Source organism: Pseudophryne corroboree, chromosome 10, assembly GCF_028390025.1.
Source record: "Pseudophryne corroboree isolate aPseCor3 chromosome 10, aPseCor3.hap2, whole genome shotgun sequence".
Taxonomy (NCBI): Eukaryota; Metazoa; Chordata; class Amphibia; order Anura; family Myobatrachidae; genus Pseudophryne; species Pseudophryne corroboree.
In genome coordinates, this window is record NC_086453.1 from 378,494,758 (window position 1) to 378,566,846 (window position 72,089).

General features: G+C 47.6%; 1 protein-coding gene across 1 annotated transcript; it reads left to right on the forward strand.

Moving 5' to 3' along the window:
* Positions 1-894: 894 nt before the first annotated feature.
* LOC134966795 (uncharacterized protein CXorf65 homolog) lies at positions 895-58,519 on the forward strand. Its single transcript, XM_063943807.1, has 6 exons — positions 895-1,200; positions 15,460-15,546; positions 43,053-43,169; positions 45,053-45,127; positions 56,175-56,276; positions 56,372-58,519. Exons 1-6 carry the CDS (start codon positions 1,176-1,178, stop codon positions 56,419-56,421), a joined length of 456 nt encoding a protein of 151 aa, XP_063799877.1. The 5' UTR covers positions 895-1,175; the 3' UTR covers positions 56,422-58,519.
* Positions 58,520-72,089: the final 13,570 nt, after the last annotated feature.

Sequence of the window (72,089 nt, forward strand, 5' to 3'; positions counted from 1 at the left end):
CAGGACGCACGTGCGTTGCTGCTTCTTAGGGGTCTTCACGTATGCGCATTAGCAAAAACTTCTCTCCACTCCACGTGTCCTCTTACACACAGCCATTTATTAGTTATTACCAGTTTTTTATATAACGCAGCAAATTCCGTTGCACTTTACAATTGGAAACAACAGTGATATAACAGAACCATAGTAATTGTTTAGAGCTACTGTAATTGCACCATTACCACCACACACTTAGGGGCCTAGTTATCAAGACCCCTCTGTCCCATAAATCAGCAGTTTCTGCAAGATTTACGTAACATGTCTATTTACCAAGTAACTATCGCTGGAGACATCGTATCCGTCTCCTGCCCGTGTCATACTGTAATCCTCATGCAATGTACTATATGGGGACGTTGCTGTAGAAGAACTCCAGAAATCACAAGACCTGAAGAAGACAATGGCGTGTGGAGGTGGAGATACCTTTCTTACCTCTGTGGGGCACCTTGGCTGGAGAGGGATCTTCTGGTCCCTCCCCGGTGGGCTGGAGCTGACTGCAGTGCCCACTGCAGCTATATAGCACCTGCATGGCTGGATGTCCAGATCGCTGCATTAAGCAGCAATAAGGATTGTTAGTATTGTTAATCTGGCCCCATAATATGGAGATATTTATATCATAGCTGTAACTAGAATCCACTGTTATGTTGTAGTGATGCCCACCCAGCGAGCCAGTAACCCTCTGATGCCCCACTGCTCTGCATCAGAATAACCCCCAGGAATGGACCTGTGTCTGTCTCCAATCTCACAGGTAACTACAGGCAGTCCCTGAGAGTGTTGTATACAAAGCAGAAATCCCTGATGTGTTCTTGGCAGCAACCTCTAGCAACACCTTGGAGACCAGGCTGTGTGAGCCGGGGTGTGCTGGATGCGGGGCCGCTGATTAATAATGAGGGCTGTTTACTGAGCAGTCAGGGGAGAGCTTGGTAAACAGCAGCACAAGCCAATGGCTGCTCATTCCTGTCTGCTCTCTCCCTGGTGATCTCAAGTGTTCCCTGTCTGGGCTGCCATGGCCAGAAAAGCTCCAGGTTCCTGCACGTGACTCTTTCTGTAACTCTGCCTTGTCAGTTCCTGGGCCAGCGTCCTGCAGCCGGAGATTCATGGTATTCTGACCCATCCCCGGCCCTTGCAGAAATAAGGCAGCGATGTTTATAACCGTTCTGTATGGAGGTAAGTGACCGTGTATCTATCTAATTCACAGAAAGTATCACTGGCGGCATGTCGGCTATGTATGTGTCTCCAGCCTGTCTGCTAGAGTTACCGTCTGATTTACCATTAGCTGTATGAGCTCTCGGTATCTCACATTAATCCATCTGTTATTTATATAGCGCACACGTATTCCACAGTGCTGTACAGAGACTATATCAGTCACTCACTCACATCTATCTATCTATCTATCTATCTATCTATCTATCTATCATCTATCTATCTATCTATCCATCCTATACTGTATTTCTCATACACTACATGGCTGAACGTATGATGGCGACCGAATATCACAGCCATATTTGCTTGTTGGACATGTCATGTCACCACTATGGGCAGTAATATGGAGCTGGTGCGTTTGTTGCTGCTGTAACTTCCTCGGCTTTCCTGGGAAGGCTGCCTCTAGATCAGACATCACCAACCTCCGTCCTCAAAGCACTTACTGGCCCAGATTTATCAAACCTTGGAGAGTGATAAATTGCAGGGTGATAACGTATTAACCAATCAGCTCCTAACTGTCATTTTTCAAACACAGCCTGTAACATGGTAGTTAGGAGCTGATTGGTTAGTACTTTATCACAATGCTATTTATCACTCTCCAAGGTTTTATAAATCTGGACCTCTAAGCTGGATGTGGGACTATGGGGGGGCTGTACGCTGGGTGTGTGACTATGGGGGGCTGTAGGCTGGGTGTGTGACTATGGGGGGGCTGTACGGTGGGAGTGTGACTATAAGGGGGCTGTACGCTGGGTGTGTGACTATGGGGGAGGGCTGTACGCTGGGTGTGTGACTATGGGGGGGCTGTACGCTGGGTGTGTGACTATGGGGGGGCTGTACGCTGGATGTGTGACTACGGGGGGCTGTACGCTGGGTGTGTGACTATGGGGGGGCTGTACACTGGGTGTGTGACTATGGGGGGGCTGTACGCGGGGTGTGTGACTATGGGGGGGCTGTACGCGGGGTATGTGACTATGGGGGGCTGTACGCTGGATGTGTGACTATGGGGGGGCTGTACGCTGGATGTGTGACTATGGAGGGCTGTACGCTGGATGTGTGACTATGGGGGGGGCAGTACGCTGGATGTGTGACTATGGGGGGGCTGTACGCCGGATGTGTGACTATGGGGGGGCTGTACGCTGGATGTGTGACTATGGGGGGGCTGTACGCTGGATGTGTGACTATGGGGGGCTGTACGCTGGATGTGTGACTATGGGGGGCTGTACGCTGGATGTGTGACTATGGGAGGGGGGCTGTACGCTGGATGAGTGACTATGGGAGGGGGGCTGTACGCTGGATGTGTGACTATGGGGAGCTGTACGCTGGATGTGTGACTATGGGGGGGCTGTACACTGGATGTGTGACTATGGGGGAGCTGTACGCTGGATGTGTGACTATGGGGGGGCTGTACGCTGGATGTCTGACTATGGGAGGGCTGTACGCTGGGTGTGTGACTATGGGGGGCTGTATGCTGGATGTGTGACTATGGGGGGCTGTACACTGGGTGTGTGACTATGGGGGGCTGTACGCTGGGTGTGTGACTATGGGGGGCTGTACGCTGGATGTGTGACTATGGGGGGCTGTACGCTGGATGTGTGACTATGGAGGGCTGTACGCTGGATGTGTGACTATGGGGGGGCTGTACGCTGGATGTCTGACTATGGGAGGGCTGTACGCTGGGTGTGTGACTATGGGGGGCTGTATGCTGGATGTGTGACTATGGGGGGGCTGTACGCTGGATGTGTGACTATGGGGAGCTGTACGCTGGATGTGTGACTATGGGGGGCTGTACGCTGGGTGTGTGACTATGGGGGGGGGGCTGTACGCTGGATGTGTGACTATGGGGAGCTGTACGCTGGATGTGTGACTATGGGGAGCTGTACGCTGGATGTGTGACTATGGGGGGCTGTACGCTGGGTGTGTGACTATGGGGGGGGGGCTGTACGCTGGATGTGTGACTATGGGGAGCTGTACGCTGGACGTGTGACTATGGGGGGCTGTACGCTGGATGTGTGACTATGGGGAGCTGTACGCTGGATGTGTGAATATGGGGCGGCTGTACGCTGGATGTGTGACTATGGGAGGGGGGCTGTACGCTGGGTGTGTGACTATGGGGGGCTGTATGCTGGATGTGTGACTATGGGGGGCTGTACGCTGGATGTGACTATGGGGGGGGCTGTACGCTGGGTGTGTGACTATGGGGGGCTGTACGCTGGATGTGTGACTATGGGGGGCTGTAAGCTGGATGTGTGACTACGGGGGGCTATACGCTGTATGTGTGACTATGGGGGGCTGTACGCTGGATGTGTGACTATGGGGCGGCTGTACGCTGGATGTGTGACTATGGGAGGGGGGCTGTACGCTGGATGTGTGACTATGGGGGGGCTGTACGCTGGGTGTGTGACTATGGGGGGCTGTGTGCTGGATGTGTGACTATGGGGGGCTGTACGCTGGATGTGACTATGGGGGGGGCTGTACGCTGGATGTGTGACTATGGGGGGCTATACGCTGGATGTGTGACTATGGGGGGCTGTACGCTGGATGTGTGACTATGGGGGGCTGTACGCTGTATGTGTGACTATGGGGGGCTGTACGCTGGATGTGTGACTATGAGGGGCTATACTCTGGAAGTGTTACTATGGGGGGCTGTACGCTGTGTGTGTGACTATAGGGGGGCTGTACGCTGGATGTGTGACTATGGGGGGCTGTACGCTGGATGTGTGACTATGGGGGGCTGTACGCTGGATGTGTGACTATGGGGGGCTGTACGCTGGATGTGTGACTATGGGGAGCTGTACGCTGGATGTGTAACTATGGGGGGCTGTACGCTGCATGTGTGACTATGGGGGGCTGTATGCTGGATGTGTGACTGTGGGGGGCTGTACGCTGGATGTGTGACTATGGGGGGCTGTACGCTGGATGTGTGACTATGGGGGGCTGTACGCTGGATGTGTGACTATGGGGGGGGGCTGTACGCTGGATGTGTGACTATGGGGGGGCTGTACGCTGGATGTGTGACTATGGGGGGGCTGTACGCTGGATGTGTGACTATGGGGGGGGGCTGTACGCTGGATGTGTGACTATGGGGGGGGCTGTACGCTGGATGTGTGACTATGGGGGGGCTGTACGCTGGATGTGTGACTATGGGGGGGCTGTACGCCGGATGTGTGACTATGGGGGGGCTGTACGCTGGATGTGTGACTATGGGGGGGCTGTAGGCTGGATGTGTGACTATGGGGGGCTGTACGCTGGATGTGTGACTATGGGGGGCTGTACGCTGGATGTGTGACTATGGGAGGGGTGCTGTACGCTGGATGTGTGACTATGGGGAGCTGTACGCTGGATGTGTGACTATGGGGGGCTGTACGCTGGGTGTGTGACTATGGGGGGGCTGTACGCTGGATGTGTGACTATGGGTGGCTGTACGCTGGATGTGTGACTATGGGGGGGCTGTACGCTGGATGTCTGACTATGGAGGGCTGTACGCTGGGTGTGTGACTATGGGGGGGCTGTACGCTGGATGTGTGACTATGGGGGGCTGTACGCTGGATGTGTGACTATGGGGGGCTGTACGCTGGATGTGTGACTATGGAGGGCTGTACGCTGGATGTGTGACTATGGGGGGGCTGTACGCTGGATGTGTGACTATGGGGGGGCTGTACGCTGGATGTGTGACTATGGGGGGCTGTACGCTGGATGTGTGACTATGGGGGGGCTGTACGATGGATGTCTGACTATGGGAGGGCTGTACGCTGGGTGTGTGACTATGGGAGGGCTGTACGCTGGGTGTGTGACTATGGGGGGGGGCTGTACGCTGGATGTGTGACTATGGGGCGGCTGTACGCTGGATGTGTGACTATGGGGAGGCTGTACGCTGGATGTGTGACTATGGGGGGGCTGTACGCTGTGTGTGTGACTATGGGGGGCTGTATGCTGGATGTGTGACTATGGGGGGCTGTACGCTGGATGTGTGACTATGGGAGGGGGGCTGTACGCTGGATGTGTGACTATGGGGAGCTGTACGCTGGATGTGTGACTATGGGGGGGCTGTACACTGGATGTGTGACTATGGGGGGCTGTACGCTGGGTGTGTGACTATGGGGGGGCTGTACGCTGGATGTGTGACTATGGGGGGCTGTACGCTGGATGTGTGACTATGGGGGGGCTGTAAGCTGGATGTCTGACTATGGGAGGGCTGTACGCTGGGTGTGTGACTATGGGGGGCTGTACGCTGGATGTCTGACTATGGGAGGGCTGTACGCTGGGTGTGTGACTATGGGGGGCTGTACGCTGGATGTGTGACTATGGGGGGGCTGTACACTGGATGTGTGACTATGGGGGCGCTGTACGCTGTGTGTGTGACTATGGGGAGCTGTACGCTGGGTGTGTGACTATGGGGGGCTGTACGCTGGATGTGTGACTATGGGGGGCTGTACGCTGGATGTGTGACTATGGGGGGCTGTACGCTGGATGTGTGACTATGGGGGGGGGGCTGTACGCTGGATGTGTGACTATGGGGGGGCTGTACGCTGGATGTGTGACTATGGGGGGGCTGTACGCTGGATGTGTGACTATGGGGGGGGGGCTGTACGCTGGATGTGTGACTATGGGGGGGGGCTGTACGCTGGATGTGTGACTATGGGGGGGGCTGTACGCTGGATGTGTGACTATGGGGGGGCTGTACGCTGGATGTGTGACTATGGGGGGGCTGTACGCCGGATGTGTGACTATGGGGGGGCTGTACGCTGGATGTGTGACTATGGGGGGGCTGTACGCTGGATGTGTGACTATGGGGGGCTGTACGCTGGATGTGTGACTATGGGGGGCTGTACGCTGGATGTGTGACTATGGGAGGGGGGCTGTACGCTGGATGTGTGACTATGGGGAGCTGTACGCTGGATGTGTGACTATGGGGGGCTGTACGCTGGGTGTGTGACTATGGGGGGGCTGTACGCTGGATGTGTGACTATGGGTGGCTGTACGCTGGATGTGTGACTATGGGGGCGCTGTACGCTGGATGTCTGACTATGGAGGGCTGTACGCTGGGTGTGTGACTATGGGGGGGCTGTACGCTGGATGTGTGACTATGGGGGGCTGTACGCTGGATGTGTGACTATGGAGGGCTGTACGCTGGATGTGTGACTATGGGGGGGCTGTACGCTGGATGTGTGACTATGGGGGGGCTGTACGCTGGATGTGTGACTATGGGGGGCTGTACGCTGGATGTGTGACTATGGGGGGGCTGTACGATGGATGTCTGACTATGGGAGGGCTGTTCGCTGGGTGTGTGACTATGGGAGGGCTGTACGCTGGGTGTGTGACTATGGGGGGGGGCTGTACGCTGGATGTGTGACTATGGGGCGGCTGTACGCTGGATGTGTGACTATGGGGGGGCTGTACGCTGGATGTGTGACTATGGGGGGGCTGTACGCTGTGTGTGTGACTATGGGGGGCTGTATGCTGGATGTGTGACTATGGGGGGCTGTACGCTGGATGTGTGACTATGGGAGGGGGGCTGTACGCTGGATGTGTGACTATGGGGAGCTGTACGCTGGATGTGTGACTATGGGGGGGCTGTACACTGGATGTGTGACTATGGGGGGCTGTACGCTGGGTGTGTGACTATGGGGGGGCTGTACGCTGGATGTGTGACTATGGGGGGCTGTACGCTGGATGTGTGACTATGGGGGGGCTGTATGCTGGATGTCTGACTATGGGAGGGCTGTACGCTGGGTGTGTGACTATGGGGGGGCTGTACGCTGGATGTCTGACTATGGGAGGGCTGTACGCTGGGTGTGTGACTATGGGGGGCTGTACGCTGGATGTGTGACTATGGGGAGCTGTACGCTGGATGTGTGACTATGGGGGGCTGTACGCTGGGTGTGTGACTATGGGGGGGCTGTACGCTGGATGTGTGACTATGGGGGAGGGCTGTACGCTGGGTGTGTGACTATAGGGGGGGGGGACTGTACGCTGGATGTGTGACTATGGGGCGGCTGTACGCTGGATGTGTGACTATGGCGGGGCTGTACGCTGGATGTGTGACTATGGGTGGGCTGTACGCTGTGTGTGTGACTATGGGGGGCTGTATGCTGGATGTGTGACTATGGGGGGCTGTACGCTGGATGTGTGACTATGGGGGGGGCTGTACGCTGGGTGTGTGACTGTGGGGGGCTGTACGCTGGATGTGTGACTATGGGGGGCTGTACGCTGGATGTGTGACTATGGGGGGCTATACTCTGGATGTGTGACTATGGGGGCTGTACGCTGGATGTGTGACTATGGGGGGCTATACTCTGGATGTGTGACTATGGGGGGCTGTACGCTGTGTGTGTGACTATAGGGGGGCTGTACGCTGGATGTGTGACTATGGGGGGCTGTACGCTGGATGTGTGACTATGCGGGGGCTGTACGCTGGGTGTGTGACTATGGGGGGCTGTACGCTGGATGTGTGACTATGGGGGGCTGTACGCTGGATGTGTGACTATGGGGGGCTATACTCTGGATGTGTGACTATGGGGGGCTGTACGCTGTGTGTGTGACTATAGGGGGGCTGTACGCTGGATGTGTGACTATGGGGGAGCTGTACGCTGGATGTGTGACTATGGGGGGTCTGTACGCTGGGTGTATGACTATGGGGGGCTGTACGCTGGGTGTGTGACTATAGGGGGGCTGTACGCTGGATGTGTGACTATGGGGGGAGCTGTACGCTGGATGTGTGACTATGGGGGAGCTGTACGCTGGATGTGTGACTATGGGGGGCTGTACGCCGGATGTGTGACTATGGGGGGCTGTACGCTGGATGTGTGACTATGGGGGGGCTGTACACTGGATGTGTGACTATGGGGGGGCTGTACGCTGGATGTGTGACTATGGGGGGGCTGTACGCTGGATGTGTGACTATGGGGGGCTGTACGCTGGATGAGTGACTATGGGGGGCTGTACGCTGTGTGTGTGACTATGGGGGGGGCTGTACGCTGGATGTGTAACTATGGGGAGCTGTACGCTGGATTTATGACTGGCGGGGGCTGTACGCTGTGTGTGTGACTATGGGGGGGGGCTGTACACTGGATGTGTGACTATGGGGGCGCTGTACGCTGTGTGTGTGACTATGGGGAGCTGTACGCTGGGTGTGTGACTATGGGGGGCTGTACGCTGGATGTGTGACTATGGGGGGCTGTACACTGGATGTGTGACTATGGGGGGCTGTACGCTGGATGTGTGACTATGGTGGGGGGCTGTACGCTGGATGTGTGACTATGGGGGGGCTGTACGCTGGATGTGTAACTATGGGGGGGCTGTACACTGGATGTGTAACTATGGGGGGGCTGTACGCTGAATTTGTGACTATGGGGGGGCTGTACGCTGGATGTGTGACTATGGGGAGCTGTACGCTGGGTGTGTGTCTATGGGGGGGCTGTACGCAGTATGTGTGATTATGGGGGGCTGTACGCTGGATGTGTGACTATGGGGGAGGGCTGTACGCTGGATGTGTGACTATGGGGGGCTGTTTGCTGGATGTGTGACTATGGGGGGGTGGCTGTACGCTGGATGTGTGACTATGGGGGCTGTACGCTGGATGTGTGACTATGGGGGGGGCTGTACGCTGCATGTGTGACTATGGGGGGCTGTACGCTGGATGTGTGACTATGGGGGGCTGTACACTGGATGTGTGACTATGGGGGGCTGTACGCTGGATGTGTGACTATGGGGGGCTGTACGCTGGATGTGTGACTATGGGGGGCTGTACGCTGTGTGTGTGACTATGGGAGGGCTGTACGCTGGATGTGTGACTATGGGGGGCTGTACGCTGGATGTGTGACTATGGGGGGGCTGTACGCTGGATGTGTGACTATGGGGGGGCTGTACGCTGGATGTGTGACTATGGGGGGCTGTACGCTGGATTTGTGACTATGGGAGAGCTGTACGCTGGATGTGTGACTATGGGTGGGGCTGTACGCTGGATGTGTGACTATGGGGGGGCTGTACGCTGGATGTGTGACTATGAGGGGGCTGTACGCTGGATGTATGACTATGGGGGGCTGTACACTGGATGTGTGACTATGGGGGCGCTGTACGCTGTGTGTGTGACTATGGGGAGCTGTACGCTGGGTGTGTGACTATGGGGGGCTGTACGCTGGATGTGTGACTATGGGGGGCTGTACACTGGATGTGTGACTATGGGGGGCTGTACGCTGGATGTGTGACTATGGTGGGGGGCTGTACGCTGGATGTGTGACTATGGGGGGGCTGTACGCTGGATGTGTAACTATGGGGGGGCTGTACACTGGATGTGTAACTATGGGGGGGCTGTACGCTGAATTTGTGACTATGGGGGGGCTGTACGCTGGATGTGTGACTATGGGGAGCTGTACGCTGGGTGTGTGTCTATGGGGGGGCTGTACGCAGTATGTGTGACTATGGGGGGCTGTACGCTGGATGTGTGACTATGGGGGAGGGCTGTACGCTGGATGTGTGACTATGGGGGGCTGTTCGCTGGATGTGTGACTATGGGGGGGTGGCTGTACGCTGGATGTGTGACTGGGGGCTGTACGCTGGATGTGTGACTATGGGGGGGGGGGCTGTACGCTGCATGTGTGACTATGGGGGGCTGTACGCTGGATGTGTGACTATGGGGGGGCTGTACACTGGATGTGTGACTATGGGGGGCTGTACGCTGGATGTGTGACTATGGGGGGCTGTATGCTGGATGTGTGACTATGGGGGGCTGTACGCTGTGTGTGTGACTATGGGAGGGCTGTACGCTGGATGTGTGACTATGGGGGGCTGTACGCTGGATGTGTGACTATGGGGGGGGCTGTACGCTGGATGTGTGACTATGGGGGGGCTGTACGCTGGATGTGTGACTATGGGGGGCTGTACGCTGGATGTGTGACTATGGGAGAGCTGTACGCTGGATTTGTGACTATGGGGGGGGCTGTACGCTGGATGTGTGACTATGGGGGGGCTGTACGCTGGATGTGTGACTATGAGGGGGCTGTACGCTGGATGTGTGACTATGGGGGGCTGTACGCTGGATGTGTGACTATGGGGAGGCTGTACGCTGGGTGTGTGACTATGGGGGGCTGTACGCTGGATGTGTGACTATGGGGGGGCTGTACGCAGGATGTGTGACTATGGGTGGCTGTACGCTGGGTGTGTGACTATGGGGGGGCTGTACGCTGGATGTGTGACTATGGGGGTGCTGTACGCTGGATGTGTGACTATGGGGGGCTGTACGCTGGATGTGTGACTATGGGGGGCTGTACGCTGGATGTGTGACTATGGGGGGCTGTACGCTGGATGTGTGACTATGGGGGGCTGTACGCTGGATGTGTGACTATGGGAGGGCTGTACGCTGGGAGTGTGACTATGGGGGGCTGTACGCTGGATGTGTGACTATGGGGAGCTGTACGCTGGATGTGTGACTATGGGGGGCTGTACGCTGGGTGTGTGACTATAGGGGGGCTGTACGCTGGATGTGTGACTATGGGGAGCTGTACGCTGGATGTGTAACTATGGGGGGCTGTACGCTGGGTGTGTGACTATGGGGGGCTGTACGCTGGATGTGTGACTATGAGGAGCTGTACGCTGGGTGTGTGACTATGGGGGGGCTGTACGCTGGATGTGTGACTATGGGGGGCTGTACGCTGGATGTGTGACTATGGGGGGCTGTACGCTGGGTGTGTGACTATGGAGGGGCTGTACGCTGGATGTGTGACTATGGGGGGGCTGTACGCTGGATGTGTGACTATGGGGGGCTGTACGCTGGATGTGTGACTATGGGGGGGGGGCTGTACGCTGTGTGTGTGACTATGGGAGGGCTGTACGCTGGATGTGTGACTATGGGGGGCTGTACGCTGGATGTGTGACTATGGGGGGCTGTACGCTGGATGTGTGACTATGGTGGGGGGCTGTACGCTGGATGTGTAACTATGGGTGGGCTGTACACTGGATGTGTAACTATGGGGGGGCTGTACGCTGAATTTGTGACTATGGGGGGGCTGTACGCTGGATGTGTGACTATGGGGGGCTGTACACTGGATGTGTGACTATGGGGGGCTGTACGCTGGATGAGTGACTATGGGGGGCTGTACGCTGTGTGTGTGACTATGGGGGGGGGCTGTACGCTGGATGTGTAACTATGGGGAGCTGTACGCTGGATTTATGACTATGGGGGGGCTGTACGCTGGGTGTGTGACTATGGGGGGGCTGTACGCTGGATGTGTGACTATGGGGGGGCTGTACGCTGGATGTGTGACTATGGGGGGCTATATGCAGTATGTGTGACTATAGGGGGCTGTACGCTGGATGTGTGACTATGGGGGGGGCTGTACGCTGGATGTGTGACTATGGGGGGGCTGTACGCTGGATGTTTGACTATGGGGGGCTGTACGCTGGATGTGTAACTATGGGGAGCTGTACGCTGTGTGTGTGACTATGGGGGGCTGTACGCTGGATGTGTGACTATGGGGGGGGCTGTACGCTGGATGTGTGACTATGGGGGGCTGTACGCTGGATGTGTGACTATGGGGGGGGGCTGTACGCTGTGTGTGTGACTATGGGAGGGCTGTACGCTGGATGTGTGACTATGGGGGGCTGTACGCTGGATGTGTGACTATGGGGGGCTGTACGCTGGATGTGTGACTATGGTGGGGGGCTGTACGCTGGATGTGTAACTATGGGGGGGCTGTATACTGGATGTGTAACTATGGGGGGGCTGTACGCTGAATTTGTGACTATGGGGGGGCTGTACGCTGGATGTGTGACTATGGGGGGCTGTACACTGGATGTGTGACTATGGGGGGCTGTACACTGGATGTGTGACTATGGGGGGCTGTACGCTGGATGAGTGACTATGGGGGGCTGTACGCTGTGTGTGTGACTATGGGGGGGGCTGTACGCTGGATGTGTAACTATGGGGAGCTGTACGCTGGATTTATGACTATGGGGGGGCTGTACGCTGGGTGTGTGACTATGGGGGGGCTGTACGCTGGATGTGTGACTATGGGGGGGCTGTACGCTGGATGTGTGACTATGGGGGGCTATATGCAGTATGTGTGACTATAGGGGGCTGTATGCTGGATGTGTGACTATGGGGGGGCTGTACGCTGGATGTGTGACTATGGGGGGGCTGTACGCTGGATGTTTGACTATGGGGGGCTGTACGCTGGATGTGTAACTATGGGGAGCTGTACGCTGTGTGTGTGACTATGGGGGGCTGTACGCTGGATGTGTGACTATGGGGGGGGCTGTACGCTGGATGTGTGACTTTGGGGGGGGGGGCTGTACGCTGCATGTGTGACTATGGGGGGCTGTACGCTGGATGTGTGACTATGGGGGGCTGTACGCTGGGTGTGTGACTATGGGGGGCTATACGCTGGATGTGTGACTATGGGGGGCTGTACGCTGGATGTGTGACTGGGGGGCTGTACGCTGGATGTGTGACTATGGGGGGCTGTACGCTGGATGTGTGACTATGGGGGGGCTGTACGCTGGATGTGTGACTATGGGGAGCTGTACGCTGGATGTGTGACTATGGGGGGGCTGTACGCTGGATGTGTGACTATGGGGGGGCTGTACGCTGGGTGTGTGACTATGGGGGGCTGTACGCTGGATGTGTGACTATGGGGGGGCTGTACGCTGGATGTGACTATGGGAGGGCTGTACGCTGGATGTGTGACTATGGGGGGGGCTGTACGCTGGATGTGTGACTATGGAGGGGGCTGTACGCTGGATCTGTGACTATGGGGGGGCTGTATGCTGGGTGTGTGATTATGGGGGGCTGTACGCTGGATGTGTGACTATGGGGGGGCTGTACGCTGGGTGTGTGACTATGGGGGGCTGTACGCTGGATGTGTGACTATGGGGGAAGCTGTACGCTGGATGTGTGAGTATGGGGGGGCTGTACACTGGATGTGTGACTATGGGTGGGCTGTACGCTGGATGTGTGACTATGGGGGGGCTGTACGCTGGATGTGTGACTATGGGGAGATGTACGCTGGATGTGTGACTATGGGGAGCTGTACGCTGGATGTGTGACTATGGGGGGGCTATATGCTGGATGTGTGACTATGGGGGGCTGTACGCTGGATGTGTGACTATGGGGAGATGTACGCTGGATGTGTGACTATGGGGGGCTGTACGCTGGATGTGTGACTATGGGGGGGCTATACGCTGGATGTGTGACTATGGGGGGCTGTACGCTGGATGTGTGACTATGGGGAGATGTACGCTGGATGTGTGACTATGGGGGGGCTGTACGCTGGATGTGTGACTATGGGGAGATGTACGCTGGATGTGTGACTATGGGGAGCTGTACGCTGGATGTGTGACTATGCGGGGGCTGTACGCTGGATGTGTGACTATGGGGGGGCTGTACGCTGGATGTGTGACTATGGGGGGGCTGTACGCTGGATGTGTGACTATGCGGGGGCTGTACGCTGGATGTGTGACTATGGGGGAGGCTGTACGCTGGATGTGTGACTATGGGGGAAGCTGTACGCTGGATGTGTGACTATGGGGGGCTTTACGCTGGATGTGTGACTACGGGGGGGGGGGGGCTGTACACTGGATGTGTGCCTCAGGACCACCAGCCGGTAAGGTGACTTAGGATGGGAGGATTTGGGAGAGGAATAGAAGTTGGAGAGGTTGCACTTCTGAGGGGACTTTCCTCCACATTTGTGGTCATGCCCAAAACTCTCAACTCTCCAGGGAGAAGGGACCAATCTCATCTCCGATAGCCTCCAAATTACTATCCCATGAGAACCTACATTCTTGCTCTGGGTCTCCCAGTGGACACCAGGAACAGTGGTGGATCATACCTACGGACTGCAGGACTGCAGCCCCCCAACAGGTAAAATCCGCCCCCTCAGCTCAGTGTCAGTGACTCAGATGCAGCCTGTCATTGCACTGGCTCCACTGTGACTGACAGTGACTTACTATTGGCAGTCCTATGTGCCAGTCACAGACACTGCAGACAGTCCCACTGGGAGGTGTTTCCTCCCTCCGGGACTGCCAGACCGGGCTGCCATTAGCAGAGACAGGTCTTCCTGTAGGTAGCCACTCCCTGCCTTTCACGCATCCCAAACCGACTCCTATGAGCTGCAGCCGTTGCAGTCCATAGAAGCCGGGGATTTGCGCATGCACAGTCATACCGCGGCGTAGGCCAGCAACTGCCAGATCACCGGGCATGGGAGTAGTCGCAGCCCCCCTACTAAAAGTAAGTACAGCAGGAGCCGCCGCTGACCAGGGATCAAAATAAATGAATACGCCACATAGCTTCTGCTACCAGTTGTCAGATAGTTGCTGAGTGGAAACAACTAACCCCCCCTCCCTTTATTCCACTCAATAATATCCTGCATTTGGTACATACACCGTGTGGAAAAGATGACCAGTATTATTAACAACTCCTCCAAACCCTTTACCCAATTAACAAAAAAACACTCCAATATTGTAAAAAAAATTTTTATTTAATAAAGTTCAAAAAGCATTTTTAATAATATATTTAAAGATCCCCAGTGTTATCTACCCCCCCCCCCCTCCCCCTCCTCTAGTGGTAATAGATCCCTCCTCGCCTCCAGTGTCAATGGATGTGTCACTAGTCTATACCCTCCAGCTGCACCTTTATGTCAGGTACAGTACCATTTTTCTGTGGTCTGTACCGATTTTTGACTCTCCATGTTTCCATTGAAAGTATAGGAAAAGGGGTGTGATGACGCCCCCTTTACCTGTGGCCACGCCCCCTTTCCTTATTTGTACCGATTTTTCTGTGTAAAATGTTCGAGGCTATGTATACATGCCATTTTTTTTTTATTCCCACATTTTCATTTGGCAGCACATACACCCCCGTGCATGGGGCAGGAGGACCGATCACCCATCCCCCATGCTGCAGCTGATCTCTGCGTGGCATAGACGTGCTGGGGAGGGGAACTGCACTGAGGCCATGGGTTCTATTCCCACCATGGCCCTAACTGTGTGGAGTTTGGATATTCTCCCCATACTTGCGTGGGTTTCCTCTGGGTACTCCGGTTTCCTCCCACAATCCAAAAATATACTGGCAGGCTCCACTGGGGCAGGGACTGATGTGAATGGGCAAATGTTCTCTGTACAGCGCTGCGGAATATGTGTGCGCTATATATATATATATATATATATATATATATATATATATATATATAACTGGTAATAAATAATAATGGTTTCACAAATACTATTACTCTCCAGATAACGAAGAGATACTGTTTAATATCAACTGTAAAGTTCAACTCCTTCTGGAAAGTATGAAGAACTCCTGTCACTATGGAAACGAAGGTACGAGGGAACTAGCAACCGATACATTGTGTACAGTCATCTATTACTATTCATACTGTATGTCCGATATAAATCATCGGAGCAGAGAATCTATATAATAACCCGTCACATGGGGGGCGCTCGTTTCATACTGTATATCCGATATAAATCATCGGAGCAGAGAATCTATATAATAACCCGTCACATGGCGGGCGCTCGTGTCATACTGTATATCCGATATAAATCATCGGAGCAGAGAATCTATATAATAACCCGTCACATGGCGGGCGCTCGTTTCATACTGTATATCCGATATAAATCATCGGAGCAGAGAATCTATATAATAACACGTTACATGGCGGGCGCTCGTTTCATACTGTATATCCGATATAAATCAGCGGAGCAGAGAATCTATATAATAACCCGTCACATGGCGGGCGCTCGTTTCATACTGTATATCCGATATAAATCATCGGAGCAGAGAATCTATATAATAACCGGTCACATGGCGGGCGCTCGTTTCATACTGTATATCCGATATAAATCATCGGAGCAGAGAATCTATATAATAATGCGTTACATCGCGGGCGCTCGTTTCATACTGTATATCCGATATAAATCATCGGAGCAGAGAATCTATATAATAACCCGTCACATGGCGGGTGCTCGTTTCATACTGTATATCCGATATAAATCATCGGAGCAGAGAATCTATATAATAACCCGTCACATGGCGGGCGCTCGTTTCATACTGTATATCCGATATAAATCATCGGAGCAGAGAATCTATATAATAACCCGTCACATGGCGCGCGCTCGTTTCATACTGTATATCCGATATAAATCATCGGAGCAGAGAATCTATATAATAACCCGTCACATGGCGGGCACTCGTTTCATACTGTATATCCGATATAAATCATCGGAGCAGAGAATCTATATAATAACCCGTCACATGGCGGGCGCTCGTTTCATACTGTATATCCGATATAAATCATCGGAGCAGAGAATCTATATAATAATGCGTTACATCGCGGGCGCTCGTTTCATACTGTATATCCGATATAAATCATCGGAGCAGAGAATCTATATAATAACCCGTCACATGGCGGGCGCTCGTTTCATACTGTATATCCGATATAAATCATCGGAGCAGAGAATCTATATAATAACCCGTCACATGGCGGGCGCTCGTTTCATACTGTATATCCGATATAAATCATCGGAGCAGAGAATCTATATAATAACCCGTCACATGGCGGGCTCTCGTTTCATACTGTATATCCGATATAAATCATCGGAGCAGAGAATCTATATAATAATGCGTTACATCGCGGGCGCTCGTTTCATACTGTATATCCGATATAAATCATCGGAGCAGAGAATCTATATAATAACCCGTCACATGGCGGGCGCTCGTTTCATACTGTATATCCGATATAAATCATCGGAGCAGAGAATCTATATAATAACCCGTCACATGGCGGGCGCTCGTTTCATACTGTATATCCGATATAAATCATCGGAGCAGAGAATCTATATAATAACCCGTCACATGGCGGGCGCTCGTTTCATACTGTATATCCGATATAAATCATCGGAGCAGAGAATCTATATAATAACCCGTCACATGGCGGGCGCTCGTTTCATACTGTATATCCGATATAAATCATCGGAGCAGAGAATCTACATAATAACCCGTCACATGGCGGTCGGGTGTTTCATACTGTATATCCGATATAAATCATCGGAGCAGAGAATCTATATAATAACCCGTCACATGGCGGGCGCTCGTTTCATACTGTATATCCGATATAAATCATCGGAGCAGAGAATCTATATAATAACCCGTCACATGGCGGGCGCTCGTTTCATACTGTATATCCGATATAAATCATCGGAGCAGAGAATCTATATAATAACCCGTCACATGACGGGCGCTCGTTTCATACTGTATATCCGATATAAATCATCGGAGCAGAGAATCTATATAATAACCCGTCACATGGCGGTCGGGTGTTTCATACTGTATATCCGATATAAATCATCGGAGCAGAGAATCTATATAATAACCCGTCACATGGCGGGCGCTCGTTTCATACTGTATATCCGATATAAATCATCGGAGCAGAGAATCTATATAATAACCCGTCACATGGCGGGCGCTCGTTTCATACTGTATATCCGATATAAATCATCGGAGCAGAGAATCTATATAATAACCCGTCACATGGCGGGCGCTCGTTTCATACTGTATATCCGATATAAATCATCGGAGCAGAGAATCTATATAATAACCCGTCACATGGCGGGCGCTCGTTTCATACTGTATATCCGATATAAATCATCGGAGCAGAGAATCTATATAATAACCTGTAACATGGCGGGCGCTCGTTTCATACTGTATATCCGATATAAATCATCGGAGCAGAGAATCTATATAATAACCCGTCACATGGCGGGCGCTCGTTTCATACTGTATATCCGATATAAATCATCGGAGCAGAGAATCTATATAATAACCCGTCACATGACGGGCGCTCGTTTCATACTGTATATCCGATATAAATCATCGGAGCAGAGAATCTATATAATAACCCGTCACATGGCGGGCTCTCGTTTCATACTGTATATCCGATATAAATCATCGGAGCAGAGAATCTATATAATAACCCGTCACATGGCGGGCGCTCGTTTCATACTGTATATCCGATATAAATCATCGGAGCAGAGAATCTATATAATAACTCGTCACATCGCGGGCGCTCGTTTCATACTGTATATCCGATATAAATCATCGGAGCAGAGAATCTATATAATAACCCGTCACATGGCGGGCTCTCGTTTCATACTGTATATCCGATATAAATCATCGGAGCAGAGAATCTATATAATAACCCGTCACATGGCGGGCGCTCGTTTAATACTGTATATCCGATATAAATCATCGGAGCAGAGAATCTATATAATAACCCGTCACATGGCGGGCGCTCGTTTCATACTGTATATCCGATATAAATCATCGGAGCAGAGAATCTATATAATAACCCGTCACATGGCGGGCGCTCGTTTCATACTGTATATCCGATATAAATCATCGGAGCAGAGACTCTATATAATAACCCGTCACATGGCGGGCGCTCGTTTCATACTGTATATCCGATATAAATCATCGGAGCAGAGAATCTATATAATAACCCGTCACATGGCGGGCACTCGTTTCATACTGTATATCCGATATAAATCATCGGAGCAGAGAATCTATATAATAACCGGTCACATGGCGGGCGCTCGTTTCATACTATATATCCGATATAAATCATCGGAGCAGAGAATCTATATAATAACCCGTCACATGGCGGGTGCTCGTTTAATACTGTATATCCGATATAAATCATCGGAGCAGAGAATCTATATAATAACCGGTCACATGGCGGGCGCTCGTTTCATACTGTATATCCGATATAAATCATCGGAGCAGAGAATCTATATAATAACCCGTCACATGGCAGTCGGGCTTTTCATACTGTATATCCGATATAAATCATCGGAGCAGAGAATCTATATAATAACCCGACACATGGCGGGTGCTCGTTTCATACTGTATATCCGATATAAATCATCGGAGCAGTGAATCTATATAATAACATGTCACATGGCGGGTGCTCGTTTCATACTGTATATCCGATATAAATCATCAGAGCAGAGAATCTATATAATAACCCGTCACATGGCGGGCGCTCGTTTCATACTGTATATCCGATATAAATCATCGGAACAGAGAATCTATATAATAACCCGTCACATGGCGGGCGCACGTTTCATACTGTATATCCGATATAAATCATCGGAGCAGAGAATCTATATAATAACCCGTCACATGACGGGCGCTCGTTTCATACTGTATATCCGATATAAATCATCGGAGCAGAGAATCTATATAATAACCCGTCACATGGCGGGCGCTCGTTTCATACTGTATATCCGCTATAAATCATCGGAGCAGAGAATCTATATAATAACCCGTCACATGGCGGGCGCTCGTTTCATACTGTATATCCGATATAAATCATCGGAGCAGAGAATCTATATAATAACGCGTCACATGGCGGGCGCTCATTTCATACTGTATATCCGATATAAATCATCGGAGCAGAGAATCTATATAATAACCGGTCACATGGCAGGCGCACGTTTCATACTGTATATCCGATATAAATCATCGGAGCAGAGAATCTATATAATAACCCGTCACATGACGGGCGCTCGTTTCATACTGTATATCCGATATAAATCATCGGAGCAGAGAATCTATATAATAACCCGTCACATGACGGGCGCTCGTTTCATACTGTATATCTGATATAAATCATCGGAGCAGAGAATCTATATAATAACCCGTCACATGACGGGCGCTCGTTTCATACTGTATATCCGATATAAATCATCAGAGCAGAGAATCTATATAATAACCCGTCACACGGCGGGCGCTCGTTTCATACTGTATATCCGATATAAATCATCGGAGCAGAGAATCTATATAATAACCCGTCACATGGCGGGCGCTCGTTTCATACTGTATATCCGATATAAATCATCGGAGCAGAGAATCTATATAATAACCCGTCACATGGCGGGCGCACGTTTCATACTGTATATCCGATATAAATCATCGGAGCAGAGAATCTATATAATAACCCGTCACATGGCGGGCGCTCGTTTCATACTGTATATCCGATATAAATCATCGGAACAGAGAATCTATATAATAACCCGTCACATGGCGGGCGCACGTTTCATACTGTATATCCGATATAAATCATCAGAGCAGAGAATCTATATAATAACCCGTCACATGGCGGGCGCTCGTTTCATACTGTATATCCGATATAAATCATCGGTGCAGAGAATCTATATAATAACCCGTCACATGGCGGGCGCTCGTTTCATACTGTATATCCGATATAAATCATCGGAGCAGAGAATCTATATAATAACCCGTCACATGGCGGGCGCTCGTTTCATACTGTATATCCGATATAAATCATCGGAGCAGAGAATCTATATAATAACCCGTCACATGACGGGCGCTCGTTTCATACTGTATATCCGATATAAATCATCGGAGCAGAGAATCTATATAATAACCCGTCACATGGCGGGCGCTCGTTTCATACTGTATATCCGATATAAATCATCGGAGCAGAGAATCTATATAATAACCCGTCACATGGCGGGCGCACGTTTCATACTGTATATCCGATATAAATCATCGGAGCAGAGAATCTATATAATAACCCGTCACATGACGGGCGCTCGTTTCATACTGTATATCCGATATAAATCATCGGAGCAGAGAATCTATATAATAACCCGTCACATGGCGGGCGCTCGTTTCATACTGTATATCCGATATAAATCATCGGAGCAGAGAATCTATATAATAACCCGTCACATGGCGGGCGCACGTTTCATACTGTATATCCGATATAAATCATCGGAGCAGAGAATCTATATAATAACCCGTCACATGGCGGGCGCTCGTTTCATACTGTATATCCGATATAAATCATCGGAACAGAGAATCTATATAATAACCCGTCACATGGCGGGCGCACGTTTCATACTGTATATCCGATATAAATCATCAGAGCAGAGAATCTATATAATAACCCGTCACATGGCGGGCGCTCGTTTCATACTGTATATCCGATATAAATCATCGGTGCAGAGAATCTATATAATAACCCGTCACATGGCGGGCGCTCGTTTCATACTGTATATCCGATATAAATCATCGGAGCAGAGAATCTATATAATAACCCGTCACATGGCGGGCGCTCGTTTCATACTGTATATCCGATATAAATCATCGGAGCAGAGAATCTATATAATAACCCGTCACATGACGGGCGCTCGTTTCATACTGTATATCCGATATAAATCATCGGAGCAGAGAATCTATATAATAACCCGTCACATGGCGGGCGCTCGTTTCATACTGTATATCCGATATAAATCATCGGAGCAGAGAATCTATATAATAACCCGTCACATGGCGGGCGCACGTTTCATACTGTATATCCGATATAAATCATCGGAGCAGAGAATCTATATAATAACCCGTCACATGACGGGCGCTCGTTTCATACTAGTGAAGAAATAACAAGTGGAAGGGAGATCAAAGGCGCTGCTATACAAGTGACAAATATAATAAACAAAATTTGTATAATATACTTGCAAAACCTTGTGGTCCTTCGTTAATCTTTTTTTCATATAAATCCAGTAATTACCAGATGTTTACATGCAAAGAACAAAAATAAACAACAAATGTGTAGTAATATCTACAATAAGTTCAATTTTTTGTGTGTTCTCCGATGAAGCAGAGCCCTGTGATGTGGAAGTTTTTCTTGATAGGAGATAAGGATAGTTTCTCACCACCACTTCACAAACATAGGTACACGTACCAAAACTCACTTAGAGTTAAATATCACCATACGCATAAAGGTTTCTTTTATACTTCTACTTAAGACACGTGAAACAAGATCCGTTCAACGAAAACGTACCACACTCACGTTTTCAGCAGATGGTATCCCACACGTAGCGGTTTCTTTGAATAGATGAATAACTCTTCTCTTCCATAAAGAATTAGTTTATTGGTGCGTGATAACAAATTTTAAAAATAATTCATAAAAACAAATCTCCTTAAATAATTACCAAAAAAATCAGGATAGAGCAAAATGTGTGTCAGAATGGAAAATGACAATCACAAGTGAATTCCGGACTTACACTTGCGAACACAAATGCTGCATATTACCTTGATTTGGTATCGATATAGGAGAATTAAAAAGCACTGTCTGATATCACCAACGCCGTTTCGACACAAGGTCTTCCACATCCACCTTGAAAAAGACCTTGTGTCGAAACGGCGTTGGTGATATCAGACAGTGCTTTTTAATTCTCCTATATCGATACCAAATCAAGGTAATATGCAGCATTTGTGTTCGCAAGTGTAAGTCCGGAATTCACTTGTGATTGTCATTTTCCATTCTGACACACATTTTGCTCTATCCTGATTTTTTTGGTAATTATTTAAGGAGATTTGTTTTTATGAATTATTTTTAAAATTTGTTATCACGCACCAATAAACTAATTCTTTATGGAAGAGAAGAGTTATTCATCTATTCAAAGAAACCGCTACGTGTGGGATACCATCTGCTGAAAACGTGAGTGTGGTACGTTTTCGTTGAACGGATCTTGTTTCACGTGTCTTAAGTAGAAGTATAAAAGAAACCTTTATGCGTATGGTGATATTTAACTCTAAGTGAGTTTTGGTACGTGTACCTATGTTTGTGAAGTGGTGGTGAGAAACTATCCTTATCTCCTATCAAGAAAAACTTCCACATCACAGGGCTCTGCTTCATCGGAGAACACACAAAAAATTGAACTTATTGTAGATATTACTACACATTTGTTGTTTATTTTTGTTCTTTGCATGTAAACATCTGGTAATTACTGGATTTATATGAAAAAAAGATTAACGAAGGACCACAAGGTTTTGCAAGTATATTATACAAATTTTGTTTATTATATTTGTCACTTGTATAGCAGCGCCTTTGATCTCCCTTCCACTTGTTATTTCTTCACTTGTATCCCTTTTGTGATCTGGATTTGGGCAGATCATAGGAAGGTTAGGATTGGGCAGCTAGCTTTTGCGCCAGAACTCACACACATTTATAATTTTGTGCTCGTTTCATACTGTATATCCGATATAAATCATCGGAGCAGAGAATCTATATAATAACCCGTCACATGACGGGCGCTCGTTTCATACTGTATATCCGATATTAATCATCGGAGCAGAGAATCTATATAATAACCCGTCACATGGCGGGCGCACGTTTCATACTGTATATCCGATATAAATCATAGGAGCAGAGAATCTATATAATAACCCGTCACATGGCGGGCGCTCGTTTCATACTGTATATCCGATATAAATCATCGGAGCAGAGAATCTATATAATAACCCGTCACATGGCGGGCGCTCGTTTCATACTGTATATCCGATATAAATCATCGGAGCAGAGAATCTATATAATAACCGGTCACATGGCGGGCGCTCGGTTCATACTGTATATCCGATATAAATCATCGGAGCAGAGAATCTATATAATAACCCATCACATGGCGGGCGCTCGTTTCATACTGTATATTCGATATAAATCCTCGGAGCAGAGAATCTATATAATAACCCGTCACATGGCGTGCGCTCGTTTCATACTGTATATCCGATATAAATCATCGGAGCAGAGAATCTATATAATAACCCGTCACATGGCGGGCGCTCGTTTCATACTGTATATCCGATATAAATCATCGGAGCAGAGAATCTATATAATAACCCGTCACATGACGGGCGCTCGTTTCATACTGTATATCCGATATAAATCATCGGAGCAGAGAATCTATATAATAACCCGTCACATGGCGGGCGCACGTTTCATACTGTATATCCGATATGAATCATCGGAGCAGAGACTCTATATAATAACCCGTCACATGGCGGGCGCTCGTTTCATACTGTATATCCGATATAAATCAACGGAGCAGAGAATCTATATAATAACCCGTCACATGGCGGGCGCATGTTTCATACTGTATATCCGATATGAATCATCGGAGCAGAGAATCTATATAATAACCCGTCACATGGCGGGCGCTCGTTTCATACTGTATATCCGATATAAATCATCGGAGCAGAGAATCTATATAATAACGCGTCACATGGCGGGCGCTCATTTCATACTGTATATCCGATATAAATCATCGGAGCAGAGAATCTATATAATAACCCATCACATGGCGGGCGCTCGTTTCATACTGTATATCCGATATAAATCATCGGAGCAGAGAATCTATATAATAACCTGTAACATGGCGGGCGCTCGTTTCATACTGTATATCCGATATAAATCAGCGGAGCAGAGAATCTATATAATAACCCGTCACATGGCGGGCGCACGTTTCATACTGTATATCCGATATAAATCATCGGAGCAGAGAATCTATATAATAACCCGTCACATGACGGGCGCTCGTTTCATACTGTATATCCGATATAAATCATCGGAGCAGAGAATCTATATAATAACCCGTCACATGGCGGGCTCTCAATTCATACTATATATCCGATATAAATCATCGGAGCAGAGAATCTATATAATAACCCGTCACATGGCGGGCGCTCGTTTCATACTGTATATCCGATATAAATCATCGGAGCAGAGAATCTATATAATAACCCGTCACATGGCGGGCGCTCGTTTCATACTGTATATCCGATATAAATCATCGGAGCAGAGAATCTATATAATAACCCGTCACATGGCGGGCGCTCGTTTCATACTGTATATCCGATATAAATCATCGGAGCAGAGAATCTATATAATAACCCGTCACATGGCGGGCGCTCGTTTCATACTGTATATCCGATATAAATCATCGGAGCAGAGAATCTATATAATAACCCGTCACATGGCGGTCGGGTGTTTCATACTGTATATCCGATATAAATCATCGGAGCAGAGAATCTATATAATAACCCGTCACATGGCGGGCGCTCGTTTCATACTGTATATCCGATATAAATCATCGGAGCAGAGAATCTATATAATAACCCGTCACATGGCGGGCGCTCGTTTCATACTGTATATCCGATATAAATCATCGGAGCAGAGAATCTATATAATAACTAGAGATGAGCGCCTGAAATTTTTCGGGTTTTGTGTTTTGGTTTTGGGTTCGGTTCCGCGGCCGTGTTTTGGGTTCGAACGCGTTTTGGCAAAACCTCACCGAATTTTTTTTGTCGGATTCGGGTGTGTTTTGGATTCGGGTGTTTTTTTCAAAAAACACTAAAAAACAGCTTAAATCATAGAATTTGGGGGTCATTTTGATCCCAAAGTATTATTAACCTCAAAAACCATAATTTACACTCATTTTCAGTCTATTCTGAATACCTCACACCTCACAATATTATTTTTAGTCCTAAAATTTGCACCGAGGTCGCTGTGTGAGTAAGATAAGCGACCCTAGTGGCCGACACAAACACCGGGCCCATCTAGGAGTGGCACTGCAGTGTCACGCAGGATGTCCCTTCCAAAAAACCCTCCCCAAACAGCACATGACGCAAAGAAAAAAAGAGGCGCAATGAGGTAGCTGTGTGAGTAAGATTAGCGACCCTAGTGGCCGACACAAACACCGGGCCCATCTAGGAGTGGCACTGCAGTGTCACGCAGGATGGCCCTTCCAAAAAACCCTCCCCAAACAGCACATGACGCAAAGAAAAAAAGAGGCGCAATGAGGTAGCTGTGTGAGTAAGATTAGCGACCCTAGTGGCCGACACAAACACCGGGCCCATCTAGGAGTGGCACTGCAGTGTCACGCAGGATGTCCCTTCCAAAAAACCCTCCCCAAACAGCACATGACGCAAAGAAAAAAAGAGGCGCAATGAGGTAGCTGTGTGAGTAAGATTAGCGACCCTAGTGGCCGACACAAACACCGGGCCCATCTAGGAGTGGCACTGCAGTGTCACGCAGGATGTCCCTTCCAAAAAACCCTCCCCAAACAGCACATGACGCAAAGAAAAAAAGAGGCGCAATGAGGTAGCTGACTGTGTGAGTAAGATTAGCGACCCTAGTGGCCGACACAAACACCGGGCCCATCTAGGAGTGGCACTGCAGTGTCACGCAGGATGTCCCTTCCAAAAAACCCTCCCCAATCAGCACATGATGCAAAGAAAAAGAAAAGAAAAAAGAGGTGCAAGATGGAATTGTCCTTGGGCCCTCCCACCCACCCTTATGTTGTATAAACAAAACAGGACATGCACACTTTAACCAACCCATCATTTCAGTGACAGGGTCTGCCACACGACTGTGACTGATATGACGGGTTGGTTTGGACCCCCCCCCAAAAAAGAAGCAATCAATCTCTCCTTGCACAAACTGGCTCTACAGAGGCAAGATGTCCACCTCATCTTCACCCTCCGATATATCACCGTGTACATCCCCCTCCTCACAGATTATCAATTCGTCCCCACTGGAATCCACCATCTCAGCTCCCTGTGTACTTTGTGGAGGCAATTGCTGCTGGTCAATGTCTCCGCGGAGGAATTGATTATAATTCATTTTAATGAACATCATCTTCTCCACATTTTCTGGATGTAACCTCGTACGCCGATTGCTGACAAGGTGAGCGGCGGCACTAAACACTCTTTCGGAGTACACACTTGTGGGAGGGCAACTTAGGTAGAATAAAGCCAGTTTGTGCAAGGGCCTCCAAATTGCCTCTTTTTCCTGCCAGTATAAGTACGGACTGTGTGACGTGCCTACTTGGATGCGGTCACTCATATAATCCTCCACCATTCTATCAATGTTGAGAGAATCATATGCAGTGACAGTAGACGACATGTCCGTAATCGTTGTCAGGTCCTTCAGTCCGGACCAGATGTCAGCATCAGCAGTCGCTCCAGACTGCCCTGCATCACCGCCAGCGGGTGGGCTCGGAATTCTGAGCCTTTTCCTCGCACCCCCAGTTGCGGGAGAATGTGAAGGAGGAGATGTTGACAGGTCGCGTTCCGCTTGACTTGACAATTTTGTCACCAGCAGGTCTTTCAACCCCAGCAGACCTGTGTCTGCCGGAAAGAGAGATCCAAGGTAGGCTTTAAATCTAGGATCGAGCACGGTGGCCAAAATGTAGTGCTCTGATTTCAACAGATTGACCACCCGTGAATCCTTGTTAAGCGAATTAAGGGCTGCATCCACAAGTCCCACATGCCTAGCGGAATCGCTCCCTTTTAGCTCCTTCTTCAATGCCTCCAGCTTCTTCTGCAAAAGCCTGATGAGGGGAATGACCTGACTCAGGCTGGCAGTGTCTGAACTGACTTCACGTGTGGCAAGTTCAAAGGGCATCAGAACCTTGCACAACGTTGAAATCATTCTCCACTGCACTTGAGACAGGTGCATTCCACCTACTATATCGTGCTCAATTGTATAGGCTTGAATGGCCTTTTGCTGCTCCTCCAACCTCTGAAGCATATAGAGGGTTGAATTCCACCTCGTTACCACTTCTTGCTTCAGATGATGGCAGGGCAGGTTCAGTAGTTTTTGGTGGTGCTCCAGTCTTCTGTACGTGGTGCCTGTACGCCGAAAGTGTCCCGCAATTTTTCTGGCCACCGACAGCATCTCTTGCACGCCCCTGTCGTTTTTTAAAAAATTCTGCACCACCAAATTCAAGGTATGTGCAAAACATGGGACGTGCTGGAATTTGCCCATATTTAATGCACACACAATATTGCTGGCGTTGTCCGATGCCACAAATCCACAGGAGAGTCCAATTGGGGTAAGCCATTCCGCGATGATCTTCCTCAGTTGCCGTAAGAGGTTTTCAGCTGTGTGCGTATTCTGGAAAGCGGTGATACAAAGCGTAGCCTGCCTAGGAAAGAGTTGGCGTTTGCGAGATGCTGCTACTGGTGCCGCCGCTGCTGTTCTTGCGGCGGGAGTCCATACATCTACCCAGTGGGCTGTCACAGTCATATAGTCCTGACCCTGCCCTGCTCCACTTGTCCACATGTCCGTGGTTAAGTGGACATTGGGTACAACTGCATTTTTTAGGACACTGGTGAGTCTTTTTCTGACGTCCGTGTACATTCTCGGTATCGCCTGCCTAGAGAAGTGGAACCTAGATGGTATTTGGTAACGGGGGCACACTGCCTCAATAAATTGTCTAGTTCCCTGTGAACTAACGGCGGATACCGGACGCACGTCTAACACCAACATAGTTGTCAAGGACTCAGTTATCCGCTTTGCAGTAGGATGACTGCTGTGATATTTCATCTTCCTCGCAAAGGACTGTTGAACAGTCAATTGCTTACTGGAAGTAGTACAAGTGGGCTTACGACTTCCCCTCTGGGATGACCATCGACTCCCAGCGGCAACAACAGCAGCGCCAGCAGCAGTAGGCGTTACACGCAAGGATGCATCGGAGGAATCCCAGGCAGGAGAGGACTCGTCAGAATTGCCAGTGACATGGCCTGCAGGACTATTGGCATTCCTGGGGAAGGAGGAAATTTACACTGAGGGAGTTGGTGGGGTGGTTTGCGTGAGCTTGGTTACAAGAGGAAGGGATTTACTGGTCAGTGGACTGCTTCCGCTGTCACCCAAAGTTTTTGAACTTGTCACTGACTTATTATGAATGCGCTGCAGGTGACGTATAAGGGAGGATGTTCCGAGGTGGTTAACGTCCTTACCCCTACTTATTACAGCTTGACAAAGGGAACACACGGCTTGACACCTGTTGTCCGCATTTCTGGTGAAATACCTCCACACCGAAGAGCTGATTTTTTTTGGTATTTTCACCTGGCATGTCAACGGCCATATTCCTCCCACGGACAACAGGTGTCTCCCCGGGTGCCTGACTTAAACAAACCACCTCACCATCAGAATCCTCCTGGTCAATTTCCTCCCCAGCGCCAGCAACACCCATATCCTCCTCATCCTTGTGTACTTCAACACTGACATCTTCAATCTGACTATCAGGAACTGGACTGCGGGTGCTCCTTCCAGCACTTGCAGGGGGCGTGCAAATGGTGGAAGGCGCATGCTCTTCACGTCCAGTGTTGGGAAGGTCAGGCATCGCAACCGACACAATTGGACTCTCCTTGTGGATTTGGGATTTCGAAGAATGCACAGTTCTTTGCTGTGCTGCTTTTGCCAGCTTGAGTCTTTTCATTTTTCTAGCGAGAGGCTGAGTGCTTCCATCCTCATGTGAAGCTGAACCACTAGCCATGAACATAGGCCAGGGCCTCAGCCGTTCCTTGCCACTCCGTGTGGTAAATGGCATATTGGCAAGTTTACGCTTCTCCTCCGACAATTTTATTTTAGGTTTTGGAGTCCTTTTTTTACTGATATTTGGTGTTTTGGATTTGACATGCTCTGTACTATGACATTGGGCATCGGCCTTGGCAGACGACGTTGCTGGCATTTCATCGTCTCGGCCATGACTAGTGGCAGCAGCTTCAGCACGAGGTGGAAGTGGATCTTGATCTTTCCCTAATTTTGGAACCTCAACATTTTTGTTCTCCATATTTTAATAGGCACAACTAAAAGGCACCTCAGGTAAACAATGGAGATGGATGGATTGGATACTAGTATACAATTATGGACGGGCTGCCGAGTGCCGACACAGAGGTAGCCACAGCCGTGAACTACCGCACTGTACTGTGTCTGCTGCTAATATATAGACTGGTTGATAAAGAGATAGTATACTCGTAACTAGTATGTATGTATAAAGAAAGAAAAAAAAAACACGGTTAGGTGGTATATACAATTATGGACGGGCTGCCGAGTGCCGACACAGAGGTAGCCACAGCCGTGAACTACCGCACTGTACTGTGTCTGCTGCTAATATATAGACTGGTTGATAAAGAGATAGTATACTCGTAACTAGTATGTATGTATAAAGAAAGAAAAAAAAACCACGGTTAGGTGGTATATACAATTATGGACGGGCTGCCGAGTGCCGACACAGAGGTAGCCACAGCCGTGAACTACCGCACTGTACTGTGTCTGCTGCTAATATATAGACTGGTTGATAAAGAGATAGTATACTCGTAACTAGTATGTATGTATAAAGAAAGAAAAAAAAACCACGGTTAGGTGGTATATACAATTATGGACGGGCTGCCGAGTGCCGACACAGAGGTAGCCACAGCCGTGAACTACCGCACTGTACTGTGTCTGCTGCTAATATATAGACTGGTTGATAAAGAGATAGTATACTCGTAACTAGTATGTATGTATAAAGAAAGAAAAAAAAACCACGGTTAGGTGGTATATACAATTATGGACGGGCTGCCGAGTGCCGACACAGAGGTAGCCACAGCCGTGAACTACCGCACTGTACTGTGTCTGCTGCTAATATATAGACTGGTTGATAAAGAGATAGTACACTCGTAACTAGTATGTATGTATAAAGAAAGAAAAAAAAACCACGGTTAGGTGGTATATACAATTATGGACGGGCTGCCGAGTGCCGACACAGAGGTAGCCACAGCCGTGAACTACCGCACTGTACTGTGTCTGCTGCTAATATATAGACTGGTTGATAAAGAGATAGTATACTCGTAACTAGTATGTATGTATAAAGAAAGAAAAAAAAACCACGGTTAGGTGGTATATACAATTATGGACGGGCTGCCGAGTGCCGACACAGAGGTAGCCACAGCCGTGAACTACCGCACTGTACTGTGTCTGCTGCTAATATATAGACTGGTTGATAAAGAGATAGTATACTCGTAACTAGTATGTATGTATAAAGAAAGAAAAAAAACCACGGTTAGGTGGTATATACAATTATGGACGGGCTGCCGAGTGCCGACACAGAGGTAGCCACAGCCGTGAACTACCGCACTGTACTGTGTCTGCTGCTAATATATAGACTGGTTGATAAAGAGATAGTATACTCGTAACTAGTATGTATGTATAAAGAAAGAAAAAAAAACCACGGTTAGGTGGTATATACAATTATGGACGGGCTGCCGAGTGCCGACACAGAGGTAGCCACAGCCGTGAACTACCGCACTGTACTGTGTCTGCTGCTAATATATAGACTGGTTGATAAAGAGATAGTATACTCGTAACTAGTATGTATGTATAAAGAAAGAAAAAAAAACCACGGTTAGGTGGTATATACAATTATGGACGGGCTGCCGAGTGCCGACACAGAGGTAGCCACAGCCGTGAACTACCGCACTGTACTGTGTCTGCTGCTAATATATAGACTGGTTGATAAAGAGATAGTATACTCGTAACTAGTATGTATGTATAAAGAAAGAAAAAAAAACCACGGTTAGGTGGTATATACAATTATGGACGGGCTGCCGAGTGCCGACACAGAGGTAGCCACAGCCGTGAACTACCGCACTGTACTGTGTCTGCTGCTAATATATAGACTGGTTGATAAAGAGATAGTATACTCGTAACTAGTATGTATGTATAAAGAAAGAAAAAAAAACCACGGTTAGGTGGTATATACAATTATGGACGGGCTGCCGAGTGCCGACACAGAGGTAGCCACAGCCGTGAACTACCGCACTGTACTGTGTCTGCTGCTAATATAGACTGGTTGATAAAGAGATAGTATACTACTAATATTATATATACTGGTGGTCAGGTCACTGGTCACTAGTCACACTGGCAGTGGCACTCCTGCAGCAAAAGTGTGCACTGTTTACTTTTAATATAATATTATGTACTCCTGGCTCCTGCTATAACCTATAACCGGCACTGCAGTAGTGCTCCCCAGTCTCCCCCACAATTATAAGCTGTGTGAGCTGAGCAGTCAGACAGATATATAATATATATAGATGATGCAGCACACTGGCCTGAGCCTGAGCAGTGCACACAGATATGGTATGTGACTGACTGAGTCACTGTGTGTATCGCTTTTTTCAGGCAGAGAACGGATATATTAAATAAACTGCACTGTGTGTCTGGTGGTCACTCACTATATAATATATTATGTACTCCTGGCTCCTGCTATAACCTATAACTGGCACTGCAGTAGTGCTCCCCAGTCTCCCCCACAATTATAAGCTGTGTGAGCTGAGCAGTCAGACAGATATATATAATATTATTTATATATAGATAATAGATGATGCAGCACACTGGCCTGAGCCTGAGCAGTGCACACAGATATGGTATGTGACTGAGTCACTGTGTGCTGTGTATCGCTTTTTTCAGGCAGAGAACGGATTATAAATAAAACTGGTGGTCACTGGTCACTATCAGCAAAACTCTGCACTGTACTGAGTACTCCTAATGCTCCCCAAAATTAGTAAATCAAGTGTCTCTCTAATCTATTCTAAACGGAGAGGACGCCAGCCACGTCCTCTCCCTATCAATCTCAATGCACGTGTGAAAATGGCGGCGACGCGCGGCTCCTTATATAGAATCCGAGTCTCGCGATAGAATCCGAGCCTCGCGAGAATCCGACAGCGTCATGATGACGTTCGGGCGCGCTCGGGTTAACCGAGCAAGGCGGGAAGATCCGAGTCGCTCGGACCCGTGAAAAAAAACATGAAGTTCTGGCGGGTTCGGATTCAGAGAAACCGAACCCGCTCATCTCTAATAATAACCCGTCACATGACGGGCGCTCGTTTCATACTGTATATCCGATATAAATCATCGGAGCAGAGAATCTATATAATAACCCGTCACATGGCGGTCGGGTGTTTCATACTGTATATCCGATATAAATCATCGGAGCAGAGAATCTATATAATAACCCGTCACATGGCGGGCGCTCGTTTCATACTGTATATCCGATATAAATCATCGGAGCAGAGAATCTATATAATAACCCGTCACATGGCGGGCGCTCGTTTCATACTGTATATCCGATATAAATCATCGGAGCAGAGAATCTATATAATAACCCGTCACATGGCGGGCGCTCGTTTCATACTGTATATCCGATATAAATCATCGGAGCAGAGAATCTATATAATAACCTGTAACATGGCGGGCGCTCGTTTCATACTGTATATCCGATATAAATCATCGGAGCAGAGAATCTATATAATAACCCGTCACATGGCGGGCGCTCGTTTCATACTGTATATCCGATATAAATCATCGGAGCAGAGAATCTATATAATAACCCGTCACATGACGGGCGCTCGTTTCATACTGTATATCCGATATAAATCATCGGAGCAGAGAATCTATATAATAACTCGTCACATCGCGGGCGCTCGTTTCATACTGTATATCCGATATAAATCATCGGAGCAGAGAATCTATATAATAACCCGTCACATGGCGGGCTCTCGTTTCATACTGTATATCCGATATAAATCATCGGAGCAGAGAATCTATATAATAACCGGTCACATGGCGGGCGCTCGTTTAATACTGTATATCCGATATAAATCATCGGAGCAGAGAATCTATATAATAACCCGTCACATGGCGGGCACTCGTTTCATACTGTATATCCGATATAAATCATCGGAGCAGAGAATCTATATAATAACCCGTCACATGGCGGGCGCTCGTTTCATACTGTATATCCGATATAAATCATCGGAGCAGAGACTCTATATAATAACCCGTCACATGGCGGGCGCTCGTTTCATACTGTATATCCGATATAAATCATCGGAGCAGAGAAACTATATAATAACCCGTCACATGGCGGGCACTCGTTTCATACTGTATATCCGATATAAATCATCGGAGCAGAGAATCTATATAATAACCGGTCACATGGCGGGCGCTCGTTTCATACTATATATCCGATATAAATCATCGGAGCAGAGAATCTATATAATAACCCGTCACATGGCGGGAGCTCGTTTAATACTGTATATCCGATATAAATCATCGGAGCAGAGAATCTATATAATAACCGGTCACATGGCGGGCGCTCGTTTCATACTGTATATCCGATATAAATCATCGGAGCAGAGAATCTATATAATAACCCGTCACATGGCAGTCGGGCTTTTCATACTGTATATCCGATATAAATCATCGGAGCAGAGAATCTATATAATAACACGTCACATGGCGGGTGCTCGTTTCATACTGTATATCCGATATAAATCATCGGAGCAGAGAATCTATATAATAACCCTACACATGGCGGGCGCTCGTTTCATACTGTATATCCGATATAAATCATCGGAACAGAGAATCTATATAATAACCCGTCACATGGCGGGCGCACGTTTCATACTGTATATCCGATATAAATCATCGGAGCAGAGAATCTATATAATAACCCGTCACATGACGGGCGCTCGTTTCATACTGTATATCCGATATAAATCATCGGAGCAGAGAATCTATATAATAACCCGTCACATGGCGGGCGCTCGTTTCATACTGTATATCCGCTATAAATCATCGGAGCAGAGAATCTATATAATAACCCGTCACATGGCGGGCGCTCGTTTCATACTGTATATCAGATATAAATCATCGGAGCAGAGAATCTATATAATAACCCGTCACATGGCGGGCGCTCATTTCATACTGTATATCCGATATAAATCATCGGAGCAGAGAATCTATATAATAACCGGTCACATGGCGGGCGCACGTTTCATACTGTATATCCGATATAAATCATCGGAGCAGAGAATCTATATAATAACCCGTCACATGACGGGCGCTCGTTTCATACTGTATATCCGATATAAATCATCGGAGCAGAGAATCTATATAATAACCCGTCACATGACGGGCGCTCGTTTCATACTGTATATCTGATATAAATCATCGGAGCAGAGAATCTATATAATAACCCGTCACATGACGGGCGCTCGTTTCATACTGTATATCCGATATAAATCATCAGAGCAGAGAATCTATATAATAACCCGTCACACGGCGGGCGCTCGTTTCATACTGTATATCCGATATAAGTCATCGGAGCAGAGAATCTATATAATAACCCGTCACATGGCGGGCGCTCGTTTCATACTGTATATCCGATATAAATCATCGGAGCAGAGAATCTATATAATAACCCGTCACATGACGGGCGCTCGTTTCATACTGTATATCCGATATAAATCATCGGAGCAGAGAATCTATATAATAACTCGTCACATCGCGGGCGCTCGTTTCATACTGTATATCCGATATAAATCATCGGAGCAGAGAATCTATATAATAACCCGTCACATGGCGGGCTCTCGTTTCATACTGTATATCCGATATAAATCATCGGAGCAGAGAATCTATATAATAACCGGTCACATGGCGGGCGCTCGTTTAATACTGTATATCCGATATAAATCATCGGAGCAGAGAATCTATATAATAACCCGTCACATGGCGGGCACTCGTTTCATACTGTATATCCGATATAAATCATCGGAGCAGAGAATCTATATAATAACCCGTCACATGGCGGGCGCTCGTTTCATACTGTATATCCGATATAAATCATCGGAGCAGAGACTCTATATAATAACCCGTCACATGGCGGGCGCTCGTTTCATACTGTATATCCGATATAAATCATCGGAGCAGAGAAACTATATAATAACCCGTCACATGGCGGGCACTCGTTTCATACTGTATATCCGATATAAATCATCGGAGCAGAGAATCTATATAATAACCGGTCACATGGCGGGCGCTCGTTTCATACTATATATCCGATATAAATCATCGGAGCAGAGAATCTATATAATAACCCGTCACATGGCGGGAGCTCGTTTAATACTGTATATCCGCTATAAATCATCGGAGCAGAGAATCTATATAATAACCCGTCACATGGCGGGCGCTCGTTTCATACTGTATATCCGATATAAATCATCGGAGCAGAGAATCTATATAATAACCCGTCACATGGCAGTCGGGCTTTTCATACTGTATATCCGATATAAATCATCGGAGCAGAGAATCTATATAATAACACGTCACATGGCGGGTGCTCGTTTCATACTGTATATCCGATATAAATCATCGGAGCAGAGAATCTATATAATAACCCGTCACATGGCGGGCGCTCGTTTCATACTGTATATCCGATATAAATCATCGGAACAGAGAATCTATATAATAACCCGTCACATGGCGGGCGCACGTTTCATACTGTATATCCGATATAAATCATCGGAGCAGAGAATCTATATAATAACCCGTCACATGACGGGCGCTCGTTTCATACTGTATATCCGATATAAATCATCGGAGCAGAGAATCTATATAATAACCCGTCACATGGCGGGCGCTCGTTTCATACTGTATATCCGCTATAAATCATCGGAGCAGAGAATCTATATAATAACCCGTCACATGGCGGGCGCTCGTTTCATACTGTATATCAGATATAAATCATCGGAGCAGAGAATCTATATAATAACCCGTCACATGGCGGGCGCTCATTTCATACTGTATATCCGATATAAATCATCGGAGCAGAGAATCTATATAATAACCGGTCACATGGCGGGCGCACGTTTCATACTGTATATCCGATATAAATCATCGGAGCAGAGAATCTATATAATAACCCGTCACATGACGGGCGCCCGTTTCATACTGTATATCCGATATAAATCATCGGAGCAGAGAATCTATATAATAACCCGTCACATGACGGGCGCTCGTTTCATACTGTATATCTGATATAAATCATCGGAGCAGAGAATCTATATAATAACCCGTCACATGACGGGCGCTCGTTTCATACTGTATATCCGATATAAATCATCAGAGCAGAGAATCTATATAATAACCCGTCACACGGCGGGCGCTCGTTTCATACTGTATATCCGATATAAATCATCGGAGCAGAGAATCTATATAATAACCCGTCACATGGCGGGCGCTCGTTTCATACTGTATATCCGATATAAATCATCGGAGCAGAGAATCTATATAATAACCCGTCACATGGCGGGCGCTCGTTTCATACTGTATATCCGATATAAATCATCGGAACAGAGAATCTATATAATAACCCGTCACATGGCGGGCGCACGTTTCATACTGTACATCCGATATAAATCATCAGAGCAGAGAATCTATATAATAACCCGTCACATGGCGGGCGCTCGTTTCATACTGTATATCCGATATAAATCATCGGTGCAGAGAATCTATATAATAACCCGTCACATGGCGGGCGCTCGTTTCATACTGTATATCCGATATAAATCATCGGAGCAGAGAATCTATATAATAACCCGTCACATGGCGGGCGCTCGTTTCATACTGTATATCCGATATAAATCATCGGAGCAGAGAATCTATATAATAACCCGTCACATGACGGGCGCTCGTTTCATACTGTATATCCGATATAAATCATCGGAGCAGAGAATCTATATAATAACCCGTCACATGGCGGGCGCTCATTTCATACTGTATATCCGATATAAATCATCGGAGCAGAGAATCTATATAATAACCCGTCACATGGCGGGCGCACGTTTCATACTGTATATCCGATATAAATCATCGGAGCAGAGAATCTATATAATAACCCGTCACATGACGGGCGCTCGTTTCATACTGTATATCCGATATAAATCATCGGAGCAGAGAATCTATATAATAACCCGTCACATGACGGGCGCTCGTTTCATACTGTATATCCGATATTAATCATCGGAGCAGAGAATCTATATAATAACCCGTCACATGGCGGGCGCACGTTTCATACTGTATATCCGATATAAATCATAGGAGCAGAGAATCTATATAATAACCCGTCACATGGCGGGCGCTCGTTTCATACTGTATATCCGATATAAATCATCGGAGCAGAGAATCTATATAATAACCCGTCACATGGCGGGCGCTCGTTTCATACTGTATATCCGATATAAATCATCGGAGCAGAGAATCTATATAATAACGCGTCACATGGCGGGCGCTCGTTTCATACTGTATATCCGATATAAATCATAGGAGCAGAGAATCTATATAATAACCCGTCACATGGCGGGAGCTCGTTTCATACTGTATATCCGATATAAATCATCGGAGCAGAGAATCTATATAATAACCCGTCACATGGCGGGCGCTCGTTTCATACTGTATATCCGATATAAATCATCGGAGCAGAGAATCTATATAATAACCCGTCACATGGCGGGCGCTCGTTTCATACTGTATATCCGATATAAATCATCGGAGCAGAGAATCTATATAATAACCTGTCACATGGCGGGCGCTCGTTTCATACTGTATATCCGATATAAATCATCGGAGCAGAGAATCTATATAATAACGCGTCACATGGCGGGCGCTCGTTTCATACTGTATATCCGATATAAATCATCGGAGCAGAGAATCTATATAATAACCCGTCACATGGCGGGCGCTCGTTTCATACTGTACATCCGATATAAATCATTGGAGCAGAGAATCTATATAATAACTCGTCACATGGCGGTCGGGTGTTTCATACTGTATATCCGATATAAATCATCGGAGCAGAGAATCTATATAATAACCGGTCACATGGCGGGCGCTCGGTTCATACTGTATATCCGATATAAATCATCGGAGCAGAGAATCTATATAATAACCCGTCACATGGCGGGCGCTCGTTTCATACTGTATATTCGATATAAATCCTCGGAGCAGAGAATCTATATAATAACCCGTCACATGGCGTGCGCTCGTTTCATACTGTATATCCGATATAAATCATCGGAGCAGAGAATCTATATAATAACCCGTCACATGGCGGGCGCTCGTTTCATACTGTATATCCGATATAAATCATCGGAGCAGAGAATCTATATAATAACCCGTCACATGACGGGCGCTCGTTTCATACTGTATATCCGATATAAATCATCGGAGCAGAGAATCTATATAATAACCCATCACATGGCGGGCGCACGTTTCATACTGTATATCCGATATGAATCATCGGAGCAGAGAATCTATATAATAACCCGTCACATGGCGGGCGCTCGTTTCATACTGTATATCCGATATAAATCATTGGAGCAGAGAATCTATATAATAACCCGTCACATGGCGGGCGCACGTTTCATACTGTATATCCGATATAAATCATCGGAGCAGAGAATCTATATATTAACCCGTCACATGGCGGGCGCTCGTTTCATACTGTATATCCGATATAAATCATCGGAGCAGAGAATCTATATAATAACCGGTCACATGGCGGGCGCACGTTTCATACTGTATATCCGATATAAATCATCGGAGCAGAGAATCTATATAATTACCCGTCACATGGCGGGTGCTCGTTTCATACTGTATATCCGATATAAATCATAGGAGCAGAGAATCTATATAATAACCGGTCACATGGCGGGCGCTCGTTTCATACTGTATATCCGATATAAATCATCGGAGCAGAGAATCTATATAATAACCGGTCACATGGCGGGCGCTCGTTTCATACTGTATATCCGATATAAATCATCGGAGCAGAGAATCTATATAATAACCGGTCACATGGCGGGCGCTCGTTTCATACTGTATATCCGATATAAATCATCGGAGCAGAGAATCTATATAATAACCCGTCACATGGCGGGCGCTCGTTTCATACTGTATATTCGATATAAATCCTCGGAGCAGAGAATCTATATAATAACCCGTCACATGGCGGGCGCTCGTTTCATACTGTATATCCGATATAAATCATCGGAGCAGAGAACCTATATAATAACCCGTCACATGGCGGGCGCTCGTTTCATACTGTATATCCGATATAAATCATCGGAGCAGAGAATCTATATAATAACCTGTCACATGGCGGGCGCTCGTTTCATACTGTATATCCGATATAAATCATCGGAGCAGAGAATCTATATAATAACCCGTCACATGGCGGGCGCTCGTTTCATACTGTATATCCGATATAAATCATCGGAGCAGAGAATCTATATAATAACCCGTCACATGGCGGGCGCTCGTTTCATACTGTATATCCGATATAAATCATCAGAGCAGAGAATCTATATAATAACGCGTTACATCGCGGGCGCTCGTTTCATACTGTATATCCGATATAAATCATCGGAGCAGAGAATCTATATAATAACCCGTCACATGACGGGCGCTCGTTTCATACTGTATATCCGATATAAATCATCGGAGCAGAGAATCTATATAATAACCCGTCACATGGCGGGCGCTCGTTTCATACTATATATCCGATATGAATCATCGGAGCAGAGAATCTATATAATAACCCGTCACATGGCGGGCGCTCGTTTCATACTGTATATCCGATATAAATCATCGGAGCAGAGAATCTATATAATAACCCGTCACATGACGGGCGCTCGTTTCATACTGTATATCCGATATAAATCATCGGAGCAGAGAATCTATATAATAACCCGTCACATGGCGGGCGCTCGTTTCATACTGTATAGCCGATAATAATCGTAGCAGATAATCTTTATAATAACGCGTTACATCGCGGGCACTCGTTTCATACTGTATATCCGATATAAATCATCGGAGCAGAGAACCTATATAATAACCCGTCACATGGCGGGCGCTCGTTTCATACTGTATATCCGATATAAATCATCGGAGCAGAGAATCTATATAATAACCCGTCACATGGCGGGCGCTCGTTTCATACTGTATATCCGATATAAATCATCGGAGCAGAGAATCTATATAATAACCCGTCACATGGCGGGCGCTCGTTTCATACTGTATATCCGATATAAATCATCGGAGCAGAGAATCTATATAATAACCCGTCACATGGCGGGCGCTCGTTTCATACTGTATATCCGATACAAATCATCGGAGCAGAGAATCTATATAATAACCCGTCACATGGCGGGCGCACGTTTCATACTGTATATCCGATATAAATCATCGGAGCAGAGAATCTATATAATAACCCGTCACATGGCGGGCGCTCGTTTCATACTGTATATCCGATATAAATCATCGGAGCAGAGAATCTATATAATAACCGGTCACATGGCGGGCGCTCGTTTCATACTGTATATCCGATATAAATCATCGGAGCAGAGAATCTATATAATAACACGTTACATGGCGGGCACTCGTTTCATACTGTATATCCGATATAAATCATCGGAGCAGATAATCTATATAATAACCCGTCACATGGCGGGCGCTCATTTCATACTGTATATCCGATATAAATCATCGGAGCAGAGAATCTATATAATAACACGTTACATGGCGGGCACTCGTTTTATACTGTATATCCGATATAAATCATCGGAGCAGAGAATCTATATAATAACCCGTCACATGGCGGGCGCTCGTTTCATACTGTATATCCGATATAAATCATCGGAGCAGAGAATCTATATAATAACCCGTCACATGGCGGGCGCTCGTTTCATACTGTATATCTGATATAAATCATCGGAGCAGAGAATCTATATAATAACGCGTCACATGGCGGGCGCTCGTTTCATACTGTATATCCGATATAAATCATCGGAGCAGAGAATCTATATAATAACCCGTCACATGGCGGGCGCTCGTTTCATACTGTATATCCGATATAAATCATCGGAGCAGAGAATCTATATAATAACCGGTCACATGGCGGGCGCTCGTTTCATACTGTATATCCGATATAAATCATCGGAGCAGAGAATCTATATAATAACCCGTCACATGGCGGGCGCTCGTTTCATACTGTATATCCGATATAAATCATCGGAGCAGAGAATCTATATAATAACGCGTCACATGGCGGGCGCTCGTTTCATACTGTATATCCGATATAAATCATCGGAGCAGAGAATCTATATAATAACCCGTCACATGACTGGCGCTCGTTTCATACTGTATATCCGATATAAATCATAGGAGCAGAGAATCTATATAAGAACCCGTCACATGGCGGGCGCTCGTTTCATACTGTATATCCGATATAAATCATCGGAGCAGAGAATCTATATAATAACCCGTCACATGGCGGGCGCTCATTTCATACTGTATATCCGATATAAATCATCGGAGCAGAGAATGTATATAATAACCCGTCACATGGTGGGCGCTCGTTTCATACTGTATATCCGATATAAATCATCGGAGCAGAGAACCTATATAATAACCCGTCACATGGCGGGCGCTCGTTTCATACTGTATATCCGATATAAATCATCGGAGCAGAGAATCTATATAATAACCCGTCACATGGCGGGCGCTCGTTTCATACTGTATATCCGATATAAATCATCGGAGCAGAGAATCTATATAATAACCCGTCACATGGCGGGCGCTCGTTTCATACTGTATATCCGATATAAATCATCGGAGCAGAGAATCTATATAATAACGCGTCACATGGCGGGCGCTCGTTTCATACTGTATATCCGATATAAATCATCGGAGCAGAGAATCTATATAATAACCCGTCACATGGCGGGCGCTCGTTTCATACTGTATATCCGATATAAATCATCGGAGAAGAGAATCTATATAATAACCCGTCACATGGCGGGCGCTCGTTTCATACTGTATATCCGATATAAATCATCGGAGCAGAGAATCTATATAATAACCTGTCACATGGCGGGCGCTCGTTTCATACTGTATATCCGATATAAATCATCGGAGCAGAGAATCTATATAATAACCCGTCACATGGCGGGCGCTCGTTTCATACTGTATATCCGATATAAATCATCGGAGCAGAGAATCTATATAATAACGCGTCACATGGCGGGCGCTCGTTTCATACTGTATATCCGATATAAATCATCGGAGCAGAGAATCTATATAATAACTCGTCACATGGCGGTCGGGTGTTTCATACTGTATATCCGATATAAATCATCGGAGCAGAGAATCTATATAATAACTCGTCACATGGCGGTCGGGTGTTTCATACTGTATATCCGATATAAATCATCGGAGCAGAGAATCTATATAATAACTCGTCACATGGCGGTCGGGTGTTTCATACTGCTCTCACTCACCTGTACCTCTATGTTCTAGGAGACGTGGAACTAGCAGACGACAGCGGGCAGGTGAAGAATCTCCTGGACAACCAGCAGCGATATGCTAATGAGCTTCTCAGAGAGAGAGAGACCTGCGTCCTACTCGCAGTGACCAGTAAGTGATGGTAGTGTGCGCTGGCTGTACCGGCTGCTGGCTTAGCACAGCGACAGAGAGACCTGTGTCCTACTCGCAGTGATCAGTAAGTGATGGCAGTGTACGCTGGCTGTACCGGCTGCTGGCTTAGCACAGTGACAGAGAGACCTGCGTCCTACTCGCTGTGACCAGTAAGTGATGGTAGTGTGCGCTGGCTGTACCGGCTGCTGGCTTAGCAGTGACAGAGAGACCTGCGTCCTACTCGCAGTGACCAGTAAGTGATGGCAGTGTGCGCTGGCTGTACCGGCTGCTGGCTTAGCAGTGACAGAGAGACCTGCGTCCTACTCGCAGTGACCAGTAAGTGATGGCAGTGTGCGCTGGCTGTACCGGCTGCTGGCTTAGCACAGTGACAGAGAGACCTGCGTCCTACTCGCAGTGACCAGTATGTGATGGCAGTGTACGCTGGCTGTACCGGCTGCTGGCTTAGCAGTGACAGAGAGACCTGCGTCCTACTCGCAGTGACCAGTAAGTGATGGCAGTGTGCGCTGGCTGTACCGGCTGCTGGCTTAGCACAGTGACAGAGAGACCTGCGTCCTACTCGCAGTGACCAGTAAGTGATGATAGTGTGCACTGGCTGTACCCGCTGCTGGCTTAGCACAGTGAGAGACCTGCGCCCTACTCGCAGTGACCAGTAAGTGATGGCAGTGTGCGCTGGCTGTACCGTCTGCTGGCTTAGCACAGTGACAGAGAGACCTGCGTCCTACTCGCAGTGACCAGTAAGTGACGGTAGTGTACGCTGGCTGTACCCGCTGCTGGCTTAGCACAGTGAGAGACCTGCGCCCTACTCGCAGTGACCAGTAAGTGATGGCAGTGTGCGCTGGCTGGACCGGCTGCTGGCTTAGCACAGTGACAGAGAGACCTGCGTCCTACTCGCAGTGACCAGTAAGTGACGGTAGTGTACGCTGGCTGTACCCGCTGCTGGCTTAGCACAGTGAGAGACCTGCGCCCTACTCGCAGTGACCAGTAAGTGATGGCAGTGTGCGCTGGCTGGACCGGCTGCTGGCTTAGCACAGTGACAGAGAGACCTGCGTCCTACTCGCAGTGACCAGTAAGTGATGGCAGTGTGCGCTGGCTGTACCGGCTGCTGGCTTAGCACAGTGACAGAGAGACCTGCGTCCTACTCGCAGTGACCAGTAAGTGATGGTAGTGTGCGCTGGCTTTACCGGCTGCTGGCTTAGCACAGTGACAGAGAGACCAGCGTCCTACTCGCAGTGACCAGTAAGTGGCGGTAGTGTGCGCTGGCTGTACCGGCTGCTGGCTTAGCACAGTGACAGAGAGACCTGCGTCCTACTCGCAGTGACCAGTAAGTGACGGTAGTGTGCGCTGGCTGTACCGGCTGCTGGCTTAGCACAGTGAGAGACCTGCGTCCTACTCGCAGTGACCAGTATGTGAGGGTAGTGTGCGCTGGCTGTACTTTCACCCTCCTATACTACCCACGGGTACCCTCCCTACTGTCTCAGTCTCAACTCTTAGCCCTCCTCACTTCCCTTACCTCACTTGTCTGTGCCAGGTCCCCATTAGATTGTAAGCTCTGTAGGGCCCACATGTATGAATGATTTATTTAGCCTTCCCTGTGTGTCCTTTTCACGTTTGACGTATGCTTGGCTTTCCCCCACTCTGAGTACTGTGATTGCTTACAGACATATAATTATTATCCTTTATTTACATCGCGCACAACGGATCCACAGCGCCCAAATACAGCGTACCTACATGAAAACTATAGTAATACCTTTCTTGTTGCAGAGCTTGTTACTCTGCCGTAGAACAGAGGATATTTTGTTTCTCTTATTCATTCCAACGTATTCTAAATACATTTTTTAGTAACATTTCTTGTTTCCCCCCAGGACCGCCAGACTCCTCAGATGTCATATTTACACCCTTACTGAATGATGATACTATTGTCAATTCCAAATTCCTGGGTAAGACTCTGTTAGCAATTCCTCCACATTATTTATAACATGTGTGAGCAAAAATGTCATGAGTCATCGAGGTGGAGGCGTGGCTATGCAGAATAGTGGGCGTGGCTTTATTTGGAATGTGTTTGTTTTGTTTTTTAAATATCTATTTGAGGATGTGCACATTGACAATGCAGCGTAATATAACACGTTACCTAATAACTAATGCATTGTTCTACCCAGTACACATACACTGTAGGGGCCCATTTAGCGCTGCAGGCGAGACGGCCGCAGTTGCATCTGCATTGTGGGTCCACGAGTATAAATGCAGATATACTCCCCTATGCAGAGTTGCACACAGCTGTGCGGTCATACTGCTCCAAGCCATGTGATCGCGGGAGTAGCTGTCATCACTAACGGCGCACACTTGCGTCAGCCCTATTGCTGGGGTGTAATGGCTTTCTCTGCTTGCTATGCCCACCCACCGTAGACTGTGACTCCAGGCCCCCAGAGGCGCTGCTACCAGCTGCCCACACAGCAGTCAGCCGCCTGGGGAGCCAAGCACCGCATGGGCAGAGGAAACTTTGCCCAACGCTGAATTTCCCCAGCAAAGCCTCTTCTGCACATGCGTGGGTATTCGATAGTGGGAACCACCAATGGAAGATGATAGAATAATTTCTAACCATCAACGATTTCTACTAAAATAGCCATCGATGGCAAACGTCGATGAGTGATGTGCTGATGCCCATCCCTAGTCTATCTCTGCATATAAATGATGCCAAGAGCTATTGATTTATGTTCAAAAAGCAAGGTATCTGAAATTTGCTGAATATTTAGAATGGTCACTGGAACCCATTGTATAATTAGTGAAATACAGTGTAATCTGATTCCAGAAGTAATAAAGACTATCTAAATTACAGAGCTTAGATTGGTGTTACTGACCTTCAGCACACTAGGGGCTTCTGTGTTTGCAAAAAAGCTTCAATATTCTCAAGTTTTCTTTGTATAGATACTATATATATATATATATATATATATTTCTCTAACGTCCTAGTGGATGCTGGGGACTCCGTAAGGACCATGGGGAATAGACGGGCTCCGCAGGAGACATGGGCACTTTAAGAAAGAGTTTGGATTCTGGTGTGCTCTGGCTCCTCCCTCTATGTCCCTCCTCCAGACCTCAGTTTGAATCTGTGCCCAGACGAGCTGGGTGCTACTTAGTGAGCTCTCCTGAGCTTGCTATAAGAAAGTATTTTGATATGTTTTTTATTTTCAGGGAGATCTGCTGGCAACAGGCATCCCTACATCGTGGGACTGAGGGGAGAGAAGCAGCCCTACTTTCTGAAGATAGGTCCTGCTTCTTAGGCTACTGGACACCATTAGCTCCAGAGGGATCGTACACAGGATCTCACCCTTTGTCGTCCGATCCCGGAGCCGCGCCGCCGTCCCCCTCGCAGAGCCGGAAGACAGAAGCCGGGTGAAAGAAGCAAGAAGACTTCGAAATCGGCAGCAGAAGACTCCAGTCTTCACTGAGGTAGCTCACAGCACTGCAGCTGTGTGCCATTGCTCCCACACTACACCCACATACTCCGGTCACTGTAGGGTGCAGGGCGCAGGGGGGGGCACCCTGGGCAGCAATTAGGACCTCTTGGCAAATATTAGACATATATACAGTTGGGCACTGTATATATGCACGAGCCCCCGCCATTATTTTTCACAAAATCGCGGGACAGAAGCCCGCCGCTGAGGGGGCGGGGCTTCTTCCTCAGCACTCACCAGCGCCATTTTCTCTCCACAGCTCCGCTGAGAGGAAGCTCCCCAGGCTCTCCCCTGCAGACTCACGGTAGAAGAGGGTAAAAAGAGAGGGGGGGGCACATAAATTAGGCGCAAAAACATAATATACAGCAGCTACTGGGTTAACACTAAGTTACTGTGTGATTCCTGGGATATATAGCGCTGGGGTGTGTGCTGGCATACTGTCTCTCCAAAGGGCCTTGTGGGGGAACTGTCTTCAAAAAAGAGCATCCCCTGTGTGTGTGGTGTGTCGGTACGCCTGGGTCGACATGTTTGACGAGGAAGGCTATGTGGAAGCAGAGCGGGAGCAAATGAATGTGGTGTCTCCGCCGACGGCGCCGACACCTGATTGGATGGATATGTGGAAGGTTTTAAATGATAATGTTAATTCCTTGCATAAAGGTTGGATAAAGCTGAAACCTTAGGACAGTCAGGGTCTCAGCCCATGCCTGATCCGATGTCGCAGAGGCCGTCAGGGTCTCAGAAGCGCCCACTATCCCAAATTGTTGACACAGATACCGACATGGATTCTGACTCCAGTGTCGATTATGATGATGCACAGTTACAGCCTAAATTGGCTAAAGCCATCCGTTATATGATTATAGCAATGAAGGATGTGTTGCACATCACAGAGGAAACCCCAGTCCCTGACAAGAGGGTTCATATGTATGGGGAAAAAAGGCAGGAGGTGACCTTTCCCCCTTCACATGAGCTAAATGAGTTATGTGAAAAGGCTTGGGAATCTCCAGATAAAAAACTGCAGATTTCCAAGAGGATGCTTATGGCGTATCCCTTCCCGCCAACGGACAGGTTACGCTGGGAATCCTCCCCTAGGGTGGACAAAGCTCTAACACGCTTATCCAAGAGGGTAGCCCTGCCGTCACAGGATACGGCCACCCTAAAAGAGGCTGCGGATAGAAAGCAAGAGGGTACCCTGAAGTCCATTTATACACATTCAGGTACCTTACTAAGGCCGGCAATTGCGTCGGCCTGGGTGTGTAGTGCTGTAGCAGCATGGACGGATACCTTATCTGAGGAACTTGATACCTTAGACAAGGATACTATATTAATGACCCTGGGGCATATAAAAGACGCTGTCCTATATATGAGAGATGCTCAAAGAGACATTAGCCTACTGAGCTCTAGAATAAATGCAATGTCCATTTCTGCCAGAAGGGTCCTGTGGACTCGGCAATGGACAGGCGATGCCGACTTAAAAAGGCACATGGAGGTTTTACCTTACAAGGGTGAGGAATTGTTTGGGGAGGGTCTATCGGACCTGGTCTCCACAGCTACTGCTGGAAAGTCAATTTTTTTGCCATATGTTCCCTCACAACCTAAGAAAGCACCGTATTACCAAATGCAGTCCTTTCGATCACAAAAAGGCAAGAAAGTCCGAGGTGCGTCCTTTCTTGCCAGAGGCAGGGGCAGAGGAAAGAAGCTGCACAACACAGCTAGTTCCCAAGAACAGAAGTCCTCCCCGGCTTCCACTAAATCCACCACATGACGCTGGGGCTCCACAGGCGGAGCTAGGCCCGGTGGGGGCGCGTCTCCGAAATTTCAGCCACACGTGGGTTCACTCCCAGGTGGATCCCTGGGCAATAGAGATTGTGTCTCAGGGATACATGCTGGAATTCGAAGAGATGCCCCCTCACCGATACCTCAAATCGGCCCTGCCAGCTTCCCCATTAGAGAGGGAAATAGTGTTAGCTGCAATTCACAAATTGTATCTTCAGCAGGTGGTGGTCAAGGTTCCCCTCCTTCAACAAGGGAAGGGTTATTATTCGACCATGTTTGTGGTACCAAAACCGGACGGTTCGGTCAGACCCATATTGAATTTAAAATCTCTGAACATATACCTGAAAAGGTTCAAGTTCAAGATGGAATCGCTCAGAGCGGTCATTGCAAGCCTGGAAGAGGGGGAGTTTATGGTGTCTCTGGACATAAAGGATGCATACCTTCATGTCCCCATTTATCCACCTCATCAGGCGTACCTCAGATTTGTGGTACAGGATTGTCATTACCAATTTCAGATGTTGCCGTTTGGTCTCTCCACGGCACCGAGAATATTTACCAAGGTGATGGCAGAAATGATGGTACTCCAGCGGAAGCAAGGGGTCACAATTATCCCATACTTGGACGATCTCCTCATAAAAGCGAGGTCAAGAGAGCAGTTACTGATCAGCGTAGCACGCTCTCTGGAAGTGTTAGGACAGCACGGCTGGATTCTGAATATTCCAAAGTCGCAGTTGATTCCTACTACTCGTCTGCCCTTCCTGGGCATGATTCTGGACACAGACCAGAAGAGGGTTTATCTCCCGATGGAGAAGGCTCAGGAACTCATGACACTGGTCAGAGACCTATTAAAACAAAAAAAGGTGTCGGTGCATCACTGCACACGAGTCCTGGGAAAGATGGTGGCATCATACGAGGCCATTCCCTTCGGCAGGTTCCATGCAAGGACCTTTCAATGGGATCTCCTGGACAAATGGTCCGGATCACATCTTCAGATGCATCGGTTAATCACCCTATCCCCCAGGGCCAGGGTGTCTCTCCTGTGGTGGCTGCAGAGTGCTCACCTTCTGGAGGGCCGCAGATTCGGCATTCAGGACTGAGTCCTGGTGACCACGGATGCAAGCCTCCGGGGGTGGGGGGCAGTCACACAGGGAAGATATTTCCAAGGCCTGTGGTCAAGTCAGGAGACTTGCCTTCACATCAACATCCTGGAACTAAGGGCCATATACAACGCCCTACGTCAAGCGGAGTCCCTACTTCGCGACCAACCGGTTATGATTCAGTCAGACATAACCGCAGTGGCTCATGTAAACCGCCAAGGCGGCACAAGGAATAGAGTGGCGATGGCGGAAGCCACCAGGATTCTTCGCTGGCCGGAGAATCACGTAAGCGCACTGTCAGCAGTGTTCATCCCGGGAGTGGACAACTGGGAAGCAGACTTCCTCAGCAGGCACGACCTCCACCCGGGAGAGTGGGGACTTCATCAAGAAGTCATCACACAGATTACAAGTCAGTGGGAACTACCACAGATAGACATGATGGCGTCACGCCTCAACAAGAAGCTACAGAGCTATTGCGCCAGGTCAAGGGACCCTCAGGCAGCAGCTGTAGACGCCCTGGTGACAACGTGGGTGTTCCAGTCGGTCTATGTATTTCCTCCTCTTCCTCTCATACCCAAGGTACTGAGGATAATAAGAAAAAGAGGAGTAAGAACAATTCTCATTGTTCCAGATTGGCCTCGAAGGACTTGGTATCCAGATCTGCAAGAATTGCTCACAGAGGATCCGTGGCCTCTGCCTCTAAGACAGGACCTGTTGCAACAGGGGCCCTGCCTCTTCCAAGACTTACCGCGGCTGCGTTTGACGGCATGGCGGTTGAACGCCGGATCCTAGCAGAAAAGGGTATTCCGGAGGAGGTCATTCCTACGCTGATAAAGGCTAGGAAGGACGTAACAGCTAAATATTATCACCGGATATGGCGAAAATATGTTGCTTGGTGTGAGGCCAGCAATGCTCCTACAAAGGAGTTTCAGCTGGTCCGTTTCCTTCACTTCCTTCAGTCAGGAGTGGATTTGGGCCTGAAGTTAGGCTCAATTAAGGTCCAGATTTCGGCCCTTTCCATTTTCTTTCAAAAGGAGTTGGCTTCTCTGCCAGAAGTTCAGACGTTTGTGAAAGGAGTGCTGCATATTTAGCCTCCTTTTGTGCCTCCAGTGGCACCTTGGGATCTTAACGTTATGTTGAGTTTCCTGAAATCACACTGGTTTGAGCCACTTAAAACAGTGGAGTTGAAATATCTCACGTGGAAGGTGGTCATGCTATTAGCCTTGGCTTCGGCTAAGCGTGTGTCAGAATTAGCGGCTTTGTCTCATAAAAGCCCATATCTGGTTTTCCATATGGATAGAGCGGAATTGAGGACACGTCCACAATTTCTGCCAAAAGTGGTCTCATCCTTTCATATGAACCAACCTATTGTGGTGCCTGTGGCTACTCGTGACTTGGAGGATTCTGAGTTACTAGATGTAGTCAGGGCTTTAAAAGTTTATGTAGCCAGAACGGCTAGAGTAAGGAAAACGGAATCACTGTTTATCCTGTATGCATCCAACAAGCTTGGTGCTCCTGCTTCAAAGCAGACTATTGCTCGCTGGATTTGTAATTGTAACACGATCCAGCAGGCTCATCCTGTGGCTGGATTGCCGCAGCCAAAGTCAGTGAAAGCCCACTCCACTAGGAAGGTGGGCTCTTCTTCGGCGGCTGCCCGAGGGGTCTCGGCATGCCGAGCTGCTACTTGGTCAGGTCAAATACGTTTGCAAAGTTCTACAAGTTTGATACCCTGGCTGAGGAGGACCTTGTGTTTGTTCATTCGGTGCTGCAGAGTCATCCGCACTCTCCCGCCCGTTTGGGAGCTTTGGTATAATCCCCATGGTCCTTACGGAGTCCCCAGCATCCACTAGGACGTTAGAGAAAATAAGATTTTACTCACCGGTAATTCTATTTCTCGTAGTCCGTAGTGGATGCTGGAGGCCCGTCCCAAGTGCGGACTTCTTCTGCAATACTTCTATATAGTTATTGCTTAAATAAGGGTTATGTTATGGTTGCATCAGGGTTTATCTGATGCTCTGTTGTTGTTCATACTGTTAACTGGGTATATTATCACGAGTTATACGGTGTGATTGGTGTGGCTGGTATGAGTCTTACCCGGGATTCCAAAATCCTTTCCTTGTACTGTCAGCTCTTCCGGGCACAGTTTCTTTAACTGAGGTCTGGAGGAGGGGCATAGAGGGAGGAGCCAGAGCACACCAGATAGTACCTAATCTTTCTTTTAGAGTGCCCAGTCTCCTGCGGAGCCCGTCTATTCCCCATGGTCCTTACGGAGTCCCCAGCATCCACTACGGACTACGAGAAATAGATTTACCGGTAAGTAAAATCTTATTATATATATATATATATATATATATATATATATATAGGATTTTCATAATATAGTAACATTGTCCTTGTGCATCATAGTTGCATCGCATTGCGTCTAGCATGTATTTTCGGCAAAATAAGAAGCCCAACGCTATCGCAGTTGAATGGGACCTGGTGGCTCGCTGGCTCCAGAAATCTCACGTTGCATGTCATATTGAGGCCAGATGTATGAGGACCGAAAGTAACCTCACTGCTGACCGCAAAGTTCCCACCATTGGCTACAATGGAGCGCATAGGCGCTACATTGTATCACTGCCGTGTGCCGCCTGTCAGACAGTACAGGAGCACACAGCCACGACGTGGCGCTCCCTGATTGGCTGAAGGGACCCTCTTTGACAGGAGTCAGGGGGGGTCCTGGTAGTCGGGGAAAGGGGTCCCATGTGTAAACATGGGACCCCTTTCAGTGCGTGGTCAGGTTTGCGTTTTATTTTTTTGCCAAGTACGTGGATTATTCAAAGGCCGGATTCTTCAATGGATTATGTGAGTATAATTTTTTTCACAGGTACCCCGTGGATTCTACATGGAGAAGAGGACCGAGCCTCGTGGGAACATAGGTAAGTATGTGTGTATGTTGGTGTGTATGTATGTAATAAAGTTGTACTGTCACAGTGTGTGTGTCCTGTTTTTATTGGGGTATTTTTTTAGTAGTAGTACTACAGGTACCAGCGGACCCGGTTTTCCACCGCATGCTGGTACTTGTGGTTCTCCAAGTACCAGCGTGCGGGGGAGGCTTGCTGGGACTTGTAGTACTGCTACTAAAAACAATATTCACACTTTCACACTTGGCTATCAGCCCCCCATCCGCCGCCCTTGGATGGGGGGGACAGCCTCGGGCTTCACCCCTGGCCCTTGGGTGGCTGGAGGGGGGGGACCCCTTGATTGAAGGGGTCCCCACTCCTCCAGGGTACCCCGGCCAGGGGTGACTAGTTGGGGTTTTAATGGCACGGCCACAGGGACCGATATCAAAGTGTCCCCCGGCTGTGGCATTATCTCCCCAGATAGTGGAGTCCGGTGCTGGTTTCAGAAATACGGGGGACCCCTACGCTTTTTGTCCCCCGTATTTTTGGAACCAGGACCAGGCGCAGGGCCCGGTGCTGGTTGATTAAATATGGGGGAACCCCTGTCATTTTTTTCACATATTTTTTCAACCAGGACCGGCTCAAAGAGCCCGAGGCTGGTTATGCTTAGGAGGGGGGACCCCACGCAATTTTTTTTTCTGATTTTACACTAAACACACCCATTCCCATAGATAACCATGCACAGATCTCACTGATCCGTGCATGGTTATCCAAACTCGACTGGAAAAAGCAGGTCTATTTTTTTGCTGCTTTTTTTAACGATTCGAAAAAAAACAGACCCGCACTTGAACACTCAGAAACTAACACCCAAATACGAATGAATAGTGAATGTCCGTATTCTATGAAATAACAGCCGCGTTTGACCGATGGTCTATTCATTCGTATTTCAGAAGGCTGTCATTCAAACCATTACGAATAGACCAGACACTGCCGAGATTGGTGCATAGTAAATTCCCGGATTGGGACTTAGAAAAAAAAACACAAATCGGCCAAACTCGGATTTTTAGTAAATACTGGCCCTGGTGTCTGTTTCCTAATCCCAGTGTTACCAGACAATAATCAGCAAGCAGACTGTGCACTATTTACAGCAAACTGTCTTAAACCCACAATTCCTAAATAATAGTTTGTTTGGCAATAAAGAAATGCGCACAGTACTTATACAACATAGAAGGAAAGTATCCAGTGTCTTCAGACTGCGCAGTGTAATATGTTCGTCAGTATGTTATGGCAATATGGAAACAGTTCCACCTTGTATCATAGATAGGGAACTTCAGGGCTGTCTTGTTACAAAATGACCTGCCTCAAACACTGACTGCGCTAATAATAATAATGGTTTAATCGTGGCCTCCGCCTGCAACGTGTAAGAACTAGTGAAGCAGCACGCATTAAACACATAATTGCAGGCCACAATACACAACACATATTACATTACCAGCAGACAGAGGACACCAAGTGGCAGCAATCTGTAACACGCATGGGACGCACTTAGCTGCTGTATACTGCAGGGAATCAGCCCTCACCGCACTGTGCGTATTGCATAGACGTATTCACCATTGTCAGCATTATCTTGTGCAGTGGCTTCCTACTTACTGCAAGGACACCTCTCATAGGGGGTAATTCAGACCTGATCTCTATCAGGCGATTTGTGCACTGCTGCGATCAGATAGTCGCCGCCTACAGGGGGAGTGTATTTTAGCTGTGCAAGTGTGCGATCGCATGTGTAGCAGAGCGGTACAAACAGATCTTGTGCGGCCTCTGCGCAGCCCAGGACTTACTCAGCCGCTGCGATCACATCAGCCTGTCCGGGGCCAGAATGGACGTCAGGAACCCTCCCTGCAAACGCTTGGCCACGCCTGCGTTTTTACAACCACTCCCTGAAAACGGTCAGTTGCCACCCACAAACGCCCTCTTTCTGTCAATCTCCTAGCGAACGCCCGTGCGAATGGATTCTTCGCACAAACCCATCGATGAGCGGCGATCCGCTTTGTACCTGTGCAACGCGCCTGCGCATTGCAGTGCATACGCATGCGCAGTTTAGACCTGATCGCCCCTCTGTGCGAAAACGCAGCCTAGCGATCAGGTCTCAGTTACCCCCATAGTACCAGCCATGGAAAGTACTGCAGTTACCTACAGGTAGACATGGAGAATTGTATTGTACGGTATTAATGACTGGATTGTCGCGTGACGTCACTTGGCATTACTTGAGGTTAAATATGAAACTTGTGAAGTAACGAGTTTATACAGGTGTAAACGACATTTACACAAAGTACCGTATACTCTAGACGCTGATAATATTCTACTGGGTGTGGGACACTGCGGGCAGGAAGCCAGTAAACATCCTGAACCAGCTGATTGTAGCTTTCCAGTGGATGGACCCAAACTCGGTGTCACAAGTCACCAAACCAGATAGAACAAGGACGCGGGTTGAGCAATGCACCGTTAAGGTGTGAAAGGTTTATTTAAAAAACTTCGCTCCATATAAAACATCATCTTTGCATCTACTTTCATGATGGAACCATGCCAGAGGTTAAGTGGCACATTGTGTCTGCATGGCACTGACACAACAGGTTTATATAGCAGCAGGAACTCCTGTCCTGGGTGAGAGTCACACGTGTGATACCAGCTTTCAGCAGTCCTGCCGGCAGGGAATAGATACCTGCTGTGCCCCCCTATAGTATAACAAGGTCTCTGTATAGAAGTTTTGTTTTGCGGTGTGCCATGTTCTGTGACTAGCGGAGGACCAACTTTTACCTTCTAGGTCCCATCTGTGCTTTTATTTTTCTTTATATCATCGGCCTAAATCACTGTATCCAGTGCAGGCAAGCAGTTCAGAGCTGTGGCCTATGCCAGGTCAGGGACAACTGACAACAATGTCTAAAGATAGATGCTGTATATACATGGCTGAAAAACACAGACAGGATCCAAAAACAGAGCAATGCAGTAGGTGAAAACTGTAGAAGAAGATAGGCAAGTGTATAAAAGTGATCTACTGTAAATCAATGCTGCCTCATCCAGACAATGCAAACGGAATAATTAAGTGAACAAGTAAACTGAATTTAAAATGACTTCATTAAGGAAAATGGGGGGTCATTCCGACCCGTTCGCACGCAGCGGTTTGTCGCTTGCGCGGCAGCTGCACTGCGAATGTGCGACGTTGCTGGCAACAGGGGTCGCCGTGTTACGTCCAGGACAACGAAGATAGCGTTCGCAGAGCCGACCGCAAGAAGACTGACAGAAAGAAAACGTACCTGGGCAGATCCGGACCGTTGGCTGCCGTTTTCGGGGAGTGGTAAGGAAAACACAGTCGTGTCCAGAAGAACGGTGGGCAGATGTCTGACGTCAAAGCCGGCTTCAGCATCGCAGAGATCGTCGCACAGGGTAAGTATGTCCAGGGAATTTTTTTAGCTTAGCAGGGCTGCACAAGCGATCGCAGCCCTGCTAAGCTAAAATACACTCCCCCATAGGCGTGTACTAGTTGCTGGCTGCGATCAACTCGGATTGACCACCCTGGACGGCATATAGGCGGTCAGGTATGAGTTTATCCTAATTGTGAAAGTTCTACACAGTAATAATTATAATAGAGACTCACGTGGTCTGCATTGCGCTACGTAAAGGGCGTGTGTAAACCCCTTCTACGTCCACGTACCAGCCTATCTGGTGGGCATAATTATTTTTTTTTACTAATGCTTTTACTTTTTTTTACTTTTTTCTGTGTAGCCAAGTTGGGAAACTGGGGAGAATCAAAGGACTCCAGTCGTAAGACAAAATCGCGAAAGTCTAACAAAAAAGCTACTGTAGTCATTTCCACCTCTCCCGAAGGTAAGAAAGGTTATCCTATGGTACTGCCGCATAACCAAATGAGCAACGCGTTGTATTGTCAGGTAGAACTGATTCTGTTTTTGTCTTTTATACAGCAACAGGAAAACAGAGCACTTCTTCCCGAAAAAAACCCGTAAAGCCATAGCCATCGGTACATTCGCCTCTTCACGTACACTCGAATCCTGGCTGCCTTTGTTCAGTTGGGGGTTTTTTTACCCCTTCAGATATATGTTTAGAGAAGAGATGGTTTGAACACAGTTTATACATAAAAATAAAATTGACTTGTCCATTTAAAGTATTTAGAAAGGACCTGCAGGAGAAATAGGGGCTCCTGTCGACATGTGGGTGGAGAAGGACATAGAGGAACCTGAAGTGAGATGGGCTTTAAATGATGTTGCAATTTAAAGGTAGATGGAGAACAATGTAGGGGATGTGAGTGCGGTGTTGAATCAAACAATTCGAAAGAAAGGTGTTGGAGAATACAAACCGGGCAGGAGAGACGCGGTAGAGAAGTGAACACAGAGAAGGCTGAAGAGAGGTAGTGGAGAACACAAAGATGCCAGAAGAGAAATGGTGGACAATACAAAGAGGTCAGAAGTGAGGTCGTGGGGAATACAAAAAAAGGATGAAGAGAAGGGGTGGAGAACGCACAGAGGCCAAAAGAGAGGAGGTGAAGAATACACAGAAGCCAGAGGAGGGGTGGAGCACACAAAGCTGAAGAGTGGAGGTGAAGAGCACACACAGGACAGAAGAGTGATGGTGGCAAACAACGAGTCTGGATGAGAGGTGGTGAAGACACAGAGGCTAGGAGAGAGGTGTAGAACCTAACTAGTCCAGAAGAGAGGTGTAGAACATAACTAGTCCAGAAGAGAGGTGTAGAACATAACAAGTCCAGAAGAGAGGTGTAGAACATAACAAGTCCAGAAGAGAGGTGTAGAACATAACAAGTCCAGAAGAGAGGTATAGAACATAACAAGTCCAGAAGAGAGGTGTAGAACATAACAAGTCCAGAAGAGAGGTGTAGAACCTAACTAGTCCAGAAGAGAAGTGTAGAACATAACTAGTCCATAAGAGAGGTGTAGAACATAACAAGTCCAGAAAGAGAGGTGGTGGAGAACACATAGAAGGCTGAATAAAAGTTGTGGAGATCAGAGGCCAGAAGAGAGGAGATGGAGAATACAAAGAGGAGAGAGAAGGGGTGGAGAACACAAAGAAAGCTGAAGATAGATGGTGGATAACACAAAGAGGTCAAAGAAGAGGTATTGGAGAATACAAAGAAGTAAAAAGAGAAGTGGTGTAGAACACAAATAGATCAGGAGTGATAATTCATGAAGGGTTGGAGAGATGTTAAGTACATCTAGAAGGATCTAGACATTTTAGTACAGAAAGGAACAGAGAAAGATGTGGAGAACAGAGGCGAGTAGAGGAGAACATGGAAGTATTAGAGGAGAATAGGAGGGATGTAGAAATGGAACTACAGTAAGAGAAGGATCTACTGCAGCTTACAGATGATTGTAGAAGTGTCAGAAGAGAGGAGAGAAGAAGGAATATAAAGATGAAGTGTACTGAAAAGGATCTAGAAATAAGAGAGGTGAATAGTAATAAGGTCCATATGACAGGTGGGTGGAGATTATGAGCATCTTATTAAAGCAGTAGGCCTACTGTATGTGCAGGAATAATGCTTGTCCTCCAGGGAAAGAAAAAAACAACGTAATGACCCCCTGTTGCTTTGTAGGACCTGTCCTCCTCTTGTGCTTCTCTGGTGGGCAATCCTCTTGCAGTCCCAATTCTCAAGCATGATCTAATGCACAGGTTCTCAAACTCGGTCCTCAGGACCCCACACAGTGCATGTTTTGCAGGTCTCACAGAATCACAAGTGAAATCATTTGCTCCACCTGTGGACCTTTTAAAATGTGTCAGTGAATAATGAATACACCTGTGCACTTGCTGGGTTACCTGCAAAATATGCACTGTGTGGGGTCCTGAGGACCGAGTTTGAGAACCACAGATCTAATGTATTAACTATATCACCCGTAGTGCTGTAGAAAAACTAGTGCTGCTTGTTTCGAAAATAAAGGCAAAAGGAAGGTTACTATGAGAAACACAGCCCTTCCCTCACCATCTCCTGCGGAACAGTATTCACAATTGTCACACATTATGTCCAGAGGTGAAAGGACGGGTCCATTTGTAAACATCCTATTACCATGGCAGGTCAATTAAACAACTTTTTTTTTGACAATGAAGTCTTCTGTATGGTCACAAATCTTCTCGGCGACTTATAGCATTTTCACAATGGACAATTTAGAACGTACCACGTATAATACGCACGCAACATCCCTTTAAATGCATATGAAGCAGTGATGCCCCTGGAAGACGTGGCTTTGAGAGTCCCATCTCTGTGTGTGTAGGAACTGAGCTGGACTATTTACATTCCAAAAACCCTCTTTTCGTAAGATAGGCTTAGCCATTACTTATTATTATTTATAGTTTCTTATGTAGCCCATGAGACATGCACCACAGTTGGGTACCTGAGTTATCAGCTGTAACTGAATGTCTGGTGCCAGAGAGCCAGCCTGATTCCAAAGGAGAAGTCTCCAAAACCCAGTGAGATCACAAGAGCTGGAGACACTGTTGATACCTGAGATCAGAGCTCATGATCCAGCAAAGCCAGGTGCATCAGCGAACACTTACAGTACTGAATTACCTATACCTGTTATAATACATAAGCTTTCTTAATGAACACTGAAGTAGGGATGGCCACCATCGATGCCACCATTGGTGCTTTGCGTTGATGGCATGAAGCTATGATTTCACCCATTAATGGGAATTCCTACTGTGGGTAGCCAGTTTGGATGAGGGTAATGGAACTGAATTGAGGTGGGCCTAACAAATGGACCAGTCAGAAAGGGGGGCTAGGCTTAGTGGGCAATACCGGGAGCGCAGCTAAGCCCTATGCCGGGCAGAAAAAAATAATTGCCGCCTGCTCTGCAATCGATGATGGTGAATCTTCGGATCCCCACCATGTATCAATGATTGTTGATGGCCATCCCTACACTAAAGTGCTGAACTAAGAACTGACAGATAATAAGCATTGATAACAAAGCACATTACCATCCAAGCACATATCATAGCGGAGACCACCACTGGAGGCGCTAATGAGTCATGCAAACGGATCGCTATCATGCGATGCTACGTAATACACGCCTACTTTTTGCGTTGGTGCATGATCGATCGCAGTAGTGCGAGGTGGGCGTTTGTTTACATTTGTGCGATGTGTTCGCTACTGTGCGAACGATGCTTGCGTGCAAAGTATATTGCGATCAACTCGGAATGAGGGCCTTAGCTCGCTATGGTGACACACTGGCCCTATGGTACTATTGGTATAATGGTAATGTTGTAAATCCATTATAAATATTCCATTTACAACGCATCACCATTGTGCTCTGGAAAATGTGACAGTTGGTGAACTCTCCCTGTGACTTGCTGGGCAGTATGGAAACTGTGACAGTTATTTGCAGCCAGCCACTAAGCAGCCGTATTTTTCCAAATTCCATCCCTAAGGGGGTGAAAGGGGGTAAAATGCTCCATCCAGTAAACCTTTGCCCGGTTGAAACCAGGTACAGCAGCTAGTGTAATTGAATAGCCTTTCCCTGCGCTGCTGGGATTTTAGCTGACAATTACCCCTCGGCTAATTGAATATTTTTATTGGTGTTTAGGTGCTCAGACACAGAACCTGCACTTACCTCAGGGCTGGTGAAAGTTTCCATGGTGATGGCCGTAATGCCGACTTTGTGTGCTATTTATTTGCCACTGTACACGTGTCGGAGTCGCAATGCGCATGTCCCGTGATGGTCGCAGTGAGGATTTATTCGTAAACTGATGGATAGTCAGGCATCGTTTGCAACCGGGGGTGGAAGGGGTGGCCACTAAAACGCAGGTGTGTCACGCCCATTATGTGTGCGTGTAGCTGCCTGAGACAGCGACTCTGTCGTCATATGGCTCCAGCATCTCCGTTCCATCGGCCAGTCTGCGTGACCTGTTAGGGTAACTCAGGAGGTCAATGTTCTACCGATGTGTCTCTGTTGGCCGTGCCTTTGTGCACAAGCGTTGGTTCAGGGACACTTCAATGGGAGTCAACATTTGCCAGTTTACACACCACCACTGTGAACACATTTGCAGCTGCGAAGACATTAGCGCATGAAAAGACGCACACCTACAACCCTTTACTCGAATGTGCGGGGGGACGCCCAGTACAGGGTAAGTACACCCCGCATGCCGGGTCCTACCCCCCCCCCCCGCAGACATGCGAGTGCATCGCAAGACAGCGATGCACTCGCATGTTTTAGGGTTGCCCCCTGCCTACGAAGCCTAGTGGCTTCCTTCCATCTTTTGGGTCGCAGCAGCTGCTTGGGACATCACGCAGCCACTGCGGCCCGCCCCCCAAACGGCGCGTCGATGTCTACAAAACGGTGCGTCGATGCCTCGTTCCCGCCCACCACCAGGATTTAGCTGAGTCCTCGTACATGCATTGGTATAAATGCTCAGCCGCATCTGCATCCACCTCAGTTTCAATCCCTAGAACCTAAACTACTCCACTTACTTCATTCTGCCCAGCAGTGAGGAATGTATGTAACGGGATGTGCCCAGCAGTGAGGAATGTATGTTATGGGATGTGCACAGCAGTGAGGAATGTATGTAACGGGATGTGCCCAGCAGTGAGGAATGTATGTAACGGGATGTGCCCAGCAATGAGTAATGTATGTAATGGGATGTGCCCAGCAGTGAGGAATGTATGTAATGGGATGTGCACAGCAGTGAGGAATGTATGTAACGGGATGTGCCCAGCAGTGAGGAATGTATGTAACGGGATGTGCCCAGCAGTGAGGAATGTATGTAACGGGATGTGCCCAGCAGTGGGGAATGTATGTAACGGGATGTGCCCAGCAGCGGAAAGTGTATGTAACGGGATGTGCCCAGCAGCGGAAAGTGTATGTAACGGGATGTGCCCAGCAGCGGAAAGTGTATGTAACGGGATGTGCCCAGCAGCGGAAAGTGTATGTAACGGGATGTGCCCAGCAGTGGGGAAATGTATGTAATGGGATGTGCCCAGCCGTGGGGAATTGTATGTAACAGGATGTGCCCAGCAGCAGAAAGTGTATGTAACGGGATGTGCCCAGCAGCGGAAAATGTATGTAATGGGATGTGCCCAGCAGTGGGGAAATGTATGTAACAGGATGTGCCCAGCAGTGGGGAATTGTATGTAACAGGATGTGCCCAGCCATGGGGAATTGTATGTAACAGGATGTGCCCTGCCGTGGGGAATTGTATGTAACAGGATGTGCCCAGCAGCAGGAAGCGTATGTGATAGGATGTGCTCAGCACTGGGAAGTGTATGTAACGGGATGTGCCCAGCAGCGGGAAGTGTATGTAACGGGATGTGCCCAACAGTGGGGAATGTATGTAACAAGATGTGCCCAGCAGCAGGAAGTGTATGTGATAGGATGTGCTCAACAGGGGGAGATTTATGTAACAGGATGTGCCCAGCAGCGGGAAGTGTATGTAACGGGATGTGCCCAGCAGCGGGAAGTGTATGTAACGAGATGTGCCCAGCAGTGGGGAAATGTATGTAACGGGATGTGCCCAACAGTGGGGAATGTATGTAACAAGATGTGCCCAGCAGCAGGAAGTGTATGTGATAGGATGTGCTCAGCAGGGGGAGATTTATGTAACAGGATGTGCCCAGCAGCGGGAAGTGTATGTAACGGGATGTGCCCAGCAGCGGGAAGTGTATGTAACGAGATGTGCCCAGCAGTGGGGAAATGTATGTAACGGGATGTGCCCAACAGTGGGGAATGTATGTAACAGGATGTGCCCAGCAGCGGGAAGTGTATGTAACGGGATGTGCCCAGCAGCGGGAAGTGTATGTAACAGGATGTGCCCAGCAGTGGGGAAATGTATGTAACGGGATGTGCCCAACAGTGGGGAATGTATGTAACGGGATGTGCCCAGTAGGGTAAAATGTATGTAACAGGATGTGCCCAGCAGCAGGAAGTGTATGTAACGGGATGTGCCCAGCAGGGGGAAATGTTATTTATAACGGGATGCGCCCAGCAGGGGGAATGTATGTAACAGGATGTGCCCAGCAGGGGGAATGTATGTAACGGGATGTGCCCAGCAGCGGGAAATGTATGTAACAAGATGTGCCCAGCAGCAGGAAGTGTATGTAACGGGATGTGCCCAGCAGCGGGAAGTGTATGTAATGGGATGTGCCCAGCAGTGGGAAGTGTATGTAACAGGATGTGCCCAGCAGGGGGAAATGTTATTTATAACGGGATGTGCCCAGCAGCGGGAAGTGTTTGTAACGGGATGTGCCCAGCAGGGGGAATGTATGTAACGGGATGTGCCCAGCAGCGGGAAATGTATGTAACGGGATGTGCCCAGCAGTGGGAAGTGTATGTAACGGGATGTGCCCAGCAGGGGGAATGTATGTAACGGGATGTGCCCTGCAGCAGGAAGTGTATGTAACGGGATGTGCCCAGCAGCGGGAAGTGTATGTAACAGGATGTGCCCAGCAGCGGGAAGTGTATGTAACAGGATGTGCCTAGCAGGGGGAAATGTTATTTATAACGGAATGTGCCCAGCAGCGGGAAGTGTATGTAACGGGATGTGCCCAGCAGTGGGAAGTGTATGTAACGGGATGTGCCCAGCAGGGGGAATGTATGTAACGGGATGTGCCCAGCAGGGGGAAATGTATGTAACGGGATGTGCCCAGCAGCAGGAAGTATATATAATATAACGAGATGTGCCCGGCAGGGGGAAATGTATATTGGGGGTCATTCCGAGTTGTTCGCTCGCAAGCTGCTTTTAGCAGCTTTGCACACGCTAAGCCGCCGCCTACTGGGAGTGAATCTTTGCTTATCAAAATTGCGAACGAAAGATTAGCAGAATTGCGAATAGACACTTCTTAGCAGTTTCTGAGTAGCTCCAGACTTACTCGGCATCTGCGATCAGTTCAGTCAGTTTCGTTCCTGGTTTGACGTCACAAACACACCCAGCGTTCGCCCAGACACTCCTCTGTTTCTCCAGCCACTCCCGCGTTTTTCCCAGAAACTGTAGCGTTTTTTCGCACACACCCATAAAACGGCCAGGTTCCGCCCAGAAACACCCACTTCCCGTCAATCACATTACGATCACCAGAACGAAAAAAAAACCTCGTAATGCCGTGAGTAAAATACCTAACTGCATAGCAAATTTACTTGGCGCAGTCGCACTGCGGACATTGCGCATGCGCATTAGCGACTAATCGCTCCGTTGCGAGAAAAAAATAACGAGCGAACAACTCGGAATGACCCCCATAATGAGATGTAACAAATCTCACCTTGGCCAAAATCAAACAAGGAGAAGACAAGATTATTACCATCAAGAAAAATAAAATCCTAAGGGATAAATACGGGATCAAAAACAACACACATAGGCAGTCCAACAAAAGTAATAGTAAGGACAAGAAAAACAAAACCTTATCCAAATTCAGTTCACCAAAAAATAGCAGATCACGAACACATCAGACTGTAAAGAGCAAATTTCAGCAACCAGGCACACCGGTGTACAAAATACTAAAACTGACGTATCAAGAGTATATGGCAAAAATCCACAACACCAAGACTCGCAATTTAGAAAGGGAATTAATTACCATTGATTCAGATAGTGATTTTACAGACAATACAACCCACGATACGTCCTTCTCCATACATGATATAGAGGAGGATTTCGGCCTAGATTTCGAAGTAGCACGCCAATCGCTAGAACAAGGGTGACGTGACATCAAACCAACACTTGAATTACAACCAGAACCACCACAAATCACAACGAGCAATATAGAGTCTGTTAAAGTCACTTCTACCGATAAATCATGTGTAGGGCAACATTTTTTAGCACAGAGGACAGGTCTACCACTAGGACCTGTCAAACCACAGAGAAAACAAACAAAAAGAAAGAAAGAAGGAAGAGGTAGATGAGGATGCAGAGGGGGACATGGTAGCAAAAAAACAGGACCAAGGGTCAACATCACTCCAGGAAAGGGAATTTTTAATCTTAGCAACACAACACTAAGTAAAGATCATATAAGTGCACTTGACAAGCGACTGAAATTTGCCCGCACCTCGAGCATAAATAAATTCAATACATATTTGTATATACAGAAGTTCACACGGAAACTCACGTTAAAAAAGTTTTTCCATCAAACACCAGCACCACAATACAAACCACAAAATACTGATATATACAACACACCAAACGCCAACCAGTATCCACATTTTACCCTAGCTACATAATGGGCAAACAGGTAGAAACATTTACAAACATGGTTTAACATGATATCTTCAAGATCTGCGATAGACCACAGAGATACAAACACAACATGACAAAAGCTGAACAAAAAGCACTCAAAGACAAAACCATCACAGTCAAACCAGCAGATAAAGGAGGGGGGATAGTCGTACTAAACTGTGTGGACTACAATAAAGAGGCACACAGATTACTAAGCAACACCACCACATACACAAAACTACCTGCAGATCCAACAACAAAATTTAAACAGGAACTACAATTAATACTCAAGAGTGGCCTGGATAACGAGATTCTGACCACGAAAGAACATTCATTTTTAGACATTTCGCATCCTATAATCCCAGTATTCTACTACCTCCCCAAAATTCATAAAGATCAACATCACCCACCAGGCAGGCCCATCATATCGGTAATAAACTCACTCACCTCCAACCTTTCCCAATATATTGATACCTTCCTACAACCATATGTATCGGCACAAAAATCATATCTGAGGGACAATACTGACATTTTGAACAGACTACAAGAAATACAATGGCAAGAAGATTATTGGTTAGTGACATGCGATGTTGCATCTCTGTACACAGTGATAGACCACAATCAAGGCATATCTAGCATACACCACTACCTAACAAATGATGGCGAGATGAAACCCGAACAAATGGATTTCATTAAGACCTGCATACATTTCATTCTTACCCACAATTATGTGTGGTTTGGGGACACTTTCTATCTCCAGACGACAGGGGCAGCCATGGGGACAAGGTTTGCGCCGAGCTATGCCAATCTCTTTATGAGCCATTGGGAGGACAATTTCATCAGGTCCAGGCAGGAGCCTGACGCGAACCTCGTCCTATGGTCAAGGTACATTGATGACGTAATGTTCATATGGAAAGGAGACTCTGATTCACTTACAGGTTTCATTAGGTATATTAATAACAACGACTACAACCTACATTTTACAACTAATTACAGCAAAACAAAAGTTGAATTTCTAGATTTAAACATATTCATTGACAACAATGAAATTCAAACAAACACATTTCATAAATTAGTAGATGTGAACAGCTACATTCTAACATCAAGTGGCCATTACTCAAATTGGTTAATGAATATACCCATGGGACAGTTCAAACGACTGAGAAGAAACTATTCAAGACTGATAGATTATGAGACACAGGGACAAAACTTATCATGCAAGTTGATAGAAAAAAACTATGATAGTAAGATGATTCAGGACACATTCGACAGAGTGAGAGACATGGAGAGAGAACCATTATTGAACTACAAACAGAAACAAGAAAGTGACAACAACAAAGACATAAATCACACAATATTCAAGACAATCGAACCAAGTCAAAAAGATCTTAAACAAATATTGGCCAATTCTTTTACAAGACGAAATACTGGCAGACGTTCTACCTCCCAAACCCAGAGTGATTTTTAGGAAGGCACCCGACATTAGGCAGAAGATTGTGAGGAATCACATTGCTCCCAAGACACAGAGCACAATTGGCCAACACCAGCCCAAAGGGGGGTTCTACTAGAGATGAGCGGGTTCGGTTCCTCGGAATCCGAACCCGCCCGAACTTCAGCTTTTTTTACACGGATCCGAGCGACTCGGATCTTCCCGCCTTGCTCGGTTAACCCGAGCGCGCCCGAACGTCATCATGACGCTGTCGGATTCTCGCGAGGCTCGGATTCTATATAAGGAGCCGCGCGTCGCCGCCATTTTCACACGTGCATTGAGATTGATAGGGAGAGGACGTGGCTGGCGTCCTCTCCATTTAGATTAGAAGAGAGAGAGAGAGATTGACCTGATTTACTGGAGCTTAGGAGTACTGTAGAACTGTAGAGAGTGCAGAGTTTACTAGTGACTGACCACAGTGACCACCAGACAGTGCAGTTTTATTTAATATATCCGTTCTCTGCCTGAAAAAAACGATACACAGTGACTCAGTCACATACCATATCTGTGTGCACTGCTCAGCCCAGTGTGCTGCATCATCTATGTATATATCTGACTGTGCTCAGCTCACACATCTTATAATTGTGGGGGAGACTGGGGAGCACTGCAGTGCCAGTTATGGGTTATAGCAGGAGCCAGGAGTACATATTATTATTAAAATTAAACAGTGCACACTTTTGCTGCAGGAGTGCCACTGCCAGTGTGACTGACCAGTGACCTGACCACACTGACCACCAGTATAGTTAGTAGTATAGTATACTATATTGTGATTGCCTGAAAAAGTTAAACACTCGTATCTGACTGTGCTCAGCTCACACATCTTATAATTGTGGGGGAGACTGGGGAGCACTGCAGTGCCAGTTATAGGTTATAGCAGGAGCCAGGAGTACATATTATTATTAAAATTAAACAGTGCACACTTTTGCTGCAGGAGTGCCACTGCCAGTGTGACTGACCAGTGACCTGACCACACTGACCACCAGTATAGTTAGTAGTATAGTATACTATATTGTGATTGCCTGAAAAAGTTAAACACTCGTCGTGTGACTTCACTTGTGTGGTGTTTTTTTTTTTATTCTATAAAAAACTCATTCTGCTGACAGACAGTGTCCAGCAGGTCCGTCATTATATAATATATACCTGTCCGGCTGCAGTAGTGATATATATATATTTTTTATATCATTATTTATCATCCAGTCGCAGCAGACACAGTACGGTAGTTCACGGCTGTAGATACCTCTGTGTCGGCACTGGGCAGTCCGTCCATAATTGTATACCACCTACCCGTGGTTTTTTTTTTCTTTCTTCTTTATACATACATACTACTACTACATCTCTTTATCAACCAGTCTATATTAGCAGCAGACACAGTACAGTACGGTAGTCCACGGCTGTAGATACCTCTGTGTCGGCACTGGGCAGTCCGTCCATAATTGTATACCACCTACCCGTGGTTTTTTTTTCTTTCTTCTTTATACATACATACTACTACTACTACATCTCTTTATCAACCAGTCTATATTAGCAGCAGACACAGTACAGTACGGTAGTCCACGGCTGTAGCTACCTCTGTGTCGGCACTGGGCAGTTCGTCCATAATTGTATACCACCTACCCGTGTTTTTTTTTCTTTCTTCTTTATACATACATACTACTACTACATCTCTTTATCAACCAGTCTATATTAGCAGCAGACACAGTACAGTACGGTAGTCCACGGCTGTAGCTACCTCTGTGTCGGCACTCGGCAGTCCATCCATAATTGTATACTAGTATCCATCCATCTCCATTGTTTACCTGAGGTGCCTTTTAGTTGTGCCTATTAAAATATGGAGAACAAAAATGTTGAGGTTCCAAAATTAGGGAAAGATCAAGATCCACTTCCACCTCGTGCTGAAGCTGCTGCCACTAGTCATGGCCGAGACGATGAAATGCCAGCAACGTCGTCTGCCAAGGCCGATGCCCAATGTCATAGTACAGAGCATGTCAAATCCAAAACACCAAATATCAGTAAAAAAAGGACTCCAAAACCTAAAATAAAATTGTCGGAGGAGAAGCGTAAACTTGCCAATATGCCATTTACCACACGGAGTGGCAAGGAACGGCTGAGGCCCTGGCCTATGTTCATGGCTAGTGGTTCAGCTTCACATGAGGATGGAGGCACTCAGCCTCTCGCTAGAAAAATGAAAAGACTCCAGCTGGCAAAAGCAGTAGCACCGCAAAGAACTGTGCGTTCTTCGAAATCCCAAATCCACAAGGAGAGTCCAATTGTGTCGGTTGCGATGCCTGACCTTCCCAACACTGGACGTGAAGAGCATGCGCCTTCCACCATTTGCACGCCCCCTGCAAGTGCTGGAAGGAGCACCCGCAGTCCAGTTCCTGATAGTCAGATTGAAGATGTCAGTGTTGAAGTACACCAGGATGAGGAGGATATGGGTGTTGCTGGCGCTGGGGAGGAAATTGACCAGGAGGATTCTGATGGTGAGGTGGTTTGTTTAAGTCAGGCACCCGGGGAGACACCTGTTGTCCGTGGGAGGAATAGGGCCGTTGACATGCCTGGTGAAAATACCAAAAAAATCAGCTCTTCGGTGTGGAAGTATTTCACCAGAAATGCGGACAACAGGTGTCAAGCCGTGTGTTCCCTTTGTCAAGCTGTAATAAGTAGGGGTAAGGACGTTAACCACCTCGGAACATCCTCCCTTATACGTCACCTGCAGCGCATTCATAATAAGTCAGTGACAAGTTCAAAAACTTGGGCCGACAGCGGAAGCAGTCCACTGACCAGTAAATCCCTTCCTCTTGTAACCAAGCTCACGCAAACCACCCCACCAACTCCCTCAGTGTCAATTTCCTCCTTCCCCAGGAATGCCAATAGTCCTGCAGGCCATGTCACTGGCAATTCTGACGAGTCCTCTCCTGCCTGGGATTCCTCCGATGCATCCTTGCGTGTAACGCCTACTGCTGCTGGCGCTGCTGTTGTTGCTGCTGGGAGTCGATGGTCATCCCAGAGGGGAAGTCGTAAGCCCACTTGTACTACTTCCAGTAAGCAATTGACTGTCCAACAGTCCTTTGCGAGGAAGATGAAATATCACAGCAGTCATCCTGTTGCAAAGCGGATAACTGAGTCCTTGACAACTATGTTGGTGTTAGACGTGCGTCCGGTATCCGCCGTTAGTTCACAGGGAACTAGACAATTTATTGAGGCAGTGTGCCCCCGTTACCAAATACCATCTAGGTTCCACTTCTGTAGGCAGGCGATACAGAGAATGTACACGGACGTCAGAAAAAGACTCACCAGTGTCCTAAAAAATGCAGTTGTACCCAATGTCCACTTAACCACGGACATGTGGACAAGTGGAGCAGGGCAGGGTCAGGACTATATGACTGTGACAGCCCACTGGGTAGATGTATGGACTCCCGCCGCAAGAACAGCAGCGGCGGCACCAGTAGCAGCATCTCGCAAACGCCAACTCTTTCCTAGGCAGGCTACGCTTTGTATCACCGCTTTCCAGAATACGCACACAGCTGAAAACCTCTTACGGCAACTGAGGAAGATCATCGCAGAATGGCTTACCCCAATTGGACTCTCCTGTGGATTTGTGGCATCGGACAACGCCAGCAATATTGTGTGTGCATTAAATATGGGCAAATTCCAGCACGTCCCATGTTTTGCACATACCTTGAATTTGGTGGTGCAGAATTTTTTAAAAAACGACAGGGGCGTGCAAGAGATGCTGTCGGTGGCCAGAAGAATTGCGGGACACTTTCGGCGTACAGGCACCACGTACAGAAGACTGGAGCACCACCAAAAACTACTGAACCTGCCCTGCCATCATCTGAAGCAAGAAGTGGTAACGAGGTGGAATTCAACCCTCTATATGCTTCAGAGGTTGGAGGAGCAGCAAAAGGCCATTCAAGCCTATACAATTGAGCACGATATAGGAGGTGGAATGCACCTGTCTCAAGTGCAGTGGAGAATGATTTCAACGTTGTGCAAGGTTCTGATGCCCTTTGAACTTGCCACACGTGAAGTCAGTTCAGACACTGCCAGCCTGAGTCAGGTCATTCCCCTCATCAGGCTTTTGCAGAAGAAGCTGGAGACATTGAAGGAGGAGCTAACACGGAGCGATTCCGCTAGGCATGTGGGACTTGTGGATGGAGCCCTTAATTCGCTTAACAAGGATTCACGGGTGGTCAATCTGTTGAAATCAGAGCACTACATTTTGGCCACCGTGCTCGATCCTAGATTTAAAACCTACCTTGGATCTCTCTTTCCGGCAGACACAAGTCTGCTGGGGTTGAAAGACCTGCTGGTGAGAAAATTGTCAAGTCAAGCGGAACGCCACCTGTCAACATCTCCTCCTTCACATTCTCCCGCAACTGGGGGTGCGAGGAAAAGGCTCAGAATTCCGAGCCCACCCGCTGGCGGTGATGCAGGGCAGTCTGGAGCGACTGCTGATGCTGACATCTGGTCCGGACTGAAGGACCTGACAACGATTACGGACATGTCGTCTACTGTCACTGCATATGATTCTCTCAACATTGAAAGAATGGTGGAGGATTATATGAGTGACCGCATCCAAGTAGGCACGTCACACAGTCCGTACTTATACTGGCAGGAAAAAGAGGCAATTTGGAGGCCCTTGCACAAACTGGCTTTATTCTACCTAAGTTGCCCTCCCACAAGTGTGTACTCCGAAAGAGTGTTTAGTGCCGCCGCTCACCTTGTCAGCAATCGGCGTACGAGGTTACATCCAGAAAATGTGGAGAAGATGATGTTCATTAAAATGAATTATAATCAATTCCTCAGCGGAGACATTGACCAGCAGCAATTGCCTCCACAAAGTACACAGGGAGCTGAGATGGTGGATTCCAGTGGGGACGAATTGATAATCTGTGAGGAGGGGGATGTACACAGTGATATATCGGAGGGTGATGATGAGGTGGACATCTTGCCTCTGTAGAGCCAGTTTGTGCAAGGAGAGATTAATTGCTTCTTTTTTGGGGGGGGTCCAAACCAACCCGTCATATCAGTCACAGTCGTGTGGCAGACCCTGTCACTGAAATGATGGGTTGGTTAAAGTGTGCATGTCCTGTTTTGTTTATACAACATAAGGGTGGGTGGGAGGGCCCAAGGACAATTCCATCTTGCACCTCTTTTTTCTTTTATTTTTCTTTGCGTCATGTGCTGTTTGGGGAGGGTTTTTTGGAAGGGACATCCTGCGTGACACTGCAGTGCCACTCCTAAATGGGCCCGGTGTTTGTGTCGGCCACTACGGTCGCTAATCTTACTCGCACAGCTACCTCATTGCGCCTCTTTTTTTCTTTGCGTCATGTGCTGTTTGGGGAGGGTTTTTTGGAAGGGACATCCTGCGTGACACTGCAGTGCCACTCCTAAATGGGCCCGGTGTTTGTGTCGGCCACTAGGGTCGCTTATCTTACTCACACAGTCAGCTACCTCATTGCGCCTCTTTTTTTCTTTGCGTCATGTGCTGTTTGGGGAGTGTTTTTTGGAAGGGCCATCCTGCGTGACACTGCAGTGCCACTCCTAGATGGGCCCGGTGTTTGTGTCGGCCACTAGGGTCGCTAATCTTACTCACACAGCTACCTCATTGCGCCTCTTTTTTTCTTTGCGTCATGTGCTGTTTGGGGAGGGTTTTTTGGAAGGGACATCCTGCGTGACACTGCAGTGCCACTCCTAAATGGGCCCGGTGTTTGTGTCGGCCACTAGGGTCGCTAATCTTACTCACACAGCTACCTCATTGCGCCTCTTTTTTTCTTTGCGTCATGTGCTGTTTGGGGAGGGTTTTTTGGAAGGGACATCCTGCGTGACACTGCAGTGCCACTCCTAGATGGGCCAGGTGTTTGTGTCGGCCACTAGGGTCGCTTAGCTTAGTCATCCAGCGACCTCGGTGCAAATTTTAGGACTAAAAATAATATTGTGAGGTGTGAGGTATTCAGAATAGACTGAAAATGAGTGGAAATTATGGTTTTTGAGGT

What these genes read in the sequence shown, in the direction of transcription:
- LOC134966795 (XM_063943807.1), top strand. Translation starts at nt 1,176, where the DNA reads ATGTTTATAACCGTTCTGTATGGAG. An exon ending in TGTCAATTCCAAATTCCTGG is followed by an intron (nt 45,128 to 56,174) that starts GTAAGACTCTGT and finishes TTTTCTGTGTAG; the next exon opens with CCAAGTTGGGAAACTGGGGA. An exon ending in CATTTCCACCTCTCCCGAAG is followed by an intron (nt 56,277 to 56,371) that starts GTAAGAAAGGTT and finishes TCTTTTATACAG; the next exon opens with CAACAGGAAAACAGAGCACT.